Source organism: Solanum dulcamara, chromosome 8 (genome assembly GCF_947179165.1).
Source record: "Solanum dulcamara chromosome 8, daSolDulc1.2, whole genome shotgun sequence".
Lineage (NCBI taxonomy): Eukaryota > Viridiplantae > Streptophyta > Magnoliopsida > Solanales > Solanaceae > Solanum > Solanum dulcamara.
This window is the reverse complement of record NC_077244.1, coordinates 55,774,268-55,846,356: the sequence shown is the minus strand read 5'-3', so window position 1 is coordinate 55,846,356 and position 72,089 is coordinate 55,774,268. Positions and strand designations below refer to the sequence as shown.

General features: G+C 36.2%; 1 protein-coding gene and 2 pseudogenes across 8 annotated transcripts; 2 read left to right on the top strand and 1 right to left on the bottom strand.

The window, feature by feature from the left end:
- The first annotated feature begins 17,519 nt into the window (after positions 1-17,519).
- On the top strand, positions 17,520-30,523 carry LOC129900334 (zinc finger CCCH domain-containing protein 1-like). 8 transcript variants are annotated; one of them, XM_055975289.1, is made up of 7 exons: positions 17,521-18,178; positions 25,127-25,295; positions 25,781-25,870; positions 25,989-26,064; positions 28,363-29,201; positions 29,686-29,847; positions 30,123-30,523. In XM_055975289.1, exons 4-6 carry the CDS (start codon positions 25,989-25,991, stop codon positions 29,788-29,790), a joined length of 1,020 nt encoding a protein of 339 aa, XP_055831264.1. In that variant the 5' UTR covers positions 17,521-18,178; positions 25,127-25,295; positions 25,781-25,870; the 3' UTR covers positions 29,791-29,847; positions 30,123-30,523. The 8 variants fall into 8 exon arrangements, with proteins under 8 accessions (XP_055831268.1, XP_055831270.1, XP_055831269.1 ...); XM_055975293.1 differs by lacking the exon at positions 25,127-25,295 and having other exon boundaries at positions 17,520-18,178; positions 25,828-25,870; XM_055975295.1 differs by lacking the exon at positions 25,127-25,295 and having other exon boundaries at positions 17,520-18,178; positions 25,784-25,870; positions 30,173-30,523.
- Positions 30,524-30,940: 417 nt separating this feature from the next.
- On the bottom strand, positions 30,941-35,771 carry LOC129899976 (uncharacterized; annotated as a pseudogene).
- Positions 35,772-52,869: 17,098 nt separating this feature from the next.
- On the top strand, positions 52,870-57,511 carry LOC129899975 (peroxidase 7-like; annotated as a pseudogene).
- The last annotated feature ends 14,578 nt before the right edge of the window (positions 57,512-72,089 follow it).

Below are 72,089 nucleotides of genomic sequence, written 5' to 3'. Positions count from 1 at the left end.
GCCACCTCTCCCACTCGATCTAAGATCTCAAAAGGGCCAATAAACCTAGGGCTGAGCTTTTCCTGCTTCCTGAACCTCATGAAACCCTTCAAGGGCGAGACCCTCAACCATACCTGATCCCTGATCATGAATAATAAAGGTCGAACCCAGCTGTTAGCATAGCTCTTCTGGTGACTCTGAGCTATCAACAACCTACCCTAAATCAGCTGAACCCATTCCATGGCATCTCGAAGTAAATTGGTGTCTAGCCTATCCACCGCCACAAAATCAAACCATCCGATGGGCGATCTACATCTCTGGCCATACAAGGCCTCAAAAGGAGCCATTTAGATGCTGGAATGGTAACTGTTATTGTAAGCGAACTCCGCTAGGGGTAAGGGCTAATCCCACCAAGTGCCAAAATCAATCACACATGCCCATAGTATACTTGAAGCACCTGAATAATCCTCTCACATTGTCCGTCTATCTGAGAGTGGAATGCGGTACTTAGATCCAATCGGGTATATAATCCATGCTACATGGCCTCCCAAAAGTGAGATATGAACAATGAGCCCTGATTTGATCTGATGGAAATATAAAACCCATGAAGCCTAACAATCTGACTAATATAGAACTGATCCAACCTATCCGCTATGAAATTAACCTTACCCAAAATGAAATGAGCTAATTTGGTCACTCGGTCGACCACAACCCAAATAAAATCTAAATCTCCCATGGTAGTAGGAAAACCTACCACAAAATCCATCGTGATCCTCTCCCACTTCCAAGTAGAACTGAGCATCTTATGAAACTCATTCCCAGGCTCTAGTGCTCACACTTAACCTGCTGGCATGTCAAATACTTAGACATAAACTTGGCGATGTCTTGCTTCATACCACACCACCAATAGTGTTAACTCAAGTCATGGTACATCTTTGCTGTCCCCGGATGAATAGAATATTGTGTGTAATAAGCCTACTCAATATCAATATGACTAACTCATCCACCTTGGGCACACAAATGCGACTCCTGATCCTCAAAACACCCTCAAAATCAAGCATTGTTTCCTTAGCTTTGCCTCTCACCACCTTGTCGAGAATGAGGCACAACTTCTCATCCTCAAACTGCCTCTCTCGGATCTGATCCATCAAAGAAGAGCGGGCTTTTATAAAAGCAATCCCTCAACCCTCATCAGAAAGTTGCGATCTCACCAACCCATTAGCCAGTCTTTGAATATCTCTAGCCAAGGGTCGCTCCTTAACTAGAATAGCTGGAAGACTTCACATACTAGAAGTTTTCCTACTCAATGCATCGGCCACCACATTGGCCTTCCCGAGGTGATATAAGATAGTCAAATCATAATCCTTCAGAAGCTCAACCCACATCCTTCACCTCAAATTCAAGTCCCGTTGGCTGAAGATGTATTATAGACTCTAGTGATTAGTGAATATCTCACAATGAACTTCATATAAATAATGCCTCCATAACTTCAAAACAAAGATAACTACCGCCAACTCTAAATCATTGGTAGATAGTTCTTTTTATGAGTCTTTAATTGCCTCAAAGCATAGGCAATCAGCTTTCTCTTTTGCATCAACACTCCATCTAAGCCTACTCCCGATGCATCACAATACACGGTGAAATCAACACCCTCTTCAGGTAAGGTTAGCACAGGCACATTAGTCACTAATACCTTGAGCTTTTAGAAGCTCTCCTCATATTCATCCGACTAATGAAATACCATATTCTTCTGAGTGAGCCTAGTCAGTAGAGTTGCTATCGCAGAGAAGCCCTGAACAAAATGGCGATAATACCCTGCCAAACCCACAAAACTATAAATCTTTATAGCTAATGTGGGCTTAGTCCATCATCGAACCACCTCGATCTTAGCCGGATCGACTATAATGCCCTCTTTAGATACCACATGCCCTAAGAACACCACTGAACTCAACCAAAACTCACACTAGGAGAACTTGGCATAAAGTTTCTCCTCTCTAAGCCTCTAGAGCACAATCCTTAAGTATTGCACATGATTGGCATCAGTCTTGGAGTAAACCAAGATATAATCAATGAAGACAATCACAAATGAATCCAGATATAGACGAAATACCCCATTCATCAACTCCATAAATGATGCTAGGAGTTAGTCTATCGAAAAGACATAACAAAAAACTCATAGTGGCTATATCTGGTATGGAAGGCTATTTTAGGAATATTAGAAGGCAGAATCCTCAACTGGTGATATCCAGATCTCAAATCGATCTTAGAGAATAAGACCTTTCCTTGGAGCTGATCAAACAAATCCTTGATACAGGGAAGAGGGTATTTGTTCTTGACAGTCACATTGTTCAACTGTCTATAATCAATACACATCCTCATAGACTCATCCTTCTTCTTTGCAAATAACACCGAGGCACCCACAAAGCGAAACACTAGTGAAAATAAAACCCTTACTCAATAGATCCTGAAATTGGTCCTTTATCTCCTTCAACTCAGCTAGAGAAATATGATAAGGAGACATAGAAATAGGCTTGATGCTCGGCTCAAGAGCAATAGCAAAGTCAATATCCTTGTGAGGTGGAACCCGCAGATGATCGATAGGAAATACATCCATAAACTCTCAAACCACATGAATAATATCCATAAAAAGTGGCTCAACATTAGTATCATAAATAAATGTCAAATATGCCAAACAACCCCTATCGATCAATCGTTGAGCCTGAATATAAGAAATAACCCTACTAGGATAGGAACCACTCGAACCCTTCCACTCTATCCGCGGCTTACCAGGCATAGCTAATGTCACCATCTTGGCATAACAATCAAGAATGACTCGATACGGAGATAACCAATCCATACCCAAAATGACATCAAAGTCTACCATATCAAGGATAATCATGTGTACCCACATCTCATAACCCGCCAAAGACATAAAACAGGATCAGTAAACCTGATCCACTACTAAGGGCACTCCTACTGGGTAAAAACATACACGGGCACTGCCCGGGTATACAATCACATAGAAATTCAAACCCATAAGAGAAGTATGATGACACATAAGAATAAGTAGAGCCAGGATCAAATAATACAGATGCAGGGCGATGAAAAACTGGAACAATACCTGTGATGACTACATCGGAGGCCTCGGCCTCGGGTCTCCTAGAAAAGTATAATAATGAGCTCCTCATCTGCGACCTGTTTGGGCAATCCTCTACCACCATATTGTGCTAAAGCATCACCCACTCCTCTAACTCTGGTAGGACTACCTCTATCGGGCTGACCTCTACCACGACCCTAGGTTTGTGGGGTTAAATGTCTAGCTAGTGGTATCAAACCCTTGACTGGCGCTGCTGTGTAAGTATGATGTGGACTAGCATGAGTCTTCCTGGGGTACTATCGAACCATGTGGTCCGGGGATCCACACCTAAAATATGATCTCAGAAGGTTGATGCAAAGAAATAGGAGGGATAATATAACCACCCTGACCTGTAGGCCTATGCTGTGAACCGGATAAACTCTGACCCGAACTGTATGAACCATGATAACCTTGTCTTCCCTCAGATATTGGCATAGAGGAAGGAATTTTCCTTTTGCGCTGAATGGAATGACCTCCTCTGTTAGAGCCTCTACCTCCAAATAAGGTACCAAAAACCTGACCAGACGCACAGGCCCTCTTCGGGTCCCCAAACTCCTACTTCTCTATCAACTCCGCCTCCTTGGTAGAACTGACCACTGACTGAAAAGAGACTCTATCTTTAGATACCCAAAATACTGACTGCCTGATTGAATAAGTCAAACCTCTCACAAAATGGCGAACCCTCTCGGTTTTATCGGGGATGATAGTGGTGGCATATTTGGCTAGTTGGCAGAAGCAAACCTCATACTTAGAAACGGACATCCCAACCTACCTTAGGCTCTCAAACCTGAGGCGACTCTCCTCTCTCACACTCCAAGGGATGAAATGATCATAAAAATAATTGGTAAATGACTCCCAAGTCATTGGAGGGGATCCAACTGGTAAAGATCCAGAATATTTCCTCCGCCAATCTTTAGCTGGCGCACGAAGCTAAAGATTAATATATCGAACACCATGGGACTCAGCCAACCAAACTGTATCAAGGAACTCCCTACACGTGGTCAAGAACTCATATGGATCCTTGGTCTTACCACCGTGGAGCTAAGGTAGGTCCATCTTCCTGAAGTTCTCATAACGATGGTTCACATCCTCAGTCAATGCAGCTATTGGTGCGCCCTGAACCTTGACTACTGGGCTGGAGAAACATCATCTAAATGGACTACTAGCAGTTGTCCTGCCTGTCCCTGTACCTCAGATTCCTACTGTTGATCTGGAACCTGGACCCTTACTCGGGTTTGTGATGTATTTGTTATTGTGATATTCGGTTTCGATTTTGCAATTTTCAGTTTTGAAAAAGTGTAATCCAATTTAAATTAAAAAAATTGGATGGATTCGATTTTTCTCTTTTGGGTTTGGTTTTTTCAGTTTGGCTATTCAGTTATGTCGATAATTAATATCATAATCAAAGTTATATTTGCATGGATAAAAAAATAAAAAATACATACAAGGAGGAGCAATATTATTAAATCTCTTAAATATACTTTCTAATAGAAGTCACGAATAAAACTTTAAAACATAATAACTTAAATTAAACCAACGGATGTCTAAACATAAAATCTAAACTAAATCATAATGAAACTTTCAATGAAACTGACTCTAATTTAAAAATATTATAACCTAATACCTATAATTTAGGGAAATAATAATGGCGAGTGAATTGGGCTTAGTCCTAGTACGGTAAATTACTAACCTTAATAAAAATCATCTAACTAAAAAAATAGAGATAAAAATGGTTAATTATAGCTTTAATTCTTAACCTAAATATTATATATATATATATATATATATATATATATATATATATATATAATTTGGTTTTTTCTGCAACTGGCCATTGTCATGCAAGCTTATTACCCAAGGGCTATTTTGGTAACTTTTCCCAAAATTACTTTGATTCATTCTCACTTCTCACCACCGCTACTGCGGTTGTATCAACTTCACTAGTTGTAATGACCTTAAGGGTCATTTTTAAAAATTTGAGTGAAATTACCATTTTACCCCTATCGTTAGTGCCCCCGAGTATTATTTGATAAATTTGTGTAGTTAAAAGACTCAAAATCTTAATGGTATGTAAATTGTGCAAATTTTTGAGTTTTATAGAGTTAAGAGGTGAAAAAGTAATTTTTGGTACCAACCGAAGCTACGGATCTCAAAATGGAATCCCAACAACTCCAGCAACTCCGGAATGTGAAAATTGGTCTAGGAAAGTTTATGGAATTAGTTTTGAAGTTGTAACGAAGATTTGAGGTCTTGAGTTGTGAATTTAAGGAATTTTAGGTCAAGATTTGACTTTGGTCAACTTTCAGAGTTCTGATACTCAGAATGGAATTCGGATGACTCCGTTGGATTCGAGGGATATTTTTGGTTTAGAAGAAGAGTTGGCTGAATATTTAGAGGTCGTGAGCCCATTTTGGTATTTTGAAGGCCTAAGTAGGTTTAGTTGTGACTTTTCGAGTTCCAGGTCAAGGAGACCTCGAATTTGAATTCTAATGGTTTCATCAGCTTTGGAATGGCCAAATTAGGCTAGTAGCATTATCAGCATGACTATCGAGGCAATCAATACGAGTTTGGGCCATTTGGCGCTTTTGAGTTCGAAAGTTAGCCTATGCTTGATTTTGGTCAACATTATTGGAAAATGCACTCGGATGAAAATTCTAACAGCGTGGTTAGTTCCATAATATCAATTTTGGTCTAGGACAACCTTTCGTTTGCCTTCCGAAGTTTTCGGTCTAATCTCGAGGCCCGTTGTGGAATTTGGCTTAAAATGGCACTTTGATGTGGGATCCACTTTTTATTAAAATAATCTCAGATGATAATTTCGAATGCTCCATTGAGTCCGGAATGTCAAATTTAGTGGGGTAGCATATCTGGTTTATTTTTATCGGGTTCCAAACGAATTTCGAGAATCCGTTCAGAGACTTTAAATAATGCAAAAATCAGAAAAATCTAGTGCAAAAGTGGAGATTTTTCTCTCAACTTTGAGCCCTCATTTCTTAAACTTTTCAAGTCCAAATTTGGCGATTCAAGAGTCTATCTTCAAGAGAATTTTAGGGGGAGTCCATTGGTGAGTTCTGAATCTTGATAAGAAGTTTCTTTATAGATAAGATTTGATGTTTTAGATGCTACCACGAACATTTTTGAATTCAGATTTTTGTCAATTTTGGGAGATGTTTTCTTGGCCATCTTAGAGCCGAATTCAGTGATTCAAAGCTCTACATTGTGTAGTGTTTCTGTAGGAATTCAGTGGTGAGATCAGAAACTTGATTAGGAACATATTGTGAGGTAAATTCGCTAATCTAGCCGCTGCCTTTATCATTTCTGAGTTGAAATTTTAATGAATTTTGAAAGATTATTTGTTGGTCATCTTATCTCCGTTTTTAATGATTCTTGAGCCTAAATTATGAGTTTTTCTGCAAGGAACATCGTGGTGAAATTATCCTTTATCAATTTCTGCAATTATTATCTTCCAAAATATTTTTAAATCAAGATTTCAAAGGTGGGTTATGGGGTTTTCTTCCAAGTTAAAAAATTATATTTTCATAATTTAGAACTCATGGGTCCTGCTTGGTAGCACAGCTCAGCATGTATATACAAAAGGCTGTGCGACAGTCTTGATTCCACCATACCAGTACATCATTGTATCATCATATTGCATTGCATTGTATCGATATATGTACTATTCGACTTATCTGGTTGATTATGATAATGAGTTGATATTATGAGTTTACTTTACTCGCGCCATTATATATATAAACTGGTGGCACCGATGCCAAAGTGAAACTTTTCTGTATGCAGGTGAAAGCGTTCCTTAGTTTATTTTATAGGTTTGATTAATTTCTTATACTCAGTCGGCTAAAACCTACTGAGTACATGTGAATTGTACTCAACCTTCTTCTTCTGTGTCTCTTTTTTATGCAAATACTAGTCAGGGCACCTCACATGACAGTTGATATTCTAGCGGATTGTGTATTATCAGATTAGTGGTGAGGTCCCGAAAGTCGGATCGTCACTAGTCTATCTGTATTTCTCAATCTTTTATATTATTTAAAGACTTATGTTGTATTTTTAGACTCGAACCTTGTATTAGATGCTCTTTATACTTTTACACCAGGTTTTGGGATAATGTAACATCCCCTAAAAATGTTGTATACGATGTTTCAATTCTCGCCTAAAAATGATACATCCTCTGTATTTTAGGCATAACGTTTTATAGGATTGTTCAAATTGGGTGATTCAAATTTCTGAGTAACCACAAGATCATTATCTACAACTTTTGTGAAGACCATAATTTATGTTTTGGAGGTTACGTAGGTCAAATAAATTAATTATTGTAAGATAGTGTGCTGTGACAAAATGGAGTATTTGTAGAAGAAAATTCATATCTCACTGTAGGATTCTCCAAATTGGTTTATTCTTGAACTACATGAAACTAGACTTCTATATCTACAATTCTTATGAAGACACCAAATCCTAATAAAGAATTTATCTTATTCAAAAGCAGCTCCGAAAAGGAGTATTCTGTCAAAGATACCTCATTTCACCTACCATGGAAAGATCTAGATACATTTGACATCACTCATGACATAAATTGTCCTCCAATTAACATCATCCATGGCATCATAATTTTCCACTAAATTTTTAGATTTTTCTTTATAATTATTTTATTTATTGTTAGGTTCCTCTTTCCCACCTATAAATACCCACCTTATTTTCTCATTTTATTCATCAAGCTTTCTCAAGCAAATATTCTCTCTATACACTTCTTTATATATTCTTAAATATAGTTTGAGTTCTTAGTAGTGAAGAAATACTATTCTGGTGATTCATATACTCCGAGTAGTACACAAAATATTCCGGCGAGGAGAAAAGCTAGGACTCAAGAGTGTTCATTAAGTCTTTCGGTTCTAACTAAAGCTTCGGATTTCAGGTATTAAAGCCTATCCCTTCTTTCTTTTGGCATGATCCATATGAAATCAACGGACGACGAATGTATAAATTCCAAAGAAACTCCTATTCTTAGAGACACTATGATGGCTATTGTTCTTAATTCCTAGAAATTATATCATTATATTTTGATACATGTGTATGATTCCAGTCGTCCTATTTTGGTATAATTTATATTTTGAGATAATTTATGCTTGGTATAATTCATAATGGCAATCGAAGGTTACTTGAAATAACTATTGTCTTAATTTTTAAATGATGGTTCATTTTAATTATTCTTTTGAGTCCCAAATGATGATTTAAATGCATATGGTTTCTCACTACTCTGCTCATGCATGCCTTAATGTATTTTTTACCAAGTCCCAAGCCGGGTATGTATTCGTGTATAGTTTTACTGCATTATTCACTGAGTCCCTCACTAGAGGGCCGGGTACGGTATATATATAACTGATGAAATGATATAAATGATGGATTCTTTATGCAATAAGGACAATTCTTGCATATTTGAATTATCAAATGTTTTAATGAGCTATTCTACCGAATATGATGTTTGAATTCTCAAGTTATATGCTATGCATGTTTTGAAGTATTAAACTATTCCGTGGGATTGACTTAGCACCGAATGAGGCATTGAGGTGGGATTCGGTAAGGGAATCCTAGTAGCAACCCCTTGTCTCATTAACTATGTGCCAACATAGGAGCCCTTGTAGGCTTAGGCTAATGGATCCATGAAAGCCCTTAAAGTTAAAGCTAAAGAAATGAATGAAATTGATGGAGTTCTACTTGGCAAGTAGTCTCCCCGGCCAACGTAGGAGGTTATGTTGGATTTCATGTAATAGCTCGCATGGTCTTAAATGTCGGTTATGGTTATTTTCCCACAAAATAAATATTTTAAAGAATATCTATATGATTTATTATGCATGCATTATATTATGTTCCATATTACATAATTGCTATAATGTTTCCTCAATGTTCATGCATCCTTACATACTTAGTACATTCAAAGTACTAACGCATACTCTTTTGCCTACATGATATCACCGTATAGGGACCAGTGCTCCTCCTCGTTCTCCTCCACGTGGCTAGTTGAGATTTCGTTGAAGACTCTTTTGGTGAGTTCCCATGTTCCGAGAATAATACTCCTTTATCTTTCTAGCTTATGATATGTTAAGATATTTTACTATGATATTTCTTCTATTATGATTGAGGGTGAGCTAGGGACTTGTCTTAGCCCCGTTAAATCTAATAGTTAGAGGTATTGTTGGACATATGTAAGTTGAAGATTTACTATTATGATTTCCGCTTGTTTATTTATCATCATTACCTATGAAAGGCTAAAAGAATGCTAAGAGGCTTGTTTGAGGTACTTTCGGGTTCCTCATTCACCATGTCACGTCTAGGCCCTAGGCTTGGGCTGTGACAGATAATTTTATTATTGTCCGTTTATTGTGTTTAACAGTAGTCTGAATTCTCTTTGTGAGTCTCGTATGGTTTTATTTTTAGGCTTACACATCGGGATGGGGTTTGGAATGTGTGCCATCATGACCTCGATTTTTTGGATTGTGACACCAGCAGAGAATTGAAGAAGATAAAACCTTTTGCCCTCTATAATCTTCGTCCTTCCATCTTCTCGAATACGCTCCAATTTGTAGGTAATTTCTCCGTTCTCTCTTAATTTTTCAATTTCGATCTCTTAATTTGCCATCTTCACATGCTTTCTTCTTGATTGTATGCTGGTTTCAATTTTTCAGGTGATTTTCTCAGATTTACTTTCACAATTTCTCATTTGATTTTCTAGATTTTGTATTTTGGGGGCACTTTTTGAAGTGGGATTATGTTATATAGTGTTTTGCGACAAGATTTTTTCTTTTTATTAAGGTCAAGAGGGGTTGTTGATCTGAATCAAAATTAACTCTTTTGGAGGAATTCATCTGTATATTTATTCTTTTGGTGTTTTTTCCACCTTATAAAATATTTTCTTCATTTGGGTGTTGGAGGATTTGTCTTTAAAGGAAGTGTATAAATTTGAAATTCCTTTTTTCGGTCTCCATTAGGTCATGTCTGTGCTATTTACAAGTCTTTGGTCTAGTAGTTTAACTGATAATTTAAGAGTTTTTGGAGATTATTTAGGTTTCTGTGAGGTATAAATTTGAAGACAAAATTTTAAAGAAAATGATTTTCCTTCAGCACCAGACACCAATTCATTATGATAGTTCAGGTATTTTGATAAATTTTTGGCAATAGATCAGGATGGGAAGAAAAATACTTGATAGATCATGTATGAAACTCAAAAAAAATGACATAATACATTTTACGTAACTTTAAAATATATAGCATATTAAAAAGAGACAAAAAAATAAAATCCAAAATTTCTAAATAATAATAATAAATAACTTTTATTGGTTTTGTTTTTAACTTTTCAAATGACTTCTGTATTTAAGGAGTAAAATCTGTAGATTGTCGAGAGACGTTTGAATTAGCTATCAAAGGGACCCATGCATATAGTGACTTTTCAGCCGTTACATGTAAAAACAAAACCAAAAAACTACACTACAAAACATGAAAATACTTAAATTATTATAAAAAAATTAGACGTACTCTCTCCGTCCATCTTTACTTATCAACTATTAACTTTGCACAATTTTTAAAAAACTATAAATAGAAGAGTAATTTTATCACATCACCCTTTATAGACAATAAATATAATTTCTTAAAAAATATAATAGAGAAATAACAATTAATTAATGATAAGAATAAATTAGAAACTAAAGATGGAGGGAAGGAGTATAAATTCGCTCTTGACATACTATTTTGGTGGATCGCTCTTTGAATTAATAGAAGTGGTTGTCTGAATCATGTTCATCATTTCTCTTGGTGAGATGCCTCGAATTTTATAGATGTTGGTTAATCGAAACCAGGCTGGTTCTTCTAACTTTTCTGAGAGTTGGAAATCATAATGATTGATGTCTGTAGACCCAATGTTTCGAATACAATATGGGAAACAATTCAGTAGCACATTTTATCCTTATGCTGGCTGAAGATGAATTTTAATTGAAGAAACATGATCAGGGAGGATTCATATTAGCTGGCCCTACTTGTCTGGGGTTCACAATAATTTGGAATGGCCTATACGAATTTGTAATTTAAGCCATCTGATAGAAAAATAAAAGGGCAAAAATACAGTTCCTACTACAGAGAAATAGGAATTTTGTCAAACACTTAGAGAGCATAGGGTTTAGGGATAATATTTCTTTGATTTTCTAATAAATAAAAAACAAATCAAGACACACTAAGAATACCTCTCTAATATATTATCGAAGTACAAAAGAAAATACAGTCACAATGTCTTTGCCTCTACAATAGGACTAAAACATATTAAAAGAGTAAGAGGTGTTCGCTAGATGGATGTAACAGTTACCTCAACACTCGAAATGATAGCCTCGGATGTGGTAGGAAACACTAGGAGATCAAGTAGGTCCGGACTCACAACCTACACAAGTGTAGAAGCAAGGGGTGAGTACCAAACAATATGGTATCCAGCAAGTGGACAACTAAAACTAAGCAAAGCTCAATAGATACAAGTACTCCTGTCCTCCCAACCAAACCTCCTTAACTACAACTTGCATAAAACCAACCCAACTCTACACTTGAACAATAATAACAATAATACAGTCCATGAATACTCATCAATAATCTCATCAAATGAATCGTATCAAGTCAAGTTTAGCATATACAGAGTAATAAAGGGGTAAACACAAATTCACAAATATCATAAAGGTGCAATGTAATACAATGAAATGATGCATGTCTGTCCTATCGGTACACATCTGCTGAATCATAGTCCGGAACCCATGGGGCACATTTCTGTCCATGTAACCTTCCACGGAGCGTGTGGTCAGACTCCTTTGTTTCATATCATTTCCAATCTCAGTAAAGTATATCAGAACCAATGCAATCAATTCATGTTCATACCATTCACAATAATAGCATAATATTAGTAATAATGTTCACATCTCATATCAATATAGACATTTCACATGTCCCAAATAAGTCAATAATCTCATCACATTGATCACACCAATACACGGCATTAGATTGCCATTTTATATGCCTCATCTCCATTTTTAAGGTCAATCATACAGTCAATAACTCAGTCTAATTCTCATTACTCCCCAGTGCACATAACAAGAAAATACAAGTATCTACAAGCTTAAACTGAGGTTTAGAATTTCACTTGCCTCAAATACTCGAACAATCACTCGAGGACTTGACCCCTTTTGTTGGGCTTCCAAATTAATGCAATATATTAAAATAAATAATCACAATAAGCTTTCAGAACTAACAACATGCATATTGCCAGATGTCTAGCCTAGAGTCAAAAATTTACTCTTTTCTATGGCCAATTTCCTAAATCTCAAGCTTGGGATTAAGTGTTAATTCCTTCAAATATCATAAATCTAATGATATTCGTATGATATAATATATTTAATATATAATTATATCTACCAATATATCAGAACTTAAAATCTTAACGTGATACCATATAGAAAATTCCAACATAGATTCAAGTTTTTAAAAAAAGATAGAATTGAAACTTCATCCACGGATAGGAACGAAAAAAAATATGCAGTAGCTAACCTAGTATCTAACCTATATATTAATTCACTCATCATATATTTTACATATAATTACCCAATTATTGCTCCCATTAGCCTCAATCATTGACCTAACCCCACTTTCTAATGCCACTCAATAAATAGCGGTGGCACTTTCAATTTACACATCAATATACAACTAATAAATATTCTTCTTAAATCAATATATATGTATACAAGAATTAATGCTTGGTTAAAGCTTTCTGTTTACCTGAGAGGCATGTGCTTTCAGTGTATGCACTGCTTTCTCTTCGGTGTGCAGATGGAAGCTGCGTGCCCTCTTTCTTTTTAAAAAAAATTAATTATGTACTAAAAATAAAAAATTCTACTAACTTATTTTTATAAATATAAGAAAAGTGGTATATGGTATTAAATAAATTAACACTTTAGCCCATTAATTATATTAATTATTTAAAATCACCCATCAACTAATTAACCGAAGTTATCAAATAATCCAAAATTCCCAATTTAAATTTACGGAAAGGTCTTTTATTAAAGAGAGAGGACTCGTTCTCAAAATAACCTAACGGGTCATTAAAAGTTAGAACAACTATGGAGAAGTTTGAAATATACTCAGATAAAAGGGTTATTTTTAACACTAAATCAACCTAATTTATTTTCTATGCAGGAGGTACAAATATGTAAAGCAAAAATTAAAAGTTAAATACCTAAATGCCCTTGCAGCAGCTGATTAATATTGAGGACAGATTTGGTACCTCTTAAAGAGAACTGGGCGTTTTTGGGAATTTAAAGTAAAGTACCATCCAACAAAATGACTGTACCATTAAGTATATGCAATACATAAATGAAAAACCAAAAATACCCCTAACTCTAGTTAAGAAGGGAGCTCAACTTTCCTTTCTATTTATGTAGTAACTAGTATTAGAGCGCCCGTGCTCAACATTGCAGGTTAGTTGTTCTCATATAAACAAGACCAATTATATATTTGACAATTCAAATAGAAAATAACAAAAGTTAGACAGTTATAACTTTATAATAACTTAATACATATGATCATACAATTATAAGAGGAAAACATCATTTGACCAATGTTAGATTAACTCCGAAATCTAAATTGAGAGTTTTGGTAATTTGGTTACCAACAAATAGGATAAATCAACTAATTCTACAAATTCTTCTTCCTTTTTGTTTTGCCTACCTTTCTAATATCTGAAAAGCTTAAACTGGCTAATTAGAAAGCTTTTCAGCTCTAGAACTGATAAGTTTTCTATGAAAAGTATTAGAAAGGTAGGCTAAACAATTAAGAAAATGTTTATCTGGTAAACTAAACATATTCCCTATGCAAATAAGTAAACAATATCATTGAGAAAAGAAAGAGGAGATTTTTGTCAAAATGTGAAAAACGAAAAGTGAACCTCCTACTCCTCCCAACTTCCAATATGGAGTATGGCAACACATCAAAAGAGAAAATAGTACAATATTTGTAAGAAGAAGCACAAGAATAAGAAAGTAATATTCCAAATATCATCCAACCTCCTTCAATGCAAGTAAATTAAACAATTATGCAAGATTGATGGGAAGCTAAAATTAACAAAAGACATAATTGGTTGGACTACATAATGAAGATTCTCTGGGAAGCTGTATCCAGCTATTTAACTAACTGCATTCACAAATCATCTCCATTCTAAACATTAACCCAATGTCAGCACCATCAACCACAACTAACTACTCATTTGGTAATATATAGCTTGATCTATCTGTGGAGGAATTTGGTTGATCTTTGTTCCTAGTTCTTGTTCAATTATGTACCTATCAGTTAGATAGATATAATTAGTACCATCAAAATTCAAACAAGTAAACAACTAAGACTACATAGCTCAAAAGAAGAACTAATCATTTTGAGAATAATACTATTTAGTTCTGATTTTCAAATATTAATTTGTATGCATTGTCTTACCCTTTTCAATGACAATTGTATCCTCTTCTTTTATGTCTATAAAGAATCACAGTCTAAACCTAACAGAACCATTGCAATCAATAATGGTAAAGAAACTGCACGAATAACGGTTCTTTCCATATCCATCTTCAAAACCTGCAAAAGTTTTCATTTGTTTTTTTATTTTTGAGGTACTGGAAAAACAACAGGAGCATTCAGACTTTAAATCTCCACAATATGAATGTGGTTTAGCATTTGCCTCATGGATAAGTTTGAGTTGATGGCATTAAAGTCTACCGTTCCATTCGTAAGCACAACAGTATCATTACTAATAGAGAAATGCCTACAAATAAATCTTGTAGCATATTCAAAGTGCTGCACATTAATAGGATCAAAATCACTCTCCCACATTTAGACAGAGAGGTTTAATTTTGGCAAGACGAAAAAGTCTTTTGCTAGATTCGAAAACATAGTTCTCATCTGCAACTTGCCGAGAACAACAATAGTGTTACACCCTACTCGAGTTCTCACATATTACCAATCCAAAAGGAGTGCCTTTTGTGTTAATTAGCACAACATATTACCAATCCAAAAGGAGTGCCTTTGGTGTTAATTAGCACAAGGGCTACATAGGTGTGTGGCTACATTGTTGCCTAAGTAGGAAAACTATTACATTCATACAAAACATATAGTTCTAAGTACTCATTATACACTATCATTAAGGAGCAGAAGCCATGAATACCATAACTAAAGTGCATCTTCATAGAAAGATATCTGATGGATCTTCACAGATGGAAGGAACTACTTGAAGAAGTGCACATTTCGAGTGAATGTGCAGTTGCCAAGTATGAGCCCAATAACACGATGGAAAATATTGAATTACAAAATGTCATGTAAAATGGAACTGATCGATGAAGTAGTAAGTATCATCCAAACTTGTTAAAGGTGGAAAACCTTGCTCATATAGCTCAGTGACAACAGGTAACATCAGGGAAGCCTTAAAAACAGGAACCGAAAACATGTAAGCAAAATGGAAAGAGTGCAATACCTGTTGTATTTTAGAGCTGGAGTACTAATTTGTGGTCTGGTTATTCGTGTGAGAAAAGGATTTCAAAAGAATCTTTCCCTCCAACGTAAGTTAGAAGACTTTGGGTTGGGGAAACGACTAGAATTCTCTTCCGATGTAGTTGATTGACATGCAATTTGCTGCTGACAGGTATGTTACAGAAATTAGTTATGGATAAAATTACATGTGTGTTCCATTTCAGTCAACGACAAAATGCAGACGCCGACAAAGTTATATCTGAACTAATTAATAAAATATTTGCTTTAAAACTAAAAAAGTTTGAGATGATTTTCGAATAACCATAAAAAGTAATAATTATATAAAAATATATATATCGTTCAAGAATTATAAAAATGACAAAATTAGTTTAAAATAACTTTAAAATATACTTACACATATACCGTGTATATCTAACATGAACATCGGTAGGGTATGATATTCATTCCTTACTCAAATAGGAAGGTGACAATCTCTTCAAGACTCGGTCACGATCTTTGTAACCTCATGATCACTTTCTTTTCTAGAGCTTCCAGCCTAAAAAATAATAAACAGGAGTATAGATATATGTAGTAGAGTGCTATCAGCGACGGTTATGATTAAGAAAACACTCAAAAATCGAATGACCCAACTTAATGATAAAATCGATCATTTGAACGGATAAGTGTAGACTATGACAAAAAGGCATGGAAATTCGAATCAAGCCCAATTCCCTACCATATATTACAACAACAAGCAGCCCACCATCATTGATACACATACTACACTTCAGCAACATATACAACAAAGCCAACACTTACACTAACCTACCCTAAGCCTTTACACGTGGCAACCCATCCCATTCCCAAACAACACCTATACACCTGTACACATATTCAACAATTCAACATAAACAATTCCTTTCCAACCAATTCTTTCCAGCAACTTAGAGCCCGTTTGGATGGACTTTAAGTTGGTCAAATCAATTTATAAGTTCTTTTTTAATTTTTGGATGTGTTTGCCTAATGCTAATTTTAAGCCATAAAGTTCTTGAAGTCAGTCAAAAATGAAAAATTAGAATTTTTAACTTTTTTTTTCTAAGTACTTAAAACCATTTTGTTTGACCATATAAATTACTTTTATATCCCTTATATTTTAACTAAATTCCCAACCTACCCTTTTTATTCTTTTAACCCTAAAATTCAAACACTTATTTTCAACATAAGCACTTTTATCCAAACACTCAACCGCTTATTTATAAAAATAACTTTCAGCACTTCAAAGTTCTAAAAACACTTCATATATAAAAGTTACTTTTTTAAGCCAATCCAAACGGGTTCTAAACCGACCAAGTTTTACCAAGGGAAACTTACATAAATATACAATATTAAGAAAATATTTACCATTTATAGCAATAAAAAAATAATTTCACTGAACACTTATAATACATTTATAATACAGCTTTAATACATATTGCAGAGAACTATTTATAAAACATATATAATACAAGTTTTATAGATGGATAATACATTTATCACCTATTTTAATAGACTTATAATACATTATGTTAGTTTCTTACTACACAAACATAATATATATTTTAAAACACTTATAATACATTTATATTGTATGCATAATTCACTTTTAATACAAGTGTAGATTTATTATAATATTGCTATATATTGCTATAAATGGTAATAAATAAAAAATATCGCTAAAATCAGAAATTAATTTTTAAAAAACACTCAATCAAGTAATTTTTCCTTTTACCAATTCCCAAACAATTCACCGGCCTATATACATCACCAACAAATGCAAACCACCGCCCACTACATAAAATCCCAAAGCCCAAAACAATTCCCTAACCGCCCCAAAGCCCAAGTCCCCAACTTAATTCCCAGAATCCTCAATACACGGCAACACATACAGACGCATACACATCTTATACACACCACATACGAACAACCGCGCACACACTGTACTCGTCTTCTTCCAAAACGAACCCAGCAACCAAGCGACGCGGTCTCCTTTGTTCGTACGGGAGCACGTGAATAGCACGAGCTCCGTTCTGACAACTCTTTCGATTAATTCAGGTGGCTCCATCTCCTTCCTTGTTCGTCCTTGTTCGTAGTTCAACGCTTCTCTTCGTTTTTTTCTGTTCCTAATTTGTTGAAGAATCGGAATATTATTCGGCATATTCCTTATCCTGAATGGGAATTTGAAATTTCCCAAATTTTTATCCCAGATTTCCCCCCCAATTTCGACCTAATTCTTCCCCTATATTATCCCCCTTTGATCACTGTTTTAGTTTGTTTTTTTGGATGGTCTAAGAACACAATTTCCTCCTCAATAATAAAAAGATTTTTGGGACTAAGAAAACCCTGAAATACCTTAATTAAACTTGTTTAAGAGTCCGAAAGGTTTGGGATTTTCAGCTTTCGAATTCGAAAAGGATTCATCGGAGCTCACAGTGGTGGAAGCTCTTCGTGGTCAAGCTCGTCGTCCTAGTTCCTGCTTCGAAAAACGTAACCTCTTTTCTCATCTTATTTCATTTTCAATTAATCCTCTGCTTAGTGGCTATGCAACTATGTTGCTTTCCTTTATGTGGGTTTGGTTAATCTTGCAGATTGTGGATTGGGATATGATAATTATTTTCTTGATTAAAGTCACCTTCTCATCTTAAATTACGAAGTTGATGCAATTTAGTTACTAGCTAAAATTTTCCTCAAAAACCATGTTAGGATTTAGTGCTCTTATTTATGTCTTGTAATTGACTACTACCGTGCTTTGATGATTTTCGGCCTAATAGTGTAAAGAAATGGTTTTCTTCTCTATGTTTATGCATTGCCAATACCCATTCTCTTAAGAGGTTTTCTTTTTTTCTCATTTCATTAGTACAAATGATGTATATCGATATTTGATCATAGTCTGCTCTCATTTGCTCTTACTTAGCCTTGATTATTTTTTTTTCATTTTTAAGAGTTTTAATCTGCCCTCTTGCTTTGCTTATCTTGATGTCTGCTCTATCCTTAGTTAGTTTAATTGTCACCTTCTAGCCGCAAAATGTAGTATTTTACTCTTTTGAAGCCAGCATCTTGAACTAGCTCCTTCTGACGTAATTATGTGCTTGTGTGAAATTGAAGAACTGAGGGTATTTCCTTTTACTGGAGTATGTTTGTTGGGATTTTTTATTGAAGGTGACAAAAAAGTTTCAAAACTAAGAAAGAGTGACACAAGTCTTAATTATTGAGTAAAGGTGAAAATTTTAAGATTAGAATTAAAGACACTAATTTTAAAACTCTCAAGTTTTATTATTTACACAAAGGCCCTCCCACTCTCCTTCCCACCCAATCCACCCACCCAAACCCTCCCCATCCCCACCCCTCTCTCTCCCCCTCTTCTATCGCCAACGTCATTCTTACCCCTTCTACAGTCATCGCTATAACACCCCACACTCTTAAGCTCGAAATGCCTCCTAATCTTCTTAGAAGTTATCATGTGAGCCGCATAAGCTACGACACTATCAAACAACTCTAAGGAAGGGAGAATGTGATACCCCATAGTAGGGAAGGTTGGAAATAGGGCCATGAGAAGTCAGAAGGAGTTGGAGGCCAAGTAATGAGTCGTAGCACTCGACCTACGTGTGTAAGCCATCACTTCGGAGGTCTTATATACTTAAGCTACTTGAGTACACGTCGAGCTTACAAAGCAGGGATTACATAGGTTCTTAAAATAAGATGAGATTACAAACCTACGGGAAAGAGGAGAAGATGACACGTGGCAGCACGAGGAGGCGCCACATGGCAGTATGGGAAGGTGCCACGTGGCAGCAGGTGACCCACCTGCTTAGGGTGTCACCTATTTGGGGTGGGCCCCACCAAGGACACATGGCAGCCCCTAATTGACTGCATGGACGTGATGGCCCAATGGGGGCTAGACACGTGTCACCCTTTAGGGGATGACACGTGTCACCTCTTGGGGAAATATACATATACATGTATGATGACTCTTAAGTCATTTCTTATCCAATTTGAGCTGAAATTTGGAGAGAACAAAGGAAAAAAATGTAGAGAAGAAAAGGAGGCAGCCATGGTTTAGAGGAAACTAGGGTAAGTTTCCAAGTTTCTCTCCGTGAATTACTTACCTACGGTGTTCCTTAATCACATGGAGATGTATATATGTATCTTAGGATGCCTACGGAACCATGTCTTCAGCCCTACACTTGGAAAAGATAGAAGAAAGTTGAAGGAAAACCTAGAAAGTCAAAGAAGGAGGGCTACAGGTTTGGGGCTGCCAAGGTAAGCCTCCGAGTTTCATTCTGTGAATTAATTGTTTAAGGTGTCCCACAGTTATATAATGGTGTTTGATAACATAAAATTCCATTTCGGGGCAGCAAGGAAGTGATACAAACAGTCCGCTCAATTTCAGCACGTTTGGAGAAGTTTCGAGTCACAATTTGGCAGTTTTGGCCAATTTTGGGTAAGGCAAGGTTTCTCCTTTCAATTTGGACTTTATGGTGTTGTTATGGAGTGTGTTACACGCCTTATAGGTGGCTGGAGATGTGAAAATATCATAGAAATGCTTGACGTTAAAGACAATCTAAATTGGAGTCGTTATAGTTGAATTGTCGTCGAAGTAAAGTGTTGTGCTTGTGGTGTGCTGTTGCAGGCGTGTGGTGGTCTGTTGCAAGGCTGGAATATGGTCTAAATAGGGCGTGGGTGTTGCTGGTTGCAGCCACACGGCCCCTCGTGTCGTATAATTAAAGGTTTTACAAAATAGAGACTAGAAACCTAATTTGGTATCGTAATTTTCAGTAAATTGGTTGGAGTTGGTATTGTGTAATGTTTCCATGTTTTGTGTGTATATGAGCTTCAGGTTATTGTTGTTAGTTGGCTGTAGTACTTAGGGATGTAATTGGAAATTCGGATAGGGCATGGTGCTGCCCAATTTCCGGTAACGCTTTAACTAATTAAAGAACTAGTCGAGGAGACGAACAAGGAAACAGATTCCATGAATACTAAGGTGCAACTTAAGATGCTGGAAAGTCAAGAGTGGTTGATATTCGTATTACTTTCGTGTTGAATAGGTTCAAAGGACGACAAGGCGAACGTGACAAAGAGTAACTCGTACGAGGTATGTGAAGCTTTCTCTTGGCATGTTTTTGGCATAGGTATATAAAGCTATCTTTCTTTCCTTTTGGCATGTCTTAGCCTTAAGTGAATTATATGTGAAATGAGGGGATAATTCCATTCCCAGAATTCCAAGTACGCCTCATAATTCCTATCCAGTGTTTGGTATTGGAACTCCTGCAAGAATTGAGTACTGCCTGTTAAGGCTTCTACGTGTTAAAAAGTGGTGTGTGGAAAGCTATCTCTCCTTTCTCTTGATATGTACTTGGTATGAAAATGAGATTATGATGCCATAGTTGTTCACTGAGCCCCAGGATGGGCTGGGTACGAAATATGTATATAATGACCACCTGAAGGAAAGTACAGACTATATAAAGCTTATTCTCTTTCTTCTTTTGGCATGTCTTTGTCTTAGTTGTAAGTTAAATATGATATGAGTTCCAGGGTAATTCTTCCATTCTTAAGCATCTCCTATTTACTTCTGAAGGTTGAGCTCCTATATTAGTTGAACTATTTCCTTGGAAACTTCTATATGTTAAAGAAGTACCAAATGTACAGGTTCCAAGTCTTAAAGACTATATGATAACAAGTGTTTCTGATTCCATAAGCGACTTGGCCTTACGTTGGTACATGTTTAGGGTCCCCGAGGTTACAATTGATATAGCCCATTATGGCATTTAGAGGACACTCGAGATGACTACACTACTACTCGGGTCCTCAGGCAAAAGCTTAACTTTCTTCTTCTGTCGAGTCTCTGATAATGATTTAAATTGCATATGGTTACTCACTACTCTATTCGTGCATATTGTAACCCTTCTATCACCGAGTCCCGGGCCGGGTACGTTATCGTGCACAGTACTCGTTAACAATTGACCCCAGGGTCTCCCTCTGAGTTTGTCCTCGAGTCATGAACAGCTTCTCTAATTTATAACTAGCAGTTGGGGCTTGGTACTTTTCAAGAAAAGTGAACTCAATTGCTGGACATTTTACCCTTTACCCTGAGTTTTTTTTCCTTCCTTTCCTACAGCACAAATATGGCTGGAGATACCGTGGTTTGAAATGTACTACTCAGATAGGCTTTTGTTTCTCTGAAATAAAATTTCCCGAGTAAGAAGGGTGCCTCTTATCGACGACCTGAAGGGTACCTCTTACAGCTTTAGTTAAACATAATAGGGGTACTTGGTATCAATTTCCAAGACATCTTAAGAATCTATGTTTCATTACCTTTTCTTGTTCTGGGAAAATTTCGGCAAAGTTTCCTCTATATTTCTTACTATCCCACAACCTGCACGCAGAAGATACGAACAATGCCTCACAGGGCCAACACATATATATATTCATATCATACCACAGCTACACAGGGCTTTCAGTATCAACAATAAGATAAAAATAATGGACTTACCTTGTATATCCAACTTCGAACTGCATCTGTTGCACCTTCCTGTCTATTTCCCTTTTAGTTTTTGACTTTACATTTCAATCACATGTCAATACCTTACCCAATAGATATCTTTCGTGTCTTTACTTTACTTACCTGCGTGCTCCGTAACTTCCCATGTCATTAATTACTTCTTTCTGTTGATGTCGTTCTTCTGTTAAGATCCACGGTTAGTATAAAGAATTGTCCTATGACTCAGATCTATAGCACGATCTCAGATAGGAAAGAAAGGTAACATCATAAATGTCCTATAGCTTCCTGTTTATAGATAGGGATTATGAGGCGTACTTGGAGTTCTGGGAATGGAATTATCCCCTCATTTCACATACAATTCACTTAAGGCTAAGATGTGCCAAAAGGAAAGAAAGATAGCTTTACATACCTATGCCAAAAACATGCCAAGAGAAAGCTTCACATACCTCGTACGAGTTACTCTGTCATATTCACCTCGTCGTCCTTCGAACCTATTCAACACGAAAGTAATACGAATATCAACCACTCTTGACTTTCCAGCATCTTAAGTTGCACCTTAGTATTCATGGAATATGTTTCCTTGTTCGTCTCCTCGACTAGTTCTTTAATTAATTAAAGCGTTATCGGAAATTGGGCAGCACCATGCCCTATCCGAATTTCCAATTACATCCCTAAGTACTACAGCCAACCATCAACAATAACCTGCAGCTCATATACACACAAAACATGGGAACATTACACAATACCAACTCCAACCAATTTACTGAAAATTATGATACCAAATTAGGGTTTCTAGTCTCTATTTTGTAAAACCTTTAATTATACGACACGAGGGGTCGTGTGTCTGCAACCAGCAGCACCCACGCCCTATTTAGACCATATTCCAGCCCTGCATCACACCACCACACGCCTGCAGCAGCACAACACTTTACTTCGATGACAATTCAACTATAACGACTCCAATTTAGATTGTCTTCAACGTCAAGCATTTCTATGATATTTTCACATTTCCAACCACCTATAGGGCGTGTAACACACTCCATAACAACACCATAAAGTCCAAATTGAAAGGAGAAACCTTGCCTTACCCGAAATTGGTCAAAACTGCCAAATCGCGACTCGAAACTTCTCCAAACGTGCTGAAATTTAGCGGACTATTTGTATCAGTTGCCGTTGCCATCACTGCCACCATCTCCTCCGCTACTAACGTCACCTCCTCCTCCATCACCGCTATATTTTTCTCCCTCCTCCACTCTCACTATCACCTCCTCCCTCTTCTTCCACCAACACCACTAGCCTTCTCTTCTTGTACAATCACTATCTCCTTCACCAGCTCCTTCTACACGTTATTTTCTATTAAAAAAATTAACAATTGTCAAAGTTGTTGCAGCAACTATTCAGAAGTTTCTACAATAATTCAATAAATTGTTGAAGCAACTCAAGCAATTGTTAAAGTTGCTGTAGAAAATCAAGCAACTATTGTAGTTGTTGTAGCAACTGCGATAATTGTTGCAACAACTATTGTAATTGTTGTAGCAACTATGATAGTTGTTGCAACAAGTATCGCATTTGCTGCAACAACTATCATAGTTGCTTGATGTTCTGCAGAATCTTTTTTTCAACAATTTAAATATTTTTTTTTGAAATTCTCAAAATCAAAGCAAAACACTCCGTAAAAATAAAAAGAAAAAGAAAAAAATGTGATAAAAAATAAAAGACGGCGGTGACAATAATGACGATGACAAAAAAGAAGAAGAAGGTGATGATGATGATGAAGGAAGGGAGAAAGAAAGAACAATAAGATCGAGGGAGAGAGAAAATCTGAAAAGAGAGAGGGAGAAAGAGAGAAAAGGAGAGAGATTGATACAACATCACTTAGTGGAATCTCACAAGTAGGGTCTGGGGAGGATAGGATGTACGCAGACCTTATCACTAACTCATGGAGATAGAGAGGTTGTTTTCGAACGACCCTCGGCTCAAAAGTCACAGTTCCAAGTACGAGAAAAAAAACAATATATATAGCATAAAGAAAAAAATAATTAAAAAAAAATAATAAAAAGTAAAAATAGAAATTAAAATAAATAATAAAAATAAAAATAAAATGTAATGCAAAATTTACAAGACAAGAACAATAACTATAGCAAAGTACTGCAATAATCAAAGGCAATAGCAACACAATTATAAAGGCACGCCTAGACCTACGACCACCCTTAACCGACAAATGGTAAGACATCATTCTACCCCTACTAGCCTTCTACCCTAATCCGCGACCTTCACTCTTTTCTATGTAAGGTCATGTCCTCGGTGATATAGAGTACCGTCATATCTTGTCTAATCACCTCTCTCCAATACTTTTTCAGTCTACCCCTACCCCTCCGCATAGCCCCCACATCCAACTGCTCGCACCTCCTAACTGGGGCGTCGACACCCCTGCTCTGCACATGCCCAAACCATCTCAGTCTCGCTTCTCTCATCTTGTAGACCACGAACGCCACTCCCACCTTCTCCCGAGTAACCTTATTCCTGATCTTATCACTCCTAGTGTGTCCACAAATTCATCTCAGCATCCTCATCTCCGCAACATGCATCTTCTGGACATGAAAGTTCTTTACTGGCCAGCACTCCACTCCATATAACAACACTGGTCTGACAACTATTCTGTAAAATTTACCTTTAAGTTTAGGCGGTACGTTCTTATCACACAAGACTTCAGAGGCTAGCCTTCATTTCAACCATGCTGCCCCAATGTTTGAAATAAGAGGGAAGATTTTTTAAGATTTTTTGAAATTCTAATATGTACCCCAAAGTTTTTAATCACTCTAATTAAGTCCATATTTTATTTAATCTCATTTGACCAAGTCAATGTCACCTTTTTTTATTGAGAACTTTTTTGTCACCTATAGCTTAATTCTTTCATCTCTCCCATCGTAAAGGACAAAAAACAAACCTTCCCCCGTCACCCCTCCCGCCGCTGGTTTGCCGCTGCCGGTTCGCCACCGCCAGCTACAAATCCACCTCCCTTGTCGCCGTGAAGTTTTCTTCCTATGGTGTTTGGTTGTCTTCGATTTCAAACTCTCGATTATACCTTCTGCCCTTCTATTGGTATGTATCTCTCATTATTTCTGTTAGCTTTTATTATCTTTCTACTCATCTGTTTCTTCTCGAGTTTTTGACTTTGCTGGATTTATGGAATAGATTAGTTTGAACTATTTTGCTGTTTTGGAAAGATTCACTTGCTATTTTCTTTGAACTGCTTTAGTGTCTCTTCTTCTAATTATTAGCATGGTTTACAAATTGCTAGATAAGATCAAACTGGATTTAATTTTTAAGGTCATTTTTCTCAAATTGTAAATGGAAATGTTTTTTTTTTTTGATATTAACAATATTATTGAACGTTTATTTGTTTTAATATTATTGAACATTTATTTGCTTTAGGTTTTTGCCAGTATTAACCCTTTTAGCTCGATTGATATGTCTATATAAACTGGAAATACGAATAACCTGAACCAGAGAGAAAAATAATAGATAATTGGCCAAATGTATACTCTATTTGGACCATGTTAATGATAACATTTTTATGTTCAAAGAAGTGTGGCACTCGGAATCTCCTAATCCTGAATCCACGCTTGGACAGACTACGGTGAACTACTTGACCGTCTCTTTCTCAAATCAGAGCTGTAAGTTCCCTTTTTCCTCATTTTCAGTCCATCTGCTTCCTCCTTAAGTGATTCTCTTTGTCTCTGTTAATACTGAAGCCCTTACTTTGTTCCTTTTTCCTGTGCTTTGTATTGTTAGATGGAGAATTCAGATACTCCAGCATGTGATTCAAACGCTGCCAAAGCTGAAGCTGATCAGCCGCCAATAGCTCCTGGTAAGAGACCTCCTCAACTGGAAAGAACTCTACCCAATTTATTTGTGGTTACTGGCGTCCTGTCATTTATCATTTCATCTGAAGTTGATTTAGAAAATATAGCCTAATTGGGACAAAAGTGGAAACATGTGTAATTCATATTCGTAACGTATCAAATTACGGTGATGATAAGTCACTATAATCTGATTCTTACCATCACCATTATCAGATTCTCAGAAGCTGCAGCTACCATTGTACTGAGTATTAGAATTGAACCTTCTGAATGGTTAGTGTATTATCTGATAATTCATCGTAATTTGATTCTTAGAAGTTGTTGTTACCGCCATAGTAAGTATTAAAATAAACTGTTCAGAGGTTTAGTTCTTACAATCATAATCTTTGAAGAATATGAACATATCTGTCCATCGTAAATGCTTTTCACTCGCTGTGTGTCGCTTATCGGCACTTCAACATTTTATTTCTTACATTTATTGAGACCTGCTCCTCCATTTGGCACTGGTCTTGAACATGATCTTATTTGGCATTCAAATTATTCATAATATTCTCTGGAAAAGCTACTGTACCAAACACTTTGGAGAATTTTCCGTAAACTTTTCCCTAGAAGTACAAAGCTGTAAGCTCTAAATTCAATTTGCTTTCCTAGTTATTTTTGGGTTGATGATGGAAATTCCAATTCTTGAAAGCCTTGAAAATGAGAATTCTCTAGGAGACACTCGTAGCACTCCTTACAGTTTTATGTTGATTGATCATCTCTTCATTTGAAGTATTTAAAATTTTTGATTGGATATCACTTATGGGGTAAAGATCCTGAAAGCTGTGTAATGATTGTCGAAAGATGATGCTTTTATCTGATAAAATTTCATTCTGGGTCTTACTACTCATGTTCTGCTTTACTAAATTTACATCTTCTTTCTGAACTTCTAATTTGATTAAAGCCATAAAAGCATATGTTATAGTCTTCTTTAGTTACCATCTGATGCAGGACTGACAACTGAGAAGTCCTCTATACAGTTACTATTGTGGTGTTTATGAAACTGATGTTTATGTGTGTCTGTTGAGATGTAGCTATTCTCAATATTCAATTATTTGGTTCTAGGCATTATGAAGCATTATGAAGGGTAGGTTTATGTTGTGTCTAGGAGCAGCTTGGGGCTATGACACCCTTTGTAGTAATGAAAGCATACCTCTTGCCATGCAGCAACTGAAGTTTCTACGCAGTTCTAGATCCTTTTTTTCAGGGCAAGCATTAGATAGCACTAGGAGTTCCAGGTAAGTATTAAACAGGCATTCCATTGCAGTCCAACCTACTAGAAAAAATTGAGAGAAACTTCTGATTATGCATGATGCATTGGGATCCCAGTGGTAAAACATGGTTCTAGTCTGGAGCACCTATCTACTCACATACCAGTGTTGCTATTATTATGCTACCATTATCTTATTTTTCAATTTCGTTATTAATGTTGTTTTTTTTACTTTGGTTATCTGTACTATTTTTGCTCTTAGTACTGCTCTTTCGTCAATACTTTCATCATAGATGCTTTTACTCTTGCATTTTTTTTTTGAGCTGAGGGTTTACTGGAAACCTCTCTACCCATAAAGGTAGGGGGTAAGCATACACCCCACCCTCCCCAGACCCCCTTGTGGGACCACACTGGGTATGTTGTTGTTGTTGGCGTCCTGTCATTAGTTTTTTACTCTACTGTCAATTTATCCATGTTTATAAATGAAACACATTTACTTGATCAAAAAAAAATTGCTTAAAAAAATTAGAATTTAGCTGAAGCAAATATATGGTTGTCTCTGAGCAATGAAATCAAAATGTAATTTTGTCCTTTTAAAAAAATATAATTCCTTATATTATTATTTCAAGATTCGTTGTTTGGAATTAAAATTAAGCTCTACAAGTTTCAGTATTTTGATTAGCTTTAAACCTTTCCATGTTGTCAAACACACAAGATTATTTTTCTAAAAGGCTTTACAGGCAAAATAATATGGTGACATAATTCATCCAACTAGTTTCTCTAGTTGCAAATGAAACAAATAATTTTTCAAGTCCATATATTTGTTGTAACACATGATTGTCTCGAGTTTGGCACTGGAGATGACTGTACTAATGTTCCAATCAGTACTGTTTTTGTTAGTACCCCTGGGTTTGCATTTATTATAATGTATTCTACGCTAGCAAATATTAATCCTAAGTTCCTTTTCTCCTCTAGCTCGCTTTTGCCTTCTCTTGTCAATTTACTGTCGCTTTTTACTTTTGCTTAATGTGTTTTTGTATTCTTTCTTCTATTGCAGTATGCAATTTTTTCAAAAAACCATCTAAGGGAAAAAATATCAGAAAGCGTCCTACTGTTGAAGAGGGGGAGAATGAAGATGCAGACGGTGATAGTTCAGTTATATATACCAAGAAAAGGACAGTGGTTGCTAATAATAAGCTGCACTTCTCAACTGGACCTTCAAAATCCAACAAGGATACTGAATCCAAGTTGGATCCAAAAGCGTCTCGTTTTCATTTTGAGTCCTCAAAGGAAATTCAAGTTCAAAATGATAGTAGAGCGACAGCCACTTTAGAAACTGAGACTGAGTTCTCTAAAGATGCCCGGGCCATTCGGGAAAGAGCTCTGAAGCAGGCAGAGGAGGCTTTAAAGGGAAAAAGCAAGACAGGTGGTGATGAGAAATTGTATAAGGGTATGAATCAATATACTGATTACAAAGCTGGTTTGAGAAGAGAACATACGATTTCTAGTGAGAAAGCTGGTGGTGCGCATGGTCCACTCAGGGCTTCTGCTCACATCAGAGTTTCAGCAAGGTTTGACTATCAACCAGATATTTGTAAGGACTATAAAGAGACGGGATATTGTGGATACGGGGACTCCTGCAAATTTATGCATGACCGTGGAGATTATAAATCTGGGTGGCAGATGGAAAAGGAGTGGGAGGAAGCCGAGAAAGAGAGGAAAAGAAAATTGGCTATGGGGATGCTCGATGAAGACGAAGACGATGCAGAGAAGAGTGATGAAGATGATGATGACGACGACGCATTACCATTTGCTTGTTTTATCTGCAGAGAGCCTTTTGTTGATCCTGTTATGACCAAATGCAAACATTACTTCTGTGAGCACTGTGCGTTAAAGGTAATTTCAATTACCTTTTACTCTTGTTTGCTTGATCATGTCATGGGGTCTGAACAACATCCTCTTTGTGTACCTTCTCCATTTCTCTTGTTTTTTACATGTTCCTCTTATTTGAGATGACAGTTTATTTCCCCACCTTTCCCAAATCTCAACCACCTAATAAGGAATGGCAACAGAGTGAAAGAGAGAGAGATGGTTGTAAAAGACTTTCTTGGTGCCTTTTTCTGACACTAATATATAATGAAATTACCAGTTGAAATAGGCAAGAGTTGCAAGTATTTTAATATACCTTTTTCCTCGAGTAAAAGCTGCCTCTTGGATTGGATTGGTTTGGACTTTTGTCAAACAATGTAGGCTATTGAAAATAGTTTGAGCTACTCTCACCTAGTGCACACAGCTATGACTTATTTCACTTCTATTTATACTTTCTTTGTGGATTGCAAGTTAATCTTTTCTTTTTCTTTTTGATGGTTGTGGTTAATAGCACCATGCAAAGAATAAGAAGTGCTATGTATGTAACCAGCCAACCCTTGGGATATTCAATACAGCATTTGAAATACGCAAGAGAATGGCAGCTCAAGGAAAATGATGGATCTTCTGCTAGTTCTCTCTTTCACGATGCCATAGAAGTGGATCTTGCTTTACTGTAAGTGCCTACAAATTGGATACATTAGATTTAAAGTGTTTTTTCATGATAATCTTAGTCTCGGTTATGACTTGCTTGATGGGTGTTAGGGAATTGAATTCGTAGGTGAACTGACGTAAATGGAAACTTGCGGCAATGATAAGTTGTTCACCTTTTATTCCTGTGAATGTGGTGATATAATACGTGACACGTGCTCCACTTCCCAAAGATAAACATAAATTGTATAATTGGGGGATGCAATTAAGAGTACCTGAATTAGTTTCTTTATTTGGCAGGATGTATGATGGTTCAAGTAACTGATTGTGATTGATGTATGATCAGGAAGTTTGAAACAACACCAAAGCTGGTGGAAGATGAAGAATAGGACATTGACTTGAACACCAATATCACCCCTCTCCTTTGATGTGAAGAGTAGACAGCTTTGCTTGTATGGAATTAGAGGATGTGTTTTTCCTCTTTTGTTGCCTTAGTCATGCATTTTGAAATTTTAAGCCTACATGAAGGATTTAGTGAATCACTTCAGATGCTGGTCTATTTGTCTCAGCTCTATATCATATCCTTTGAATGAGATGAATTATTATTATGAGGGGACTAAAATTGTAAACTTGGTGGTTAAATCAACCTCTTAACTTGTATTTTATGTCTCAATGGAAATGACATTACTCTTTTCAAATCTGATGGTTTAGTTGACCAAATCAAAGTACCAATTCTTTTTCTTTGGGAAATTAAAGGGCTCACTACTTTGTTGAATCGAATTTCATAGATCTAATTGAGCTGAGAATGAACCAAATTTCTCGACCAGGATGTGTCTTGTCTTTAAGATTTTCCTTTTTCCTGGCTCCTATTTGCTACAGCAGTGACTGTTTGTGCTGAGCCTAATCACTGGATAAACTAGAATAAGTGTTGGTACAAGTTACTAGTAATAGAATAGTACTGATGTGAGGCTATCATAGCCCTTCCCATGAAATACCAGCTGTGGGATAGAAGTGAACAACCTCTTCCTCAACCCCTTCTCAAAAAGTATATTTTTTCTATTTTCATTCGGATTACAAGAAACCAATCAGAAGATAATGCTATTTGTAGCTTCTTTACATGTAAGGAACTCTCCAATTTTCATTTGAATTGTTGTTACAAATAATTTGGAAAGACACAATTCTAATGTCAGAGGAAGAACTTCGCTTTCTTTTCTACTATTGTATACAAAAGATGGTCAGTGAACCAAAAAAATGGACAAATGTTTCCATAAGATTATTATTACTTTTTTCTGGTGTACTTTAAGTTGCCTAAGTGAAAAATTGTTGCTGCAATCAATGCCAAGTATCTGTAAAGGAGAGAATCAACTTGCTGCTCATAGCAAATACAACAATTTGCTATGTTTGCACCCTTCTTATCTGAATTACTCCCAATCATTGGACCTGCATTACAAAATTGTTACTCCACTCTCTCTTCTCTAAAGAACCAAAAGAGAAATAGACGAAGAAACCATAAACATGTAGATGTAGCTCATAAGTGAAGCCCGATCTTGGAACTTGTTTCGAAGTTCAAAAGTTTGCGAGGGGAAAGAAGAAACCATGGTATGGTGCAACAAATAGTTCAATACAGAAACCATGGTATGGTGCAACAAATAGTTCAATACGGTAAGCTTATGCCCTGAAAAAAAAATTCAACAAGGTTAAGAATATAAGAAGTGAAACGACTTCACCTTTGGGTATTTCTCTTATCAAGTTTTTCTTATAGATTACGAAGGTTTTTATGAAGTTAGAAAACACAAAAAAAACAAATAGTTTAATGATTGATGATGGAACATAGTTTCTTATATTCAGACTTCAGTCAACCAACACACCTGACTGAATTATTGCAGCTGCAACCTCATCCTTAATGGAATGTTGTAAATTCATTTGCATGTTCATGCAACTGCTTATTGATCTTCGTATTTCAAAAATCTCTTGGTGGAGTTGCTCCATATGTCCTCGCAATTCATATATCAGTTCCATTTCCTGTTAATGCCATGTCGTTATGACTAATCTCAAACTTAGGAATATCTGGCAAGTCATTGCAAGAATAGGAAAAAAGAAAAAACTTGCAATTGAAGGGTGTCTAGTGGAGGAGGAGTAGCATTATTGATTGTGATGGGAGTAAATGTTGGATAATTGAGGTTGTGGTAAAGAATTAGACGGAAGGTGATAGGAGTCATCGCTGACACCCCTGTCTTGATCATTGCTCCATGACGGTAAAGTGTCCTGATTATTGCTCCATGACTGTAAAGTCTGTGAAGCTTTGTTCTGATCAATCAATTCCTCAGGTTCGAGGTATTGTTGTCTTGGGAGTATTATCATCTTCAAAGTCATCCTCATAACCCGAGTCTGCTTCTTCCTAATCATCTTCACCCTCGGCTGCTCATGTTTCTTTATGTGATATCACTTCCTCCTCCTTGCCCTCTTCTTTGGTCATACGTGCCCCTACTTTTTGCTCAAGCTGGCTGCTGATTGTATTAGGTAGTTCTTGTGAGCGAGATGCCATTAGTCGATCTATTTTCTCTCTCAAACCACTGTTGAGAAAGATTGAAACACTTTTTCTGCACATTTATGAAGATCAAAAGTAAGTGCAAATCATGGACTATGCTTATACTACAGAAGCTGAGTAATTAATATCTTAGGACAGCAAAAGGAGATACAAAGACTCTATATTCATTGATCACTTTCCATTGGCAAGCAGGGACAAGGGCATCCTTTCCCAAATTGCAAAAAAGTTCTTTTACTTGTATCCCAGCTTGATCAAAACCCGTGTCACATTCTTTTACGAGTTAAAGTCAGTATGTTCTCAGAGATGATCTCTACACCGATAGGGAGAAGTACAGAAATGATCCATGCTTCAGTCCTGTTTGCCTGATACACTTAAGTGAAAATTATATTCTGAGGTTGAATTGCTTTTGTCATTGCCTTCATTGTTGTGACCTTTTTCTACGACTCCTTTGGGTTGTAACAGCTCTTGGTGAAAATCATAGTTTAGTGGTTCGCTATTGATTCTCTCATGATTGTTTTATGCTGCTTTAATGCAGGCAGGTAAAGTGTCTTTGGATGGTACTGAGAGTACATAAATACCCAAGTAAACCTAAATCAACTGGTGCATAAGTGATATGAACAAATATGTATGATTAGTATCAGATCAGATGCATGGAATTGTAATTACCTGTTAAGAAGTTGGCGAATATCATGATTCTCTAGGAAAGGATCAAGCATCTCTTGGTATCTTTCTTGCCTAAGACCTTCCCACTCTTCACGTGGACGAGAAATATCAGTTATCCAGCTTTGGTTGGATTCTGATTGCTGCTGGTAGTTAGACTGTAGTTCATCCCATCCACTTGGTGTGTGTGAATACTCACTTACCCAGCCACAGTCACTGTCCACTAGATTCTGGTTGATAGCTTCCTCTTCCAAGTCACTTTGAGGTTTGGTGCTCTCACTAGACCAGTCATTACTAGTTCCTGCATGCTGCAGGTTATTTGCATCTTGCTCTTCTCTATGGACACTTTGTTCGCTATCCTTAGGAGATCTTGATGTCTCCAAAAATTCCAGCGACTTGTCATGGTTAGCTTGACAGCTTGCATTTACCCAGCTAGCTTGGTCATGGGGAATATCTGAGCTCTGCAGTTGTGAAGTACAATATAGTAAACTGGGGCTAACTGCTTGAGGACTACGGTCTACCTCATTATGGTTCGGACTATAAGAACTGTCAGAATGTCGGATATGAATTGGCATTTCTTTCTGGATATTTGATGAGCTAGTAACTTTTACATTTGTTTTCATCCTTCGGGGACTTATTTTCTCATTTACTTCCCCATGGTGATTCTCTTCTCGCAGTTGATTGGATGTCAAAACTTTTCCAATTTGTGAATTGTTATCTATCACTTTTATGCGGAGAGTCATCGGTTCACTAGGCTCTTCAGGATGATTCTCTCATGCAGATGTGGAAGCAATTTCAGATATAGGACTGCTACTGCTTCTTGAGTCAGCTACACCAGGCTGCATTCCGATGCTCTATCTGATAATCTCCTGCTTCTGATTCCCTTCTCTCTGCTTATAAGCTAATTCACTTCCAATTTTTACAGCATTATTATCAGCCAGTTCTCTCTGGCAACTAATCCAGCCTTTGTTCTCCTTATCACAGTTCTGTACTTTTAGCTGATTCGGTGTGGAATTCCGGCTTTCCTGGGTATTCTCTGCCACTTCTCTTGAGAGACTTCTTGAGTCAGCTACACCATTTTGACTTCCTGTATTGAACCTTTCCCTGAAATGAATTACTATCTAAATTATGTATATTCCACAATTTTGGTTCCATAGGGTAGAAAGACCATAAAACTTTGGCTCCATATGATAGAACCGAATGGATAATTGATTTCTTTTGAACCAGACCACTTGTAAGGAAAATTGCCCTGATTTGAAGGGAAAGTCTAGACTAGTGATAATTTCTTTCGGACCTACTACTCTCATTAACGTGTTATCAACTTCGTTTGTTAGGATCTTGTACATTCCGAAAGATATTTTATGCTGAGCTCATTCTGATGCAAAATTTTGAACAAATGGAAGCTAACAGATGGAGCATTTGTCTAGAACATCAATAGGTTCTGACGATAGGATTTTCCCTCGACTTATGTTAACACATCATAATCTTCTTTGCTTTAGCATGTCAAACAAATAGAACTGTTAAATGTTTCATTCTTTCATCATGTTATTGACAACGTACTTCCGATTGAGCAATGATGGTAGCATTCCTGCTCTAAATTTTCCATATTTTAAGCAGTTTAATATTTTCATGTTGATGATTTTGCAATGGACATTTGGAATCTATAGAGACATGTATGGGAAGAAGTTAAATAAGGACCATTACCTAATATGCATGATTGCAGAATTAGACACTCTATTTGATTCGGACAATGTGACATTGGTTGATCGATCATCTCTTGCGTCTGTGCCACGACGCAGGAATCTAACTTTAAGCAAAGCCTGTTTAGGAAATTGGATTGTGAAGATCAATCAGCAAATGGTAAAATGATTCTTTAAAGCAAATTCATCAGAATAGAGAGCAAAATGCAAACCTGAATACGACCTCTTTGTTGGAACTTGGAAACGGCCTTACGTTCCCTAAGAGTTTCAACTTCCCGGAGTCTGTCACGCTCCGTTTGCAAGAGCAAATCGCTTAATGTCTTTCTACCTCTGACGATTCAAGGCGAATGCAGAACCGGGAAAAAAAATCCTTTGTTGTTGTTGTTGTTCTGAATGATCAAATGATGTTTTAATTCGAGGCAAGCATTCGCCAGTGGGAAGAGAAGCAGTATTAGTACAATTGTGTTCATTGTCAGGATTCTCTTCACCATTACTACTTGCCAATTTCCTAATGATATCAGCAACTCTGAGCTTTTCCCTTTCTTTATTAGTATCTGAATTTTTACAACCCTGAATATCAGTCATGGCAGTTTTATAAGCCTGTTCCCAATCTCTAGACTATTCTCCATTCACGCTGGTAGCTGGAGTTTCAAATCGTCCATCCACTGAAGATTCATCACATGTATCATCATACCCTCTCTGAGGTACATTTGAGTCCGCAAATGCAGCATTTTCATAATTGCTTTTAGCGCTGCTTGGATTCGAATTGTTCCCCAAATTTATGCTCTTTGACACCGTTTCGAAATCCCTCCACCGTCGGACAAGTGTAGAAACGCCCCCTGAATTAAGAACTTGGACGACGGTGGTGGTGGTGGTGGTTTCAGGCAAACAACAAGTAGTTTCTCCTCTCTGTTTCGTTGGCCTTGACGAAATCACCATTTCTCTAGCTCTATGACTGTTCTCATTGTTATCCCATTGCGGTTTATGAACCCATAAATCTGCATAGTCAACATGTCGGTGGTGACGGGAATTTTCATCAAATTAATTTCAATTTTTTGGTATCATTTGTTCAATTTTTCGGTTTGGTGTCGGTTCTTTTTTTCAAAACTTTCGTTCTTTGGTTCGGTGTAAGGATCACAAAATCATGGTTCACCGAAGAATCGAAGTTTTATTAAATAAATTTAAAATAACGTTTTAAATTATATTACTTATATATTTTTAACTCAAAACATCTTAATTTTTATCCAATCTAATGATCCATTTTAAATTTTGGCCCAAATTTTGGAGCCCAAATTTAAGAGTCCTAAATTAAACTCAGAGATTGTATTCAACACTGTGTTATCAACTGATAGGTGAACCAAATGAAAGTGTCGATCTTGTTTTCAATATTATGCTATTATGGCTTGAGGTGAGAGCAGACTTGGCAAAATTTAATAGATATAATCTCAAGTTATTCAGATGTTTACATACATCATCAGAAATTCTATTTTCATGTACACATAACCAATGAACAATAATTTGTAAAAGCTACTATCAATTACTGAAATTCTGTTCTATTTTCATGCAAGAATTTTGTACCGAAAAACCATTTTAGAAAAATCGGAATAAATCGAACCGAAGTTGAAAAAATCGAACCGAACCGATCTAGTTTAGTTTGAAATATGGTGCATATTTTTTCAAAACCGAACACCAAAGAATCAAATTGAATTTTCGCAAAACCGAAGTGAAGAACTGAACGCCCACCCTTAGTTGTTGTTGTTGTTGTTGTTGTTGTTGTTGTTGTGTTTCATAATAAAACAGTTACAAAGGAATAAAGTAATATTCCTCTATACATTTTTACTTGTTCAATATTGATTTAACACAACGTTTAATATTAATTTAACATAACAACAATAATATATTCAATGAAATTTTACAAATGAATTCGAAGAGCATAGATTGTACGCAAACTTTGCTACTATGTGTATAGGTAAAGGTTGTTTTCAAATAATCCTCGACTCAAGAATAAGAAAATATAGCAATAATATTGTTTTAACACATTCTTTAAAAATAATAAATAAATTATTCTCTTAATTTTTAAAATCAAGCAAATAAAATTATTTTTTTATTTTCGGAGTATCATAGTTTGGTGTAGGAAAATGAGGGAAGTTGGAAAAAGAGATAATAGAGAGATGTTAGATTTGAGCCGTGAAGAAATGTGGGGTCAAGATTGGAATTTCGTAAAATAACTATTTTACCCCTCCCTTTAGTCGCCCCGAGTCGTTTTTGAATTCTCATTGGTACTGGGTATTAGTTTTTAGAAAATCTTATGAAAAGTTAATTCTTTGAAAATTTTGAGTTTTCATAAGCTTTAAGTGTTCAAAAGTGTCATTTGGGACAACCAGAGATACAGGTCTCGAAAATAATTCTGTCGATGTCAGCAGCTTTGGAATGTTGAAATTGGCCTAGGAGAGTTTACGGAATCAGTTTTGGAGTTGTAACCAAGATTTGAGGTCTTGAGTTGAGAATTTGAGGAATTTTAGGCCAAGATTTGACTTTGGTCAACTTTTAGAGTTTCGATACTCGAAATGGAATTCCAACGACTCTGTTGGATTTGTGGACTAATTTTTGATCTAGAAGAAGTGTTGGCTGAATTTTTAGAGGTCCCGAGCCCATCTTGATATTTTGAAGATCTAAGTTTGTTTAGTAACGACTTTTCGAGTTTCAGGTCAAGGTGACCTCAAATTCGAATTCTGATGGTTTCATCAGCTTCGGAATGGCCAAATTAGGCTAGTAGCATTATTGGCATGACTATCGAAGCAATCGATACGAGTTTGGGCCATTTGATGCTTTTGACTTTGAAAGTTAGCCTATGGTTGACTTTGATCAACATTCTTGGAAAACATGCTCGGATGAAAATTCTAATAGCCCGATTAGTTCCGAAATGTCGAGTTTGTTCTAGAATGACCCTTTCTTTTGCTTCCCAAAATTTTTGATCTAATCCCGAGGCCCGTTGTGCAATTTGGCTTAAAATGACACTTGGATTTGAGGGTAGCTTATATGTTTCATTTAAACAAGATTCACTATATCGCTGATCCCTCTATTCTTTATTCACTTTTTATTAAAATGACTTCGTATGATAATTTCGAATGTGTCATTGAGTCCGAAACGTCGATTTTAGTAGAGTAACATATCTGATTTATTTTTCTCGGGTTCCGAACGAATTCCGAGGGTCCGTTCAGAGACTTTAAATAATGCAAAAAAAAGAAAAATCTTATGCAAAAGTGCAGATTTTTCTCTCAACTTTGAACCCTTATTTCTTGAGCTTTTCAAGTTCAAATGTAGCGACCCTCTGGGAGGATGCTACTACTTTAAAAAAAATGTATATAAAACTTGTGACATTTAACAAAAAACTTCTCGTAAAGCATATTTATATAATCTAGTAGTGAAATTTGACCCATTTAAAAATAATTAAAGGTGTAAGTTTTTAGCCAGTTTAAAATTCTTTGATCTCAATTAAATCAAATAAGAGTTTCAATTTAGGATGTAACGACTTTTTAAAATAATTTAAGAAACTAACTTACGAGACATCTATGTATTATTTCTTATCACTACAATCCATGTTATAAACTATTACCAAATTATAAGTACCCAATGTTAACTAATTCATGCTTCATCCAAATATTCCAACTCTAAAGGTAAATTTAGTATATCATAAGAGTTGGAAATTTACATGCCCCAAAATAATAAAACAAACAACCAACTTTAAGTTACAACCCATAGTGTCATGAATAGATCAACCCTCACAAATAAATACATAAATACATATACACAAACACCTCATAGATCATATACATGTCCCAAAAAAACTACAACATATAGATGCATATATGCAAATATGATCTTCCTTAAAGCTCCCAAAAAATTTTATCTCCAATGGCCAACCTCAAGCATCTTCTCGGACATTTCCTACGATAGAACTTGTCTTATGTTTCATTCTCTTTTTTCGACTAAATAACAACAGATCTATGCTCCACCATAAACATAAGAGTTGTAGGTACGTGAGTTAGTTTTCCAAAACATATTTATTTGCTAAAATCAAAGGTTTACACAACGAGATATTCAATAATTACTACTGGCTACACAGTCCCAGAAACAGATTTGAACACTTACCAAGATGTAGAGTGTATCTTAAGTTCCAGCTAAAAGGAGTACGTTGTTCTTCATATTTTTGTGTAATAACTCATTGTCAATGACCTATAAATGTTCTTTAGTCTAAAATAAGTGAACCCTTAGTGGAGCTTCATTATGATATAATATAGAAGTGATATCCAACACTCAATGTTGCTGAAAAGTTTAGTGGCTGCCCAACTTTGTCACTTTTTTTTAAAACAATCAACTCCACCTTGATTACCATTATTAGAAGAATATGCTTATATATATAAAATTCCATGGACATTTACTAAACTACCCTAAGACAATCCATCATAATACTGTCACGATTTAACGAAATAAAGTTTTTTTTCTCACGTAACAAAATTCGAGTAAGTAGTAGTTGATCATATTATCAAGAAATATCCACTTTAATGTGAAAATTAGCTTTAATAATTTAGGGCGTTACATCAAATCTAGTAAGTCAAGAGTCTATCTTCAAGAGATTTTTGCGAGGAATCCGTTGGTCAGCTCGAAATCTTGAGATGAGGGTTTCGATTAATGTAAAATCTCTATTCTAGTTGTTGCAATGTCCATTTTCAAAATTAATTTTTGAACAATTTTGAGAATTTATTTCTTGGTTTATATAAACCCAATTTTGAAGATTCAAGGGTCTAAGTTCAAGGGAATTTCGTGGAGAATCCGCTGAAAAAATCAAAATCCTATGAAGAGGCTTCGTTTGAGGTAAATTTACGAATCTAGCTACTATTTTGGCCATTTTTGGATTGAAATTATGTGAAATTTTGGAAGTTTGTATCTTGATCATTTGAACTTCATTTTTAGTGATTTTTAAGGCTAGATTGTGGGATTTTTTGCAAGGAACAACATGGTGTAATTTGTTTGGATTGGGAGGTTCTAGTTTTTTCAGAATTCTGATCAAGAAGCTGTCATTTTCATCTTTTAATTTGAATTTTGTGAATTTTGGTTGCATGCTCGTCCCGCGTAGTTTCCCACCCCGAATTATATTATAGTGTTGATTTTTGAGCTTGGGTGGCATTTAGAATCTATTTTTGGGCTCAAATCCAGAATTCCGAATACGGGTCCCACATTCCCCGTTTTAGACTCCGAAATTAGTCTGTTTTCAAAAATTATGAAATTAGTGTATAAACAACCGTATAGATGTTGTGCTTTTATTTTTGACAGCGTGGCAGCGTTCCAAGATCGCTTGAAAGGGAAAGTCTCTAATATTGTGATTTGGAGCTCGCGTGTTTAGCCTACAGGTAGACTACGAATTTTCTTTCTTTAGATTGATATGGAATGTGTGAAAGCATGTTGAAATAGTTGGAATTTGGGTTGGGTAGCTTAATAGTATATCTTAGGTGTTAGAAATCATGATTTAGACTTGTTATCAGGTTTTTTAGGTATTTGCGAGCATACGTGTCTTACCATTATTTATTAGTATTATAAGAAAAGTTGAATGAGAATATTTCTGATATTATAGAGTATGTTGGCTTTAATATAGGTTGTAAACCTGCTTTAGTTGCTCCGACATCGCTCCAGCAGACTTAGATCTTTGTAGAATTGAGTGGCGGGCTATGCCTGGTAGTTGACCTTAGATAGGAGATACCCTTGCTCTTAATAACACCCTCATCCATAACTCAGCATAATCATGACTCCAAGATGTGTCGACAATATTAGACTTCATGCTCGTTTGACTTCGGCTCTAATTCAAATTCTGACGGCATATTAGTTGACACATTGGGAAGGAGGTTCTCGGTACTATTGTTGTCTAGTTGGAAATGAGAATATTTGGCAGTATGGGATAAATTATCTTCGAGCATCCTGGTATCTATTCTCGGCCTTCAATCTGAATTATCTGCGAGGATCTGGATACCTAGTTCCGGCCTCCATTTTGAATTATCGAGGAGCATCCAGATACCCAGCCCCAGCCTCTATCAGCTTGCTAGTATGAAGAGCATTCGAGTACCCAATCCTGGCCTCGATTATATCGATGTGTTACGGCAAGCATCCGGGTACCTAATCTTGGCCTCGACTGCACCGATGTATTATGGGAAGCTCCAGGTACCTAGTCCCGACCTTGGCCACGTTGGACATTCATGCGAGCATCTGGGTCCCAGTCCCGGCCTTGACCCCTAAGGCACCCCTTGTTCATTGACTCTTGGAGATTCTCGATTTGGAAATAATATAGTTCTTCGGTTCCTGACTTTGCAGATTCTTGGTTCCCAGCCTTGATAGTTGTAGCTATTCTGTGTACTCGACAGGCTTATGGGGGTTCATCCGAGTTTTTATTTAACTTGTGCACAAGTGTCCCTACTAGGCTTATGGGGCCAATTAGGTATAGTTAGTTATAGTTCTCGTAGATAGTACTCTTTTCACTTTAGATACTTATGTTGATTCCTATTTAGGCTTATTCCTCTTTTACATATTATTTTCACCTTTTCTGCTCAGTCGGCCTATAATACCTATTGGGTACCAGTTGTTTTGGTACTCATATTACACTCTGCATCTACTTTTATGATACAGGACCAAGCACCAACTACCACCATGGATAGATCGAGCCTGTTGCAGTCAGCCTAGGAGACTAAGGTGAGCACTTGGCTTTTTGGATCATTTTTGTCTCCTTCAGTATGAATGACATGTCTTTTGCCTTTTGAGACTAGCCAATTGTTGTATATATAGTTTCGGTCCACTTTTGGAATTTGTAGTCATCTTTTAGTTTGTAGCAGATCTATACTTGTGACTTCTAGGTTATGGGAGAGATCTTTAGTTGTTTATATCATATTTTGGTTTACTTCCACTTTTTCTTTCTGCTTATTTTTATAATTCGCCAGTCTTGTTTAGTTTCTGCCCTCAAACCCATTACTTGAAGTTCCAGGTTGATAGGTTGGCTTACCTACTGGTGGGTTATAGTAAGCGCCATCATGACTTGAGAAATTGGATCACGACAAGTTGGTATCAGATCCAGGTTCGTTGGTCTCACTTATATAGAGCTAACATCTAGTAGAGTATAGCGAATAGGTGCGGAGACGTCCGTAACTTATCTTCGAGAGGTTATAGGATGTCATTAGGAACGTTCTCTATGTTGTATCATTTCGTGTAATGTTGTATCTTATTGGTTTCTTAAAATCTTATTTGTTCCACTCTTTCGTAGGGATGGTTCATACGCGTAGTACCACCGGTCATGATGGTGTACCAGGGCCTAGCAGGACAAGAGGCCGGCCACGTGGCATAGGTTTGAGGAGCAACACCAGCTCCCGATCCAGATATAGCACTTAAGCATGTAGATGAGCACCAGGACGCCCCTATTCCTCCTCAGCCGGAGGGGCCACCACCAGCAGCACTACCCCCAGCCGCACCAGTTATGTCCCAACACTACAGGCAATGATTGTGCAGCTCCTCACGGTTATTTGAATTATACCACAGGCCCCGTCCCCATTAGCGGGCATACAAGCACCGTGGGATCCACTTGCCCAACCAGAACCTGAGGTTCAGCCGCTTCCACCAGTTATGGCACCCCCGCTAGCAGTTCTGGAGGGTGTGATGTCATTACAAGAGCAGAAGATGTTATGGGTATTTCAGAAGCTGTCATCCCCAATATTTTTTGGAGCTATTGGCGAGGATGCCATAGAGTTCTTGACTACCTATCAGGAGCAGCTCCATTCGTTGGGTCTTATAGAGTCTAGAGGCGTCGACTTCACCTCTCACTAGTTCAAAGGGGCAGTCAAGCAATAGTGACACTCTTATTTACATTCCAGGCTAGCTGGGTCACCACCATTGACATGAGACTAGTTTCCAGAGGCTTTCCTAGCTTGATACATCCCAAAGAGTGTCAGGGATTAACTCCGAGATTAGTTTACTCGATTGGAGTAGGGCCACAAGACGATTGCTGAGTACGAGGCCAGATTTCATCAATTATCCCGACATGATTCTACCCACTAAGGAGGAGCGGGTATGATATTTTATACGCGGATTGAGACCTTACCTGAGGTTGGGGACCGAACACTTGGTTTCTATAGGCTACTCTTTATTGGATGTGGTGGATCATGCCCACACGATCGAGATTATTCATCGCCAGGCCCAAGAAGGCAATGATAAGAGATCCAGGCATTAGGGCAGCTATAGTAGGTCTAGTCTAGGGGCCATGATAGTTATGACTGGTTCTGCCAACAGTTCTAGTAGGATAGGTACCAGCAGGGTCAATTCAGCCGGCCAATTCAGGCCGCCCTACCAGCAGTTGAGAGTAGCTAGCCCCGTTCGAGGGGTTCTACCATAGGGTAGAGCTCGAGGGGATCAAGTCTGTTTCCTTTCTATCGCAGAAGAGTTATCATGGGCCTCTCAGCTTTAGGATGCTTTAATTATTGCTTACTAGAACACTGGTCTACAGAGTGTCCTAGCCGGGCTAGACCATTGGCAATAGCGCTGCCTCCACCAAGAGGTGTAGATCGGGGTCAAAGCCATGATGATGGCCAGCTGGGTATTTGGAGAGGTCCTTGGAGAGGCAGGTTAGGTGGCACGACAAATGGTCGTAAGGGAGGCCAACAAAGCCATTTCTATGCTGCTCCGACGAGGACAGAGGTTAAGCATCATATAATGTTATTGCTTATGAGTCATTTGAGGTGCCGTTGCATGTTTCGACCATAGTAGGGGATTTTTTAGTAGTGGAACAAGTTTGTAGATCCTGTGCAATGACTATTCAGGGGCATGAGACTCGGGCATATCTTATTTTACTTGATAAGCTGGACTTTGATGTTATTTTGGGCATGGATTGGCTATCCCTTCATCATACGATTTTGGACTGTTATGCCAAGACCGTACATTAGCCATGCCTGGCATTCTCCTAGTCTTGTGGCTAGGCGCTTATAGTCGCTCGCCGACTGGGATTATATCCTTTTTGCGGTCCTGGCGACTAGTTACATCCAGGTGTTTGACGTACTTAGTATATGTCCGTGATGTGTCTAGTGAGGCCCCTACTGTTTATTCAGTCCCTATGGTTAGGGAGTTTACTAATGTCTTCCCTACTGACCTACCTGGACTACCCAGAGAGAGATATTGACTTTGCCATAGATTTGGAGCTGGGCACTAAGCCTATTTCTATACCACCTTACCGTATAGCCGCCGCAGAGCTCAAGGATCTCAGTGTGTAGCTTGAGGATCTTCTAAGTAAGGGCTTTATTCACTTGAGTATGTCGCCATGGGGTACACTCGTTATGTTTGTTAAGAAAAAAGATGGGACTATGCGGATGTGTATTGATTACAAGTAGATGAACAAGGTGATGGTGAAGAACCGTTACCCCATGCCTAGTATTGATGATCTATTCGACCAACTTCAGGGTGTCGTGGTATTTTCTAAGATTGATTTGAGATTCGGCTACCACTAGTTAAGGATTAGGGTATCCGACGTCCCTAAGACCATATTTAGGACTCATTACGGCCACTATGAGTTCCGGTGATGTCTTTTGGGTTGACTAACACTTTTTCTGCATTCATGGACTTGATGACTCGGGTGTTTAAGTCGTACGTGGACTCATTTTTCATAGTCTTCATAGATGACATTTTGGTATACTTGCAGAGCCGGTATGATCATGATCGGCATTTAAGAGTAGTGCTCCGGACTTTGAGAGATCAACGGCTTTACGCCAAGTTCTCAAAGTGCGAGTTTTGGCTGGAGTCCGTAGCATTCTTAGGGAAAGTGGTGTCCAAGGATGGCATTATGGTAGATTTGAAGAAGATTGAGGTTATTCGTGATTGTACCAGGCCCACATCTGTGACTGAGATTCGTAGCTTCGTCGGATTGGCAGGGTACTACAGGGACTATATTAAGAGATTTTCTCCCAGAGCAGCACCTTTGACTTGGTTGACTCGCTAGGATGTTCCGTTTGTGTGATGGAGATATAGCATCTTTGGAGTTGCGGTAAATTCTGCTTATTGATTCCTCTTTATGCCTTATTGGTATTTCCAGTCCTTAGACTGCGGAGTTGAGGTTTGCTCTCTTTTACCTACCTGGTGGGGAAGTTGGTTGGAAATCTCATCTACAAGATGGTGTCAAGGTTATTCGTGGAGTGTGAGATTTTGAATTTATTTAGGATGGAAAGCTTGATTTTGACATATTCGGTGTTTGTGAGTAAAAGTAGATGCCTTTTGACTATTACTGATCGGTTGTCCATGCTTGTGCACTGCCTATCATCTTGGTTTCCCTTGGACTAGGATGATTGGCTCAGACATAAGGCGGCAGAGTATTTTAGGGCACACGATGCCAGTTTATCAGAAGTTTTTATGGTAAAAGTGAGTCACTAGGGTTGAATTCAGTAAGGTCTTGTTATTCACAGTACCATCGTCCTTTAGAGTGAAGTGTTCAGTTCCAAAAGGTGAGTTTTAGTTTGGGTTCTTGGTTTTTCAAGTTGAGATTGGGATTTGGTGCTTTTCCCAGGGTGTCTCCTTGTTTTGGTTGTTTTCATCCTCCAATGTTCAGATAGAGTATGTAACTCCTTTGAGGTTGGTGTTTTATGGTTTGGTAGGCAATTTTTGGATTGCGTTGAAGGTTTTCAGGATAGTAAAGGACTGGTAGAATGCCTTGAGTGGCCTGGAGAAAAGGATTTGGAAACATAAGACAAGTATTTGGAATATTGAGTGAGTTATATCTGCCATGGTCCTGTATTACTCATTTCGGTGGTTTTGGTTTAGTTTGGTCTTCCTCAGTTGAAACTTGGTATTTTTGGTCAATTTCGGGCTAAGCGAGCCAGAGTTGGAGCCCATGAAAGGACTGGAGGAGTTTTTGGAGTTGGAAGTGATTTTGAGGATTCTTCTCTCAGCCTGAGTTTTGTGATGACGTTGTTCGATCTAAGAGGATGTCCGAGGTTCAGAAAAAGCATGCATACTCGGAACCCTCATCCTTTCGTGCCTCCAGGAAGTGCCTATACTTTTACTTTCGCAGACGAAAGTTCTTTTAGTAGTGGATGTTGTAATGACCCCGAAGGTCATTTTTGAAATTTTGTAAAATGACCATTTTACCCCTCTCTTTAGTTGCCTCGACTTGTTTCTGATTGATACCGGTGTTGGTTTTTAGAAAATCCTATGAAAAATTAAGTCTTTGGAAATTTTGAGTTTTCATAAGCTTTCAGTGTTCAAAATTGGTATTTGGGGCCAACCAGAGCTACAGGTCTCAGAATGAAATTCCGTTGATTTCAGCAGCTTTGGAATGTCAAAATTGGTCTAGGAAAGTTTACCGAATCAGTTTTGGAGTTGAGACCAAGATTTGAGGTCTTGATTTGAGAATTTGAGGAATTTTAGGCTAAGGTTTGACTCTGGTCAACTTTTGGAGTTTCGATGCTCGGAATTGAATTCCGACGAATTCGTTGGATTCGAGGGATGGTTTTTGGTCTAGAAGAAGTACTGGCTGAATTTTTAAAAGTCCCAAGCCCATTTTGGTATTTTGAAGGCCTAAGTTGGTTTAGTTGCGACTTTTCGAGTTTCGGGTCAAGGTTACCTTGAATTCAAATTCTAATGGTTTCATCAGCTCCAAAATAGCCAAATTAGTCTAGTAGCATTATTGACATGACTATCGAGGCAATCGATACAAGTTTGGGGTCATTTGACGCTTTTGACTTTGAAAGTTAGCATATGGTTGACTTTAATCAACATTCTTGGAAAATGAGCTCAAATGAAAATTCTCATAGCGCGATTAGTTCTGAAATATCTAGTTTGTTCTAGAATGAACCTTCATTTGCTTCCCGAAGTTTTTGGTCTAATTCCGAGGTCCGTTGTGAAATTTGGCTTAAAATAACACTTGGATGTGGGATTCACTTTATATTAAAATGACCTCGTATAATAATTTTGAATGCGCCATTGAGTCGAGAACATTGAATTTAGTAGGGTAGCATATCTAGTTTATTTTTATCGGGTTTCGAACGAATTTCAAAGTTCCGTTCAAAGACTTTAAATAATGCAAAACCAGAAAAATCTGGTGCAAAAGTGCAGATTTCTCAGATTTGTCTCTCAACTTTGAACCCTCATTTCTAGAGCTTTTCGTGTCCAAATCTAGTGATTCGAGAGTCTATTCTCAAGAGATTTTCGTGAGGAATCCGTTGGTCATATCAGAATCTTGAGGGGATAGTTTTGATTGAGGTAAATCTTAATTTTAGTTGCTGCAATGTCCATTTTCGAAATTAATTTTTAAACAATTTTAAAAAGTTATTTTTTGGTCTATATAAACCCAATTTTGACGATACAAGGGTCTAAGTTAAAGGGAATTTTATGAAAAATTTGCTAGTAAACTCAGAATCTTGTTGGAAGGCTTCGTGTGAGGTAAATTTATGAATCTAGCTACTATTTTGGCCATTTTCGGATACAAATTATGTGAAATTTTAAAAGATTGTATCTTGATCATTTGAACTCTGTTTTTAGTGATTTTTGAGGCCATATTGTGGGATTTTCACAAGAAACGTCATGGTGTTATTTTTTTGGATTGAGAGGGTCTAGTTTCTTTAGAATTCGCTGATCAACAAGCTGCCATTTTCATCTTTTAATTTGAATTTTGTGAATTTTGGTTGCATGCTCATCCCGTGTAGTTTTCCACCCCGAATTATGTCGTAGTGTTGATTTTGAGCTTAGGGTGCCGTTTAGAACCTATTTTAGGCTCAAATTCTTAATTTCATACGCGGGTCTCACATTCTCCGTTTTAGACTTCGAAATTAGTCTATCTCTAAAAATTATGAAATTAGTGTATAAACGACTATATCAATGTTATTCTTTTATTTTTGACATTATGACAGCGTTCCGAGACCGCTTGGAAGGCAAAGGCTCCGAGACTGTTATTTGGAGCTCGCGTGTTTAGCCTACAGGTAGACTATGATTTTCCTTTCTTTAGATTAAACTGGAATGTGTGAAAGCATGTTGAAATAGTTGGAATTTGGGTTGGGTAGCTTAATGGTATATCTTAGGTGTTAGAAATCATGCTTTAGACTTGTTATCGGTTTTTTTTGGATATTTGGAAGCATGCGTGTCTTACCGTTATTTGTTAGTATTATAAGAAGAGTTGAATGAGAATATTGCTGATATTATGGAGTATGTTGGCCTTAGTATAGGTTGTAAAACTACTTTAGTTGCCCCGGCATCGCTCCAGCGGACTTAGATCCTTGTAGAATGGAGTAGCGGGCTAATGCCTGGTAGTTGGCCTTAGATAGGCGATACCCTTGATCTTAATAACACCCTTATCGGCATAATCATGACTCCAAGATGCGTCGACAATACTAGACTTGGTGATCATTTGACTTTGGCTCCGATTCAAGTTCTGGCGGCATATCAGTTGACACATTGGGGAGGAGGTTCTCGGTACTGTTATTGTCTAGTTGGAAATGAGAATATTCGGTAGCATGGGATAAATTATTTGCGAGCATCCAGGTACCTAGTCTAGGCCTCCGTTCTGAATTATTTTTGAGCATCCAAGTACCTAGTTTCGGCCTCCATTTTGAATTATTAGGGAGCATCCGTTTATCCAGTCCCGGTCTTTGCCGGCTTGCTAGTATGATGAGTATCTGGGTACCCAGTCCTGGCCTCGATTATATAGATATGTTATGACGAGCATCGGGTACCCACTCTTGGTCTCGACTGCACCGATGTATTATGGCAAGTATCCGAGTACCCAGTCCCGGCCTTGACCACGCGATGTATTATGGCAAGCATCCGAGTACCAGTCCCGGCCTTGGCCACGTTGGACATTCGTGCGAGCCTCTGGATCCCAATCCCGGCCTCGACCCCTAAGGCACCCCTTGTTTGTTGACTCTTGGAGATTCTGGGTTTGGAAATGATAAATTCTTCGATCCCTGACTTCGCAGATTCTTGGTTTCCAGCCTTGATAGTTGTAGCTATTATGTGTACTCGACAGGCTTATGCGGGTTCATCCGGATTTTTATTTAACTTGTGCACGAGTGTTCCTGCTGGCCTTATGGTGCCCAGTTGGGTATAGTTAGGTGTAGTTTTCGTAAATAGTACTATTTTCACTTTAGATGCTTATGTTGATTCCTATTTAGGCTTATTCTTCTTTTTTATATTGTTTTTACCTTTTCTGCTCAGTCGGCCTATGATGCCTATTGGGTACCTGTTCTCTTGATACTCATACTACACTCTGCATTTACTTTCGTGATGCAGGATCGAGCACCATCTACGATTGTGGATAGATCGAGCCTATTGCAGTCAGCTTCAAAGACTAAGGTGAGCACTTGACGTTTTTGGATCATTTCTATCTCATTCAGTATGGATGGCCCGTCTTTTGCCTTTTGAGACTAGCCAGTTGTTGTATATATAGTTTCGATCCACTTTTGGGACTTGTACTCGTCTTTTAGTTTGTAGTTGCTCTGTACTTGTGACTTTCAGGTTCTGAGAGGGATCTTTAGTTGTTTATATCATGTTTTGGTTTACTTCCGCTTATTGTTTTTGCTTATTTTTATAATTCGCCAGTCTTGTTTAGTTTCTGCCCTCAAATCCATCACTTGAAGTTCTGAGTTGACAGGTTGGCTTATCTACTGGTGGGTTATAATAGGCACCATCATGACCTGAGGAATCGGATCGTGACAATAAAAATCAATCATCTAGTGTTTTTGTTTCTCTAATCTCTTTTGGAATCTGAATCTTGATCTCCTTGATTTTCAACCACTTTATTTATTATTAAATTATGATAAAAATGTATTCGTACCAAATATTTATACTAAATTGATAAATACATAACGTGTGTATGTGCATAGACTTATCGCCTTTAGGTATCATTAATCAATAGATATATTCAAATCATTATTTTACTTAACTATGATAAATTAACATGATTTGTGTCATTTTTATTTCACACATTTGTCCACTTTTTCATCCTCCAAATGTATAGGGGTATTATTATATGTCATGGATTGATAAAGCCAAGTTTTAAGGAGTTGGAACATGAAAGTTGGCATAAAGAGGATTAAATGTCACAAGCGTTGAGGATGGTGAACAATAATAATGTTCATTATGGTTAGAGGTACATTGGTAGAGTTCAATGTTTCAAACATTACACACCGCTGGGAGTTGAGAAGTGTCCCTTCAAATTAATAGTTGACTAGTCCAGTAGTGGGTGAGTAGAGTCTGTGCTTTGGTGGGCACCGGAAATATTTCTTTAAATAAATGTTTTTTTAACCCCAAGGACAATCCGCGGTCGCTACAACCTCTGCCACAGCCTATGTCCTTCGGGTGAGCACTCTATGGTGGGCACTTTGTGCTGACTAGGTAAACCCCCTACTGTGTAATAGCCTATAAACCACACAGAGAATGTAAATCGCACTAGGTAAGCCTTATGCGACATGATCGACTTAGAAGGCATTGAGGGGGGGTCTTCTTTAAATAAATGATTTTCCCTCAATTTTCAATATATACAATCGTGGTTGGTTAGACATGAAAAAAAATAATTAATTTTTTTTTTGAATTTATGATATTAAATATATAACAATACATTTTGTAAAACATGTTATTATAAGGATCTTTCAATTCACTTACTAGTCATGCGCAATTAACTAACTAGTAATAGAAATTATTTATGCGGTGACCAACACAAAATAGGAAGAAAAAAAAAGTGCAAATGACTTGCTCCTTGACTATAAAGTGGGGGACAAAAAATGTGATTATTTATTGGGATTTTCTATAATACTCATTTGGGCATTTAACTACCAATGTGTTAATAATTCTCATGTTACATGTAGCTAGCGTAGATCACGCAATGCATATACATTACATAGAATACATAATATTTTGTAGAATAAGGTTGTGTCAGGAAAAAATATGAAAAAAATCTCACTTGATCAGGGGAAAAAAAACTTCTTATGTTTCCGAAAATACTTTCTAGATTAATCTAAAAATGTAGCATTTCCAGATTAAATATTTGGTAATAGTCTTCTCCTACTTTAATAGCAATCAGTTATTATTTCATATTCATATGTTTCTGGCAGCAAAAATTTGATGAAATGGATCACCAAATTCAAATCACGTCACCTAAAGTGTCACGACGAAATGGGAAAACATAACATTTTATCATTTGAATTAAAATAATTAATAATTCTACCAATATATATATATATATATATATATATATATATATATATATATATATATATATATATATATATAGCCAGAGGTGTTTGTGGAAACCAACATGGATCGAAATCAAATGAACTGAATCAAACAAATCAAAACTAAAGAAAGTTAGAAATCGGGAAGAGAAAAATCGAATAGCACGTTTGAATTTAATTAAATTTGGTCTTGATATATTAAATCGAAATTATTTTAAACTGTATTGTAATCTTTAGTTTAAAAATTCACATGGAATATAAAAAAAAGAATAATATAATATTCAATAATAATATAAATCAGACTTGTGAAAATATAAAATTTTAATACATATTAAAAAATCGTATGCCACGTCATTTAAACCGTCACTTTACTTCATGGCCCATGACAGGCCCATCTGATGCAGAACCCGGATAGCTTTACTCTTCTTTAAATTTTAGCCAATAGTAAAGTTTATTTGTGTAACCCTTATTTAGCATTGCCATTATGTTTCCATCAATTGCCCAAGAAAGTCAGGCTTGCCAATTAGCACCATTACTTCGATATTAATAAGAGACTTTCACTTTCAGCATTTCTTTTTATAAAATCAAATAAAAGCTTATTCATGTGAACAATCACTTGTCTAAGCCTCTAAGGTGCAAGCTTAATTTGAGTTGACCTTGAGAATGGAAAAAATTATATTAGGAGCGCCGCTTTATAAATGAGTCATGTAATGCGTGAGTTCAGATTTTGTGAGATTTTAATGCTGATATTAGACACCGTGAAAAGCAAAAATAAAAAACTTAACTTGAGTCACAAAGGCTTATAAAAAAGAAAAGAAAAAGAACATGAAGTATAAAGAAAAACCTCAAATTGAGCTTTGCCATTTGACACCATTAGTCAAAATTTTAAAAACCAAACCACAACCTTAACAATTAGCCCTCCTTTATAAAGAAGAAGCAACAGCTAGCTCTCTACGTTTACACTTCTCATGATCATGTTTAAATATTATTATAAAGTCCTCATTGATGGTTCCAAGATCGGAAAGAGTACTGCAAATACCATTGATTCACAATATCTTAACTTTAATGTAATTTGTTATATTTTTGGAATAATTCATACCTTTTTTTATTGTTAATAAACCATCTCATATTTGTCCTTGACTCTAGAAAAACTTTAATCTTAAGTAAAATGAAATTAGAACCTTAATAAATCATAGCCAAACAGTACAGAGGTAAATTCGAATTATCAATAAATCATAGCCAAACCACATTTTTGTAGTAATTAAAAGATTTTGTTCACAAAATTAATATTAATTACTACTATACTACTTCTTCTGTTTCTTTTAGTTGTTATATTACGCTTTTCGAAAATTAATTCGACTAACTTTTAAAGATAAATTATATAACATTAATTTGATATTTTAAAATAAAAATTTAGTTATTAAAAAATTATACGAAAAATACTATAAATTGTAATTTTTTCTATATTAATATAATAAAAAAATACATATCAAAATATTCGTCTGAGTTCATATCGTTTTATTTTTTTTTAAAAAAACTCTGATAAGTAAAAAGGAACATAGGGATGTATATTTGAAGCCAAACAATTAATGGCCCAGTCCATTGCACTTCCTTTTATAATGTTTATTGATAGTCAATTCATTGTGTTAATGTATAATATAACCTGTCTCCCAGCCCGAAATAATCCAAATCCAAATATATATTCCTTTTTATAGTTTATTGTCAACTCAACATTTGTACTTGTCCGCACGTCTCGAGTTAAGGTGCTTCTCACGTATAGCTAGCTACTTCATCAAAGCATATATATATATATATAGATAGATAGGAGTAGAATATACAATATCAAATCAAACAAATTCCTCCTCAAATTTTGTAGAATGAAGAGTTTTTCAAGTGGCATTATCATGAGGTGTTTTGTTTTCCTCACGGCGGCCTTGTTTCTTGAGGCCGCCGTGTCTCAGAATATGATGAGGATGACCTTCCTTACGACTACTACAGCAAAAGCTGTCCGAAGCTGGAGTGTATAATGCACAAGAAAATGGAGGAATGGATTAAAAAGAGATTATACCCTTGCTCCTGCTCTCATGAAGTTGCATTTCCATGACTGCTTCGTTAGGGTACGTATCCATCTCATTTATATATTTTAACAACTTACCTAATCTCCAAACTAATTAAATTAAGGCAACACGTTTTTAATTTATTTATTTTTTACAATCATTTTTTTGTATAAATCAACTGGTCCGATTAATTTAAATTTAGACCACATAAGACCCATTTCTAGGGGAATTGCTTCTTTTTCCCCCCAACCCATTTCTAGGTTTGAACTTGAGAGTTGAGACTGATCTGGTCAAGTGCATATATCGGAGGGATCTCATACTCCCCACCACATCCCCTGATGATAAATCATACAAATTTAAATTATATTCTATTCTTATGAAAAATTTTGTTGAATAGTTATAAGTTTAACTCGAAAGTTATACTGATCTTTTAAATTTTTATTTGATATTTCTTTCAATATTTTCTTACAAACTATGCAAAAAAAGATAACATTTTTATATATAAAATTATATTTCCTATTTTACCCTTAATACATGTTTTTATAATCAAATAAAATCCACAATTTTTCAAACCACTATGTATTTCAAGATTTTGATACAAAACAAAAGCATTAATTTCTAATTATTGTATATGGATGGTATGCCTAGGGATGTGATGCATCAATATTGTTAGACCACGAAGGAAGTGAGAAGAGTGCCAATGCAAGCAAGACATTAATTAAGAGGATTTGAAGTTATTGAGGATATCAAAAGAGAATTGGAGAAAGAATATAATGCCCCAAGACAGTGTCTTGTGCTGATATTCTAACAGTAGCTGCAAGAGACGCCACACTTGCAGCAGGTGGTCCATATTGGATGGTTCCATGCATATGGTAGGAAAGATGGCACAGTTTCCACTGCTAAGAAAGCTGATCAATTAGTCCCAATGGGTCACGAAATAGTCACTGATTTACTTGAATTATTCCAATCCAAGGGATTGAATGTTCTCGACTTGGTTGTCCTCTCTGGTCAGTACTCTTCAATTATCAATGTTCTGTAGTATTATTTTTTTAATTCTTACTCTATATATATTTGAATGTAAGATAGTTCTAAACATAGTCTAAAATGTCACACATGCAATCCCTTTATAAAGAGACAAACAATGCATATAATAGTTAATCGAAGATTAGATGCTCTTAGCAAATTTGTCCATCTGGTTTAAAATTTCTCTAGAAAACAACTTGTTATTGCCCTTGACGGGTAAAATTGAATTATTTTTTTCTTGAAGAATTTGGTCACGTGGAGTACTCTACGTACACATTTAAGTTGGAGCTCCGATCCGTTAAGTAAATACGTAATTATATATAATTGAATATCAAATTTTGGTTTTAATTTATGTGTTATATACGTATGTGTAGGAGCTCACACAACATGTGAATCTCTACAATACAGGTTATACAATTATAATGGAACTAAGAAATCAGATTCAAGAATGGATCATCTCTACTTAAATTACTTGGACAGAAAGTGTAGATGGGCATCTGAATATGTTGATCTTGGTGCTATTACTCCAAAGAAATTTGATGTTCAATACTACAAGAATCTTCAGAAGGGAATGGGATTTTTGTTGACTGATCAATTGTTCTACAAAGATTCAAGAACTGCACCAATTGTCACAGCTTTAGCTACTCAGCCAGGCCAGTTTGGAAGCCTCTTTGGAGCATCTATGGTCAAGATGGGAAATATTCAAGATTATCTTAGCACTGATGGTGAAGTCCGACTCAATTGCGCCCGTGTTAATAGTCGCAGTTATTAAATAACTTACGTGTGATAGTGTAAAAAGAAAACTTTTACGCTATTAGTGTGAGTTTGTTAATTCTTTTTACTGTACGTATTAATATAATTTGTACTTTGAAGTTCGAAATTTGCAAATTAAACTCCAAGCTGATCTTGTAAATTGCACTATTTAATTGATAGTATACTGCTTGATGAGATTTAATTGTATTCCAAACTCCTTTTTTGTTCTGAACATTGTATTTATATGGACCCCCTTCAGGTTTGACTTTATATATAACACTAATTTTTTTTATGATTTACGTTTACCTTTTCATTTTAATTTTTTGTAACAACTGTGAATATTTTAAATTAATAATATCTTAAAATATTTCAAAATTGCCTTGGTGGCCTTAATTATAAATTACTGGACCTATAACATAAACAACCCCTCAAATTCTATAGATGTTACACATTAATATGAAAATATTGAAAATAATATGAATAATTCATTTATCAATACGGTCTGGTTTCATATTGGAAATAATATGACAATAGTTTCATTAATCATAAATTTTGAAGCATTAGTATTCAAGCATCACTGTTCTGGGAATAAAGTGAAGAACTACGAAGAACATTTTTATATTGAATAATAATGAGTTCAATATATGTTGGGTCTCTGATATTCTCATGATTCCACCATAAGTCTTATACGAACATCCATTATCATCTAGTTATCCTAAAGACAATAGATTCTTCTTCAAGTCTTTTACATGTCGTACCTCCTGGATGGTGCGAACCGTGCCATCATACATCTTTATTTTGATGGACCCAATACCAATAACATCCAAAATATGATCGTTTTCCATGAACACAGACCCTCCTGAGATAGGATTATATTGATGGAACCATTCTCTCCTGGAAGTCATGTGCCATGTTGCTCCTGTGTCCATGATCTAGACATCAGCGAAACGTTTTCTACCTTTATTATTTGATATTGCCTCACTACATAAAATATCGCCATCATCCGAGGTACATGCAATATTCCCTTGAGCATTTGATGGCTCAGGGTTTTCACTCTTTTTCTTGAACCGACAATCTTTCTTGAAGTGCCCTTTCTTGCCACAGTTGTAGCACTTGATATTCTTCTTACTTCTTGATTGAGATCTGCCATGATTGTGACTCCCACTAGGGCCACGTTCCGTTGGTCTTCCTCTCACCATCATCATGGCTTCAGCTTGCTGCGAACTTGCTTGTCTGTCTTCCTTATTTTTGCGCCGATTTTCTTCTTCCAAGACAGCGGCTGCAATTTCATCGAAAACTAGACTGTCTGTATTGTTTGTCAGGTTGATGATGAGTTGATCATACGAGTCAGACTTTGAAGTAGAAGCTCCGCACGTTCAGTCCCCTCTATTTTGCAACCCATTATTGTAAGTTGCGAAAAGAGAGTATTCAAAGTATTGATGTGTTCAGTAACTGACATGGACTCTGTCATTCGAAGAGTATACAATCTTCTTTTTAAGAAGATTTTATTATGTAAAGACTTGGCCTCATACAACCCCGTAAGAGTATCTCATATTTCCTTCGCCGTCCGCTTTTCCGCTACACTAGACAACACTTGATCAGCTAGTGCCAAGTGTAAATCAGCAACTGCGATGCTGTCTATGTCGTTCCACTTGCTGTCATCAACAAAGTCTGTGGGTCTGCCTTCAATTGCAACTAAGCAATTGTCTTTCCTCAGTATTGCTTTTATTTTCATTTTCCACAATGAGAAATTAGTCCCATTGAATTTCTCAACGTCAAACTTTGTTGTACTCGACATTGTTATTTGCTTCACACCCTTCTAGATCATTTCTGAATATTTTTGCGAACAATCGTGACAAACTGTACCATCACCGAAATTTACTATTCACGAAAAGTTACTATTCTCAGATAGTATCTTCGCATAAAATAGACAGAATAACCGAGGGCTCTGATACCACTGTTGGGTGAGGAAGCACCACAACTAAAGTTTGATATGATGAAAATATTGAAAATAAATTGGACACGAGAATTTTACGTGGAAACCCCTCTAAATGATAGAAGGGAAAAACCACGGGGTAGAAGGATCTCACTATTTAATATGGAGTACACAACTCTCAAATACAAGGAGAAAACAACAATTAACACTTCTCTTTTGTAAAAGGAACAACTACTAAAGAGGACACTCAAGACTAAAATATTTATCTTGGTGTATAACTCTCTTTGTATTCTTACTCTCTCTTTCTGAATGATTTAAATGGGGGCAAGAGACCCTCTATTTATAGGAGAATGAAAACGCGTAAAATTATTTTACGCGTTTTCAAAACGCGTATGAAATGTTCAATTCAACAAAGGAAGACTGTAAGAAAGTCATTAGGGAGGCGGCCTTTTGACTTTGTTGGCCTCCCTTTTTGACTCTCTTTCAATTATATATAATTGAATAACCTGTATTGTAGAGATTGCTATTACTCCAAAGAAATTTGATGTTCAATACTACAAGAATCTTCAGAAGGGAATGGGATTTTTGTTGACTGATCAATTGCTCTACAAAGATTCAAGAACTGCACCAATTGTCACGGCTTTAGCTACTCAGCCAGGCCAGTTTGGAAGCCTCTTTGGAGCATCTATGGTCAAGATGGGAAATATTCAAGATTATCTTAGCACTGATGGTGAAGTCCGACTCAATTGCGTCCATGTTAATAGTCGCAGTTATTAAATAACTTACCTGTGATAGTGTAAAAAGAAAACTTTTACGCTATTAGTGTGAGTTTGTTAATTCTTTTTGCTATACGTATTAATAGAATTTGTATTTTGAAGTTCGAAATTTGCAAATTAAACTCCAAGCTGATCTTGTAAATTGCACTATTTAATTGATAGTATACTGCTTGATGAGATTTAATTGTGTTCCAAACTCCTTTTTTGTTCTGAACATTGTATTTATATGGACCCCCTTCAGGTTTGACTTTATATATAACACTATTTTTTTTATGATTTACGATATGATATTACGTTTACCTTTTCATTTTAATTTTTTGTAACAACTGTGAATATTTTAAATTAATAATATCTTAAAATATTTCAAAATTGCCTTGGTGGCCTTAATTATAAATTACTGGACCTATAACATAAACAACCCCTCAAATTCTATAGATGTTACACCTCAATATGAAAATATTGAAAATAATATGAATAATTCATTTATCAATACGGTCTGGTTTCATATTGGAAATAATATGACAATAGTTTCATTAATCATAAATTTTGAAGCATTAGTATTCAAGCATCACTGTTCTGGGAATAAAGTGAAGAACTACGAAGAACATTTTTATATTGAATAATAATGAGTTCAAATATTTGTTGGGTCTCTGATATTTTGGGTGTAATTTAAAAGAGGAGACATGGTTTGCCTGAAAAGTTTGTGTGCGCCGGAAAAGATGCTAGATTTGGTTTAAAGTAAATTAGCCCATCAATTTATTTATGGAATTTCTCCATTTTCATAGTGTCCAAAGTGCGCAACAAATTTCGGTAATGATCCAAAGCAGTGAAGAAGTCTAGATTTAGTTGGTTGTTGACCAACGAAAAGCATGAAAGAAAGGAGAAAGTTGGGATCTCAGTCGTCATTCTTAATTAGTGATCTCAGGTTCAAATTTTGAAAATTTATTTTTTAAAGATAGTGAGCTATACTTGTAGTTACGGATTCAATAGAATCCAGTAATTTTGATTCGTATTTATGTTTAAAAAGTTTATTTAATATAATTCAAAACTCATAAATAAAAATCTTGAATTCGCCTCTAAATTGAGAGCCTATGAATTTCGGACACAAGTCATGAGCTAATGTTTTTTTTTTCCTCTGTCTCTCTCGCTTTGGTGTAATCTTTTAAGGTCATCAGACATTGATAAAGTAATTAAATATCCCTCCTTTCCACTTTATCTCTTTCAAGATTATATTCTCTCTCTTTTATTTCCTCTCTTCCTTTCTCTCTACCTCTTCTTATCTAATTTGAACTACATCTCCTAAAGTTACTCCCCTAATGTTCAAAAACTAGTTTAAATTAGTTTTGTCTTTTTAGGGTTTTCACATGGAAAGGTCTAGCCTTCCTTCTTCAATTTTTAAGTTAGTTACGAGTGACAGTAAAATTGTGTGACTCGTGTTGATTAAAAAAAAAATCAATCCTTCTTGTTCTTAACGACTCAACCCTTATATATATAAGTGTTGAACAATTGATCTTCTTGGGTTTTATTTTTATTTTTGTTTATGGCTAGGGATTGCTTTCTAGCTTCTCATCATTTGTAAAATGACTACAATTACTTGTTTCATTTCTCTCTATAACATTATCTCATTACTTACACTCTTCTTCTTTGTTGTCAATACTCATAACACCGATGGCCGACAAGTAGAACCGAGCTCTTTACAAGATCATCATCATGATGCTATCAAGAAGAACATCAAACCTTTGAGTACTGAGAGAAGAAACTACAAAGAGGATCAAGTTTCTAGTACAATAATGGGAAGAAGAGGAAAGCATCATGATCAGTACTTTGAAGTTCATCATCAATCTCAAAAATCTTACTTATGGAGAGACAAATCATTGAATGTTAGTTCTCACGAAGTTCCTAGTGGTCCAAATCCCACTTCAAATAGATAACTATTAGGGGAGGAGGGGGGGTATTATCTTCTTTTCTAGTTAATTTGTACCTTTCAATTTCTGTTTTCTAAAAATATGTATACATTTACTCGTTATATATATATATATATATATATATGGACTCATGAATAATATTTGTCTTATATTATGGTTTTGGTTCAATGTTTGTAATATTGATGTGATTTTCACTACAACTTCAATTTTGTTATGATTGTATTTAATCATTTGGTAATGAGAATGCAAAGACCGTGAAATTCATTTTTGTAAGTAATATTGTACATTTGATTTCTATCTTTTCAAGACATGCATACATTGATTCATCATTTTAATGTCAGGGTCCCAATGACAGGGTCCCTTAGTTTTTATTTGTTTGTTTCACTTTAATTTTCACTTTGATAAAGCTGAAAAATGTATGCTGTTTCCATCACCATGCCCAAAAAGATAAGACAAATATTCCTTTATCTGTACGTATTATTCAATAAACCGTGTTTAGTAATTAATTAGTAGTATTATATTAGTGCCTACTAGATCATTACGGATTGTTCACCAAATTTGAAACAGAAATTTCCTATTATTCCTAAAATATTGAAGACGAGACAAATATTTATGATTATAGTGGAAAATGAAAGTGACATTTAAAATTGGGAAATTTATATAAATATACTTTATAATACAATTTTAATACATATTAGCGAGAATATTTATAAAACTCATATATATAATACGAGTTTTATTCATGAATAATATATTTATCACACTTATAATACATTGTGTCAATTTCTTACCAAACAAGTATAATACATTTATATTGCATGCATAATTCACTTTTAATACATGACAGATATATCATAATATTGCTATGTATTGCTATAGATGATAATAAATAAAGAGTAACGCTAAAATCAGTAATTATTTATTAAAAAGTATTCTTCCTGATAATTTTTTCTTTAAAATCAAACCCGGAGAATTTACAAAAAAGAAAACCTGATCCTTTAATTTCTTTTTATATAAGGGTGAGCTACAACATTTAGCTGTTCAGCTAAAAATAGTTATATTTATTAGCTAAATATGTACTAAAATATATAAGCTGTTATATATAAAATATGTATATATTATATATTTTTAGTATACAAAATATGTACATATATTTACCGAATATTATTAATTTGAGGAACGAATATTAAAAAGACTTATAATATCTAAACCACCCCTCCCCCCATCCCCTTCATTTTCCTGCCTTAACAGGAACTTATTTGCATGGGTTAAGCAAGCAAAAGAGTACTTGAGAAGGTTTGTGCTAATTAATATTTGTTAAACTATGTATAATCTCTGTTAAAAGTTAGCCTTTTTTCTCTTTATAGAAATAATAAATGGACTCGAAAAAGAGGAGTCCCAACTCCAAATAAGCGAAAAAGGGTAAGTACTCTAAGGAACACAATGATTGTGATTAACCTAATGGGGGAATTGTAGGGATTGTTAAGATGAGACAGCATGCAATTATGACAAGTCAAGGAAGCAAAAGGTAACCAATATTTACCATATATGTATTACCTTCGTTTGTGTGGTACTATCTTTTATAAAACTTATGCTTGTCTGTTGCTTTATTGATTGCATTTATCTAGCTATTTTGCTAATGTTATATTATTTTCTAGCCTATTTTGATAATAGGTTATTGTGTTGTACTATATCTTCCGCCTATTTTAAATGTTGATTTAGCTATATATTTTTATCCAAAATAAATATTTCCTCTATTTTAATTTGGTTGCCTTATTATTATTTTCTAGTCCTTTTAAAGAAAATTATTTCTTTTCTATAACTAATTTGGTAACTCTTTAATTCCACGTCTCATATGACATGTTTAAAAGTACAAAATTAAAAATATATTTTGATATATTATATACATATTTAATTTAAGACCATAATATTGGATTATTTTTAAAAAAAAATAAGAAACGTAAACCATATAAATAAAAACAGAAAAAAGAATTAGTTGTTCAGATCTGTCCTGCTCCAGTAAATGATCCATGTAATTTTTTTAAAAAAAAATCTATCTAGGTTATTAATTAATTAGTCATATTATATATGTTTATTAATATAGAAAGTGTAGTTTAGTCAAAAAAGAATCCTTATGATTAATATCACAATTTATTTGTGTAAAAATAGATATGTCAATATGTACTACATACTTCTTTCGTTATAATTAATTTATATGACATAGTTTGAAATTTAAATTCAAATTTCATTATTTTGGCTATGTACTTGGATATACAATATTTATTTATTTTTAAAAATAATTTACATTTTTAAAAACTATATAAAAATAATGATATGTGAACGGTAACTTCCAAATCCCGACGCCACCTCCCTTCTCCCTCCTTCACCGGCGAGAAACCACAGCCACCGACGAGCACCTTTCGTCCTCCGAGCTGCTGTCCAGCGAACAATAACCAAGCAGCGGCGACCTCCACGCACGGCGGCAGCAGCAGCACCTGCGGTCCAGCGAACATCAACGACGCGAGCTGCAACAACTCCGGCGACGCGCAGCGTTGGAGCAGCTGCAGCTGCAGCGTTGTTTGGCTGCTGCCGAGCTCTTGTGAGAGGACCATTGTGGATCGGTGGAAAAGGTACTGCTGAAATACATCTCAAGTTTTTCCGGCGAAGCTCCAGTTTTTCCGACGAGCTCTAGTTTTTCCGGCAAAGTTTTTTTTTTTTTTTTTCTTCCAGGTGTACAGATCTGTATTTCCGGTGACGAACAACCGCTGCAACACAACTAAGTACGCCGACGTGAACAGTACTCCGACATGAGCAGTATTTTCCGGCGGCAACCAGGTTCATTTCTACCGGAGTTGGTACCTCCGGTTTTTATATCTTTATATTCTATCCTTTGTTCATATACTTGTAGTTACATTTTGCCGATTTTAAACCCCCGAATAATTTATTAGTGCATACACATTTTCGTGGCTTTGGATAGTGATGGTAGACTAGGGTAATGTTCTCGCTCATTGACGAGGACGAGGGTAAAGAGAGGTAAGTGGGTTAAAGGAGCGTCTAGACTGAGAATAGGTTCTTGGAACATTGGGACGTTAACGGGTAAATCCATAGAACTGGTTAAGATTCTAAAGAAGAGGAAGATTAATATAGCCTGTGTCCAGGAGACAAAATGGGTCGGCTCTAAAGCTAAGGAGGTAGACGGGTATAAGCTTTGGTTTTCTGGTAAATCGAAGTATAGAAATGGGGTAGGCATTTTAATAGACAGTGATTTAAGGGATCAGGTGGTGGAGGTTAGGAGAGTCAATGATAGGATGATGTCGATTAAAATGGTCGTTGAAGGGATCAAGTTGAACGTTATTAGTGCTTATGCGCCGCAAGCGGGCTTATGCGAGGAGGATAAGAGGCGCTTTTGGGAGGAGTTGGACGAGTTAGTGGGAGGCATACCACCTACTGAGAAGCTTGTTGTGGGATGAGATTTCAATGGGCACATCGGATCTATTTTGGGAGGGTATGATGATGTGCATGGGGGCTTTGGCTTCGGGGACAGAAATGGAGGAGGAACCGCACTGTTGGATTTCGCAAGAGCTTTCGGATTGGTGATAGCCAACTCGAGTTTCCCAAAGAAGGAGGACCACTTGGTAACCTTCCGTAGTTTAGTGGCTAAAACTCAGATAGATTTTTTACTCCTTAGGAAGGATGATAAAGGTTTGTGCAATGACTGTAAGGTCATCCCGATCGACAACCTTACAACCCGACATAAGCTCTTAGTGATGGATTTAGGGATAAAGATGACGAGGACGAGGAGGGTCGGGGAAGAACGACCTAGGATCAGATGGGGGAGTTTGACAACGGTTAGTGCCCTTGAGATGGAAGAGAAATTGAAGGATAGGGGGCCTGGGATAGTAGTGGGGATGCGAACGATATGTGGGATAGGACAGCTAGTTATATTAGGGTTGTAGCAAGGGAAGTGCTAGGAGTCTCGACAGGTAGTCGTAGTCGGCATCGAGGGGACTGGTGGTGGAATGGAGAAGTGCAAAGGAAAGTGGAAGCAAAGATGGTGGCATATGCTAAGCTGATGGAGAGCAAGGATGAGGTGGAAAAGTGGACGAATGAAGAACTGTATAAGATAGCGAGGAAGGAGGCGAAGTCGGCGGTTGCAACGGCAAAAATGGCAGCTTTTGAACGTCTTTATGCTGAACTGGAAGAGAAAGGTGGGGACAGAAAATTATTCAGGCTAGCCAGGGCCCGGGAGAGAAGGGCACGCGATGTGGATCAAGTGAAGTGCATTAAAGACAAAGACGGAAAAGTATTGGTAGAGGAGACCCTTATCAAACAAAGATGGCAGTCATACTTCCATAAACTTTTGAATGACAAAGGGGACAGAGAAATTGTGTTGGGAGATTTGGAACATACAGGAAGGAGTCATGATTTTGGGGGTTGTAGGAGTATTACGGTCGATGAGGTTAAGGATGTTGTTCGTAGGATGCGCTGGGGAAGAGCGACCGGACCTGACGAGATCCCTGGAGAATTTTGGAAGAGTGCGGGTTCGGTAGGTTTGGAATGCCTGACTAGGTTATTTAATATTATTTTTACGACGGCAACGATGCCCGTAGAATGGAGATCGAGCACCATGATCCCGCTTTACAAAAACAAAAGGGATAGCCAGAGCTGTGACAACTATAGAGATATTAATCTTCTAAGCCATACTATGAAAGTGTGGGAAAGAGTGGTAGAGATGAGGGTGAGAAGAGGCGTGTCTATTTCAGAGAACCAGTTCGGATTTATGCCGGGACGCTCAACTACAGAAGCCATCCACCTTATGAGGAGACTAATGGAGCAATATAGGGAGAGGAAGAGAGACTTGCATATGGTATTCATCGACTTGGAAAAGGCTTACGATAAAGTCCCACAAGAGATACTATGGAGATGTTTGGAGGCTAAAGGTGTACCTGTAGCGTACATAAGGGTGATCAAGGACATGTACGAGGGTGCCAAAACCAGGGTAAGGACAGTAGGAGGGGACTCAGAACACTTCCCAGTTATGATGGGGTTGCATCAAGGATCAGCTCTTAGCCCGTTCCTATTTGCCTTGGTGATGGATGGATTGACGCGACAAATTCAAGGTGAGGTGCCATGGTGTATGCTTTTTGCGGACGACATAGTCCTCATCGATGAGACTCGTAGCGGAGTTAACGCTAAGCTGGAAGATTGGAGACGCACCTTGGAGTCTAAGGGGTTTAAGCTGAGTATGACCAAGACAGAGTACCTAGAGTGCAAGTTCAGTGAGACACCTCAAGAGGTTGGCGCGGAAGTTAGGCTCGGGGACTAAGTCATCCAAAAGAGAAGTAGTTTTAAGTACCTTGGTTCTATCATGCAAGACAGCGGAGAGATCGACGAGGATATCACACACCGTATTGGGGCAGGATGGATGAAATGGAGGCTCGCTTCCGGTGTGTTATGTGACAAGAAGGTGCCACCACAACTTAAGGGCAAGTTCTACAAAGTGGTCGTTAGACCAGTTATGTTATATGGGGCGGAGTGTTGGCCAATTAAGGTCTCCCACGTGCAAAAGATGAAGGTTGCCGAGATGAGAATGTTGAGATGGATGTGTGGGCATACCAGGAGTGACAGGATTAGAAATGAGGCTATTCGAGAAAAGGTAGGAGTGGCCGCGGTGGAAGACAAGATGCGGGAAACGCGACTGAGATGGTTTGGACATGTGAAGAGGAGAGTCCCAGATGCACCAGTGCGGAGATGTGAGAGGTTGGCCATGGATGGTTTCAGAAGAGGTAGGGGTAGGCCGAAGAAATATTATGGAGAGGTGATCAGACAGGACATGGCGCATTTATGACTTACCGAGGACATGACCCTAGATAGGAGGGTGTGGAGGACACACATTAGGGTAGAAGGCTAGTACTTAGTGGTTTTATTCACCCTTATTCGTAGACGTATTAACGCACTATGATTCCTTGTACTCTGATGTATGTTATTTATGGTATTTATGTTATTATGTAATAATAATATCTACTGTTTTTTTTGTGTTTTGATTATACTATTGTTTGGACCGTTTTCGTCATCCACTTATTTACTCTAATAATCTTGTCTGACCTTTTTCTATGCTTTTATTGAGCCGAGGGTCTTTCGGAAACAGCCGTCCTACATTGGTAGGAGTCAGGTCTGCGTACACTCTACCCTCCCCAGATCCCACGATGTGGGATTTCACTGGGTTGTTGTTGTTGTAAAAACTATATAAAAAGTATTATAAATTACAATAATTAATAATTTAAAAGACATTTACGAATATAAATCACCATACAACAACAACAACAACATACCTAGTGAAATCCAACAACAACATATAAATCACCATGATTTTTTAAAATTTATTTAACTATTGAAATTTGGATTATGTCACAAAAACCAAGATAGAGGGAGTCATATATATATATATATACATATATATATATAAGCAACATAAATATAGTATCCAAAGCTGGAGTTTGTTTTTTTGCGTAATTTGTTTTTGGGTGATAACCAGATGGCAGTAGGTAGAAAAGAAGGGTCTTTTTCGTTGAGCTGATTTTTATGAGACAGTTTTCATCAGTTTCCTTCTCAGCAAACACCTCTTCTTTAATTTGGATCTTTCTTCCTTCCTTTATACCTAATCTTCTTTGTTTTCTTCTCCATTGAAGCCATTGTTTTCATTGCAAAACGACATCACCTTATTTCATTTTCATTTTCTTCTTATCTTCACTGTATACTATTTGGTAAATCGAAGAATATTTATTGCTAACATGTAAGTTTCGGTAAGATACGTAATTAGTAACCTTAAAAATAAGACGATAATTAATTTGGTACAATATATAAAGATAATATAATGGTGTGAAAAATCTGAATGTAACCCATGACATGTAAGGACAGTAAAGGCTCACTAAATTAATATTTGATAAACTAATAATTTTTTTAATATAATATTTTTCTCTAATTCCGACTTGGGCCAAGTGAAAATATCACCCATTTCAGAAATTCCTATATAAACATATGGTCTCATTAATATTATAAATTAATAATTTTTTAAAAGTACAATATATCTAAGAAAATTTAGTGAAATATGATTTTATTTTTTGTTAAAATTTAAATCTAGTTGAAGGTCATTTCTAAATTTTCTTATTGCATCCAAAAATTCCGATGTTGCCACAACTACAAATCTTTTTGAGTGCTTGTAGAATGATTTATTTTGTGCTCACATAATGCTTTACATATTTGATCTGTCATTATTGATTTTTTGCACCTTATAAATGAGAAGCCATTTTTGAATATGGTTTCAAGAAATTTCTTATGTTGTTTATATGGTATATTCTCTCATCATCAACATTGAATGTTTTTAGTAAAGATACAATGAATAATATTTGATTATTAAGAAACAATGAACATTATGTATAATGAATTTATTTTTACAATGAATCATTGAATTCTTGAATTTATTTTATAATGAATTATTTAACAAAAAAATATGTTACAATGAATCATACACATACATTGTACTTTATGCATAATGAATTTATTTTTCATATGAATTCAATAAATATGATATATAATTTAGTAAGATGCAATAATTTTGATGTATTCATTGTACTTTATGTATAATAAATGTATTTTTATGTGAATTCATCTCCATTAAGTAGTGGTAAGGTCTGCATACATCTTATCCTCCTCAGACCGCACTTGTGGAATGTCACTGGGTATGTTGTTGTTGTTAGGTGAATTCAATAAATATGATACACACATTAGTAAGATACAATGATTTAGATGTAATCAAAATTAACCTTCATTGAATCTCAAAACACTCTTCAAATTAATAAATATTAATTTATCAATTAAAGAATACATCTACAAAATAATAATATTTCTTAGTCCCACCTATATTAATTTAGTAAGATTTTACTGTATAATTTTTTTTTGTTAAAAACAAATTAACTAACCGGGTCGGTGCCTTAGGCCAAGATCTGAGCTAGCACTCGGACCCATCTACCGGCCCAATGCCTTGTTCAGCCTAGCCACGGGAAACTTACATAAATATACTATATTAAGAAAATATTTACCATTTATAACAATAATATTTTTTTCACTGGACACTTATAATAAATTTATAATATAGTTTTAATACAATTTTAATACATATTAGCGAGAAAATTTATAAAACTCAAATAATACGAGTTTTATTCATGGATAATATATTTATCACACACTTTAATACACTTATAATATATTGTGTCAATTTCTTACCTAACAAGTATAATATATTTTAAAACACTTATAATACATTTATATTGCATGCATAATTTACTTTTAATACATGACAGATATATCATAATATTTCTATCTATTGCTATAGATGATAATAAATAAAAAGTATCACTAAAATCAATAATTATTTATTAAAAAGTGTTTTCCCTGATAATTTTTTCCCTAGCCATCCTCTCCGGTACTCCCAACCCAGTCCCCCGAGGACCCGATTGGACAATTTCAATCTGAATCAAGCCGAATACGGGCAGACCCGACCTGGCTCATTTGACAGGTTTAGGTTTATACGGTACTAATTACTTTACCAAAGTAAAGCAATCCGTCACTTGTTTATTTTGGAATTAAAGAAGACCAGATGAGTCCAATCATCATTTTACAATTTTAACCTTTTCTAATTAGTCTATTGCTTGTGTTCAGCTCATTCACAAGTCTTACATATCAAAAAGTTATTACTACTACTTGTTTAAAAGTGTAAAAGTATATTTGACTCAAACCCCAATGTAACGGACAAAATCATGCCAAAATTTTCTATTTGACTCAACTCTACTTGACCCAAAAAAAAAAAAACTTATAAAAGGAAAAATTAGTCCTAAAAACTGTTTCCAGATTGGTATAAATAATATTATACTCAAAGTTAAATAGTTAAATTAATTAGGAAAAATATATTTGGTACAACGTATAAACATAATATAACGGTGTAAAAATCAGAATTGTAACCCATGACATGTAAGTACAGTAAACTTCACTAAATTAATACTCGATAAATTAATAATCTCTTAAATATAATATTTTTTTTAATTTCGACTTGGGACAAATGAAAAAATCACTCATTTTGATAAGATAATAAAATAATATAATTTTAGATGACCCCTATATATAGATATATGGTCTCATTAATATTATAAACTAATAATTTTTTTAAAAGTACAAATATATCTAAGACAATTTAGTGAAACATGATTCTGTTGTGTTTTATTTTTGGCGGAACCCATCGGTGACCCCCTAAAGTTGGCACCAACTTTCATTTAGACACCTAAATCAGGAGATGTTCATTTTAGACACCTCAAGTAAGGTCCCAATGTGTCATTTTGACACTTTGTGCTGAATTGGCATATTACGTGTGCTGCACCCATTTTGAGCGCGTGAAGAGCATTTTTTTAAAAAATATATAATTTTTTAAATTTTGTTTTCTTGTTCTTGTTCTTCTCCATTTTCTAGAGTTTTTTCTCCATAACTTTGGACCTTGATTTTGTAATCTCATTGTCATTGCCTAGATCTAGTTCTTGTTTGCCTTCCATTGTTAATTAGTAATTGGTTTTTTAAAAGTAAAGAAAAAAAAATTATGTCTTTGTAAAATAAGACCATTCATTTTGCAGCAAGGAAACTCCAAGTCCTTTTTGCCGGCTCTTCTAAGTTCCGCGGAAACTTCCTTTTCTTTCATTTAAGTACTAACAATTCACAGTCAACATTTACTCTCAAATTCTCAAATTCCATTTGCAATAATTAAGTTTTCTAAAAATGGGCATGGTTTTTGGTAAGATCTGTGTTGAAACACCCATAGAAGCTGCAGTTGATATTTTAGGTAATTAATTAATTTACTGACTAAAAAGCCCTTGTTTAGTTCTTGATGATCTAGTTTTAATTAATCATCAGAAAAATTAAATTATTTTTTAAATCAAACAAGTGTAGATTCAATAGCAGCAGATCAAAAGGAGCAAAAATTAACAATGATAGAAGAGATGGATACAGTTGCAGTGGTGAAGAAATTGGAAAAAGTTGTTGGTAAAGTTGATATATTATTAGTGGGACCAGCTAAAGAAGAGAAGAAAGAGGGAAAAAAGGAAGAGAAAAAAGAGGAAAACAAAGAAGCAAAAAAGGAAGACAGAGTTGGCATGATATAATTGGCCAACTAATCCATATGGACGAAATTGTAATACACGCGCTTGAGTCCAATAACAGATTATTTAAAAAGTGTCAACATGACACATCAGATCCTTACATAAGGTGTATAAAATAAACATCTCCTAATTTAGGTGTCTAAGTGAAAGTTGGTGCCAACTTTAAGGGACCACCGATGGGTTTCGCCTTTATTTTTTGTTAAAATGTAAATCTAATAGAAGTTCATCTCTGGCTTTTCTTATTGAAATAAAAAGTTTTGGTGTTGCCACGACTACAAATCTTTTTGAGTGCATGTGGAATGATCTTTTTTGTACTCACCTAATGATTTACGCATTTGTTCTCTCAACAACAACAACATACCAGTGAAGTCCCACAAGTGAGGTTTGGGGAGGGTAGAGTGTACGCAGACCTTATCACTACCTCATTGAGATAGAGAGGTTGTTTCCGAAAGACCCTCGGCTCAAAAGTATCAGTCCCCAAAAAAAGAGCAACAGTATATATACAAATCATAACATGCAAATTCTACAAGACAAGAACAATACCATTAGCAAAATAAAGTAATAATCAAAGGGCAATAACAACACAATTATACTGGCACGCCTAGACCTAAGACTAACCCTAAACTATCACAGGGCAAGACAACATTCTACCCCTGCTAAACTTCTACCCTAATATGCGACCTCCACTCCTTTCTATCTAAGTTCATATCCTCGGTGATATGAAGATGCGCTATATCCTGTCTAATCATCTCTCTCCAATACTTTTTTGGTCTACCCCTACCCCTTCATATAACCCTCAAATTCAAGCGCTCGCACCTCCTAACTGGGGCGTCGACATATCTTCTCTGCACATGCCCAAACTATCTCAGTCTCGCTTCTCTCATCTTTTTTGCCACAAAGGCTACTCTCACCTTCTCTCGAATAACTTCGTTCCTAATCTTATCACTCCTAGTATGTCCACACATCCATCTCAACATTCTCATCTCCGCAACATGTATCTTCTAAACATGAGAGTTCTTGACTAGCCAACACCCCGCACCATATAACAACGACGGCCTAACCACTATTCTGTAGAACTTACCTTTAAGTTTTGGTGTCACCTTCTTATCACACAGGACTCTAGAAGCAAGCTTCCACTTCTTCCATGCTACCCCAATGCGATGCGTGACATCATCGTCGATATCCCCACTACTCTGAATGATGGACCCAAGATATCTAAAGCTTTCTCTCTTGGGGATGGATTGAGTAGCAAGCCTCACTTTCATGCCTTGTTCATCCATCGCACCACTGAATTTGCATTCCATGTACTCTGTCTTGGTCTTGCTAAATTTGAACCATTTGGACTCCAGAGTTTGTCTCCAAACCTCCAACCTATTATTAACTTTGTCCTGAGTCTCATCAATCAAAATTATGTTATCCGCAAATAGCATACACCATGGAACGTCCTCTTGGATAGACCATGTCAGCTCATCCATCACCAGGATAAAAAGAAAAGGACTCAGCACATATCCCTGATGTAATCCCATCTCAACAGGAAAGTGCTCTGAGTCACCTCCCACGGTCCTAACTCGAGTCTTGGCTCCAGCATACATATCCTTTATCGCCCCAATATATACCATCGGAACACCTTTAGCCTCCAGACACCTCCAAAGAACATCCCTCAGAATTTGTCATAAGCATTTCCAAGATCAATGAACACCATATGAAGATCCCTCTTTCTTTTCCTAAATTTCTCCACTAGTCTCCACATTATATGGATTGCTTCAGTAGTCGACCGCCCTGACATGAATCCGAACTGATTCTCTGAAATTGACACTCATCTCCTCACCCTTATCTCCACCACCCTCTCCCATATCTTCATAGTGTGGCTTAACAATTTGATACCTCTATAATTATTATAGTTTTGGATATCACCCTTGTCCTTGTACAATGAAATCATAGTACTCCACCTCCATTCATCAGGCATCTTAGTAGTCTTAAAAATAATATTAAACAACCTAGTCAACCACTCCAAACCTGTTTTGTCAGTGCTCTTCCAAAAGTTCACCGAAATCTCGTCGGGCCCAATCACTCTCCCCTTCCTCAAGTACCCACAATCCTGTAGACTATGAGAGTGCCCCAACTCCCCCAAAACAATATCTCGGTCCCCTTTTTTATTTAAGAGTTTGTGGAAGTAAGCTTTCCATCTTTGCTTAATAGAGATCTCATCCATTAACACTTCACCTTCCTTATCCTTGATACATTTTACTTGATCTAAGTCGTGGGGCTTTTTTCTCTCTCACTTTGGCGAGCCTATACAATCTCTTATCCCCACCTTTTTCTCCTAACTCGATATATAAGCATTCAAAAGCTGCCTTTTAGCACTCGTGACTATCGATTTGGCTTCTGTCTTCGCCATTTTATAGATAGCTTTAATCCTACACTTCTCATTTTCATCACGCACTCCAACCACTCT

What these genes read in the sequence shown, in the direction of transcription:
- LOC129900334 (XM_055975293.1), top strand. Translation starts at nt 25,989, where the DNA reads ATGGAGAATTCAGATACTCCAGCATGTGATTCAAACGCTGCCAAAGCT. An exon ending in TCAGCCGCCAATAGCTCCTG is followed by an intron (nt 26,065 to 28,362) that starts GTAAGAGACCTC and finishes CTTCTATTGCAG; the next exon opens with TATGCAATTTTTTCAAAAAA. An exon ending in GTGAGCACTGTGCGTTAAAG is followed by an intron (nt 29,202 to 29,685) that starts GTAATTTCAATT and finishes TGTGGTTAATAG; the next exon opens with CACCATGCAAAGAATAAGAA.